This window comes from Lutjanus erythropterus, chromosome 22 (genome assembly GCF_056507025.1).
Source record: "Lutjanus erythropterus isolate fLutEry1 chromosome 22, fLutEry1.hap2, whole genome shotgun sequence".
Classification (NCBI taxonomy): domain Eukaryota; kingdom Metazoa; phylum Chordata; class Actinopteri; order Lutjaniformes; family Lutjanidae; genus Lutjanus; species Lutjanus erythropterus.
In genome coordinates this window covers 28,113,754-28,171,253 of record NC_139338.1, presented here as the reverse complement: position 1 = coordinate 28,171,253, position 57,500 = coordinate 28,113,754, and the positions used below count along the sequence as shown (strand labels likewise).

Genomic DNA, 57,500 nt, shown 5'->3' with positions numbered 1-57,500 from the left:
TTTCCTTCTTCTTCTTCACTTTTTCAGATGTATTCCTACAGAAATGCTTTAAATACCTTTTTTTTCTTAAAATTTGACAGTTCACCAATGAATCAGTGTTAAATAAAGAACTTAACCCCTAAAAATAACATTTCCAGAACAGAAATCTGAACTAAAATAAGCACCTAAATGTGGATTTGGGACATTTGCTTTTGACTAGAAGTTATGGAGGCAGAAGTTTTTGCCTTATAAGGTAAAATTTGTTTTTATTTATTTCTTTATTTTATGAATTATCCTGTCTGATCTGCAGGTTTTGTACCGACTGAAGGAGAAGGTTCAGGTTTCTGACAGACAGGTGAAAGCTCCGCCCCCTGACCTCCACCTGACCCCGACTGTCCCTCCAGACTCCGCCCAGAGGTCAAAGGGCACCAAGGTGAGCAGCAGCACTTTCTGAACTTGTGTGATGTAAAAAATTACTTAAATGAATCAGAGTAACGAGTCGTTTTCGTCGTCCAGGTTGTGACGTCAGGAAGCATGGTCCAAGCTGAGCTGCCTCCAACTGTAGCCACGCCCATTCCCCAGCAGCAGCCAATCGTAGCCTGCCGCCGCCTTGCTCCTCCTGTCGTCCCTCTGCCCAGGTGAGTCAGCTGACCGTGTGCCACCAAAATTTAAAATATATTGACATAAACCTGTTTGACGGAGCTTCTCCTCCTCCCAGCCCCGCCCCTGTCCACGTCCTCGGCAGCAGTGACCACGCCCTCCTGCACAGCGTTGTCCCGGTGACAGCCAGTAACGAGCTGAAGCCCTGCCCCTCCCCCTTCAGGATGAAACCTGCTGCAGGACTGCAAGAGAGGTAACTTTCTGTGGTTTAGCCCCGCCCCTCCGTAGTTTACACAGAACAAAGCAAGATGAAAACTGATGATACTAAAAATAAAACTAAAGAAGTTAAAAAGTAAAATAAAAAGTAAAATAACTAAATAAAGATTAATAAATAATAATTTTGAAAACTATCAAAATAAATGAAGTCAATAAATAGATAAACAAATAAATAAATAAATGGATGATTAATCAAAAAATTATTATTAGTAGTAACAGAAGTAATAACAATAAATGGGTTAAAAAGGATGTAATGGTGATACTAACAATAAAAGTAAGAACTAAATAGATAGAAAAATAATTAATGAAAGTTTGATAAATAATAATGATGAATGGTGATGATCATAATAAATAAATAGTAAATAATAAGAAGAATAAAGTATTTATGTGAACAAATTAACAACAAAGGTATAAATTAACAGCACTGTATTTCTTCTAGTAAAGATACCACAGACATAAAAGTTTATCAAACAAAACTTCACCTCAACAAAATGATTTATTTATTCAGACAAACTGAGTTCAACTAAAAGTCTTTGTTCATTTTCCTGATTACACCTGCAGACTTTACTTTAGTGACATTTTACTTGTAACAGAGTATTTTTACAGTGTGGTATCAGTACTTTTACTGGAGTAATGGACCTGAGGACATTTTCTCACGTCCACACAGTTTTAGTATCGATGGTGATGATGAAGTCTGATTGGTTGATCTGGTCTCAGTGGAGATACCTGCTGGTCAAAACAGCTGATAGCAGCTCAGCATTATTGATCCTTCTGGTCCTGATGGACGATGAGTCTCAGTGTCTTCGTCTGACTGTGTGTGTCTTTATGAATGTTTATGACTGCTCTCATTTAGTCCATTATTTAGTTTCAGATGTCTTTCTTATGACAACTTGACATTAATCAAGAAAACCTGTCGTAGACATGCTGAGGTGGGCCCAAATATCATAACTTAAAGGGATAATTCAACTAAAAATGAAAATACAGTCATTATCTACTTACCTTTATGTCTCCTTCCCACATTATTATTGATGCTAAAAATGGAACCCAGTTATAAGTTAACTTCTAAGTATAAGTTTGTTTTATTGGGTCTAATTTTGTCATCTCTGTTTGGACGAGGTCTGACTGTCCTCGTGTCCCGTTCAGGTTGATTTCTTTGAAAAGTAATTTATAGGCTTTTGGTTCAGGGTTCAGGTGAAGTTTTCCAGAAGGCTGTTTTGAATCCTGTGACCCACGACGACCTCCACCTCACAGTGTGCAGCGTTCCCAGCAAATACACAGAGCCGGGACGAGCTTTGTTTGTGTAGAAAGACAAAAATCTGAGCAGCCGAAGCCTGTAAACAACTGATGATGTCCTGCAGTGATTATATGCAAAGAGCCATTAAAATGTCACTAATTGAACCTTTAGAATTTGATATCGTTTGGACGGAAACTCACCTAATGAACGCTCAGATTGTCCTCCATGTTTAGGAACGGAAGTGTGTGAGTTTCTGTGTGTTTGTGTGTGTGTCTGTGTGTGTTTGGAATACGGTCACCTCTAACCTGTGATTGTTGGAGCGGTCAGGTGTTGAGCTGCGTACGTGACGAGGAGGAGGAGGCTTTGAACAGAGGTGTGTGTGTGTGTGTGTGTGTGTGTGTGTGTGTGTGTGTGTTTCAGTTGAGAATCTCTCAGGACTGGATCTCACTCAGATGATGTGAAGAATGTTTCCTTCATAAACAATCCATACAGCTCAGCGTGCTGTTTATGTGAAGGGAAGCGTCCCATTCAGTTTGATTTCCTCTGAAATGGTTCTCATCATGTCTGGAACATGAACGTTAGAACTCCTTCATGTGAACACATGAAACCTGATGTTCCTAATGACGGTTAAAGGGGCACTCCCATGTTTTTACATGTTCTGGCCGATAGACATCGGTAATTATTGATCACGTAGGACGTGAGTGATCAGCTCCTCATCAGCTGACGGTGGTCTGTCTTAAAAAAACAACAACAGAAGAAAGGCTGCAACTCATGAATATTTTCACCGGTCGATTATTTTCCTGATTAATCAATTAGTTGTTTGGTCGATAAAATGTGAAACATGGTCGGATGATATGAGACCAGATGTCAACACTAAAAATGGTTGAGAACCGAGATATCAACCACATTGGACCACATGTGGAACCCGATCTGTGGATTTGTGGATTTGTGCTGTTCACGCTGTCATGAAAAAATCAGATCTGAGTGAAAAGAAAAACAGATTCAAGCTGTGTGAACGGTGGTTCTTCACTGGGTTCTGCTGAACTGGCCCAGGTGTCTGAACTTTTACATGTGTGGGAAAACCAAGTTTGGGCGTGAGAACCCTGGATGTTGTTGGCCTCGTTTTTCATAATCTGACATGTTATGAGTCAAACGTTGGACCGAGAGTTTCTGTTGCTTTAAGAGCTCTTTAGAAATTTGGCCCCAAGTTCATTTCCCTCTTAAGTCGTTTCATAACCGTAAAGAAAACATCTTTATCTGCCGCTCAGCTCCGAGTCGAGCACTTCAAGCCTTTATCTGCTGCTCGGAACTCTTCCGCCGACTCAGAGCGCGTCCGCAGATTCAAAACCTCGGCAGCCATTTTGTTCTGTTACATCAGCGTGATCGGGGTGAGCGAGTGTGGAGAACATGCTGTGATCCTCAAGGTAAGAAAAGGGAAGGAAGATTTCAGCCTCAGAGTGAGAACAGGATGTTTTTCTTGGTGTCTGTGTCTCTTTGTGTGTGTGTGTGTGTGTGTGTGTGTGTGTGTGTGTGTGTGTGTGTGTGTGTGTGGTCCACTCTGGATGGCAGCCAATCAGCAATCAGACGAATAGGAAGTAACAGCATCCTGGAGAGGAAACCGGCCGACACGTAGCCAGACGTAGAGAGTCTGCACACACACACCCCATCAAAGCACACCTTGTCTTCTTCTCTTGTTCTGGTTCTTCTTCTTTTGTTCTGTTGCTGCTGCAGAACAGCTTCACTGTTTCTTCAGGGGTTTTCAACCTTTTGTAACTGAAGGTCGACTTCTGATGGTAAAACCTCCTTCCCAAATAAAAGAAGGGAAAAAACATTCTGTGCTGCGACGGGATTTCGCCACATTCAACACGCCGTGGTTCGACTCAGCATCGCCCTGCAGAGCCGGTCCTGACCTCCACGGGCCCCTCCTTACTGACGGGCGAGGGATGTAAACCATTTGGCACACGGTCACACCCCAGTGCTCCCAGTACAGTCCTCCTTACTTTAAGCCAGTTTGCTCCATCTACAGTCAAAAATAAGTAGATCTATACAGAACCACATCTTACTGGATATTTGAGGTGGTTGAGACAGGTAGAGTGACGGACAGGTATGGAGTGCAGGACATGTTTGTGTCCACACTGTTAGGAAATGTGTTACATCAAGAGAAAATCAGGTTCACTCTCTCTAACGCAGAGTGGAATTTGGCAACTTGCTGTTAGTCTGATTGAAAACCTTAAGTGAACGAACAGTGGTCCGACTGGTTCGCCGGGTCAGAAGGTCAATAACCTGCAACTTAAGACATAAATTGTGCGCAACTTCTTTTTTTATGTGGACAAAACAGTTTCACAGAATCAGTTTGACGTTTCGTCCTGATCTCTTGGTTTGGGAATCTGAAGTTAAGAGCTGCTGATGGGCTTCTGTAAACTTGATGAAGTGTCTTTGTTCTTGCTGTGTGCCTCTCCTTTGTTCTTTATGCTGCTCCAGAATTGCCCTCTGGGGACAAGAGAGATTTACTGAATTGCTGCGCGGAGGAGGATTTCCACTGATGAAGGTGGTGCCCTCAGGAAAATACTTCAGTATTCATTTTACCCATTGTTTGTTGTCGCCTACATGCAAACCCTGACAGAACATTTGAATGCAAGGAGAAAAAAAATGGCTGCAAAAAGAAAAGGCTCCTGCACGCCGTCTGACTTGCAATAAAAGATTTATTTATTTGCGAGGTTTCGGTACCAGACCTTCATCAGACGAAGAGTCCCCATGAGCAAAAAGAAAAGGGACAAAATCATCAACGGGTGAATGAAAAAGTTAAACTGTATTCTCAAAAAATACAAATTACAAAAAAGTTTAGAAGTATTACATTTGCAAATATTGCAGCATCATTGAATAAATAGAATCTCACATAACAGATACAACAAAGCAAATAATTCATCAATGTATCACTGTATTTATATGTTTAGAGCTGCAACAATTATTGATTAATTGATAATTATGTGATTATTAAATTAATCACCAACTATTTTGATAGTTGATTAATTGTTTTGAGTCTTTTTTTAATTAAAAGTGTCCAAATTCTCTGATTTCAGCTTCTTAAATGTGAATATTTTCTGGTTTCTTTACTCTGACAGTAAACTGAATATTTTTTGAGTTTTTGATCCATAAAATGTCAGAAAATGTTGATCAATTAGTGGAGTGAGTTTGGTAGAGATCTGGTTTTATTATTCCTGCAAAATTAAATTACATTTTCCTGAACTTCAGGAAAAGCCAGTAAATCACAGTAAAATGCAGTGAGAAACAAGAACTTTATGTTTCTTCTTCCTCCCATCTTTCCTTCCCTCCTCTTCCTCTCAGACGGGGCTCAAACGTCTCCCTGGTGTTGGACATGTCGGCCCTCGGCTCCGTGGAGCCCCTGAACGTTGCCGTGGTAACGCCCAGAGAGGCGGCGGCCAGGGAGTACCTGCTGTCGGCCGGCCGACCGCTGACACGACAGCAGCTCCGCGACATCGTCAACAACACGCACAAGCTGCACGCCGAGTTCGCCGTGAGTAACTAAAAGACAAAATCATCTCCCGTCCCTGTTTTTAATTTAACTGTTGAGGCGTGTAACCACAAGGTCACAGGTTCAAATCCCTCCCAACAACATGAGAACCAGTGACCTGATTTCCAAACAAGGGAAGTTCCTGCCAGAATCAACCTCGGTGTCCTGGGAGGAATACCCGTGGAAACGAAGGATTTTTGTGTTTTGAGTAGCGAAATAGTAAATTACGAGTTTGAAATGCCTTTATTATGACCTTTCCATCTCAGCTGGAGAGGTTTTGTGCTAAACATTTGAACAAATGCATGAATGTAGAGAGAATAACATGAAAAATGTGAATTGCCACAATTTTATTCATTTATTTTTATTTTAAGTTCTGTGTTTAAACTCGTCATGTTTGTCAAGAAGTCTTGAGTTTTTCCTGAGAAAATATATTTTCCCTGGAGGATTCATCTCAAAATCAAATGAAAACCATCAACGGTAAACTGAACTTCGCTGTGTGTCTCTACTGATCAGCAGGACTGGATATGCAAACTTTAATAGCATCACTTCTTTCTTCTCAGGAAATTCCGATGAATTTCATCGATCCCAAAGAGCTGGATATTCCAAACCACGGGACCAAGAACAGATACAAGACCATACTGCCCAGTGAGTAGTCAGTGTGTGTGTGTGTGTGTGTGTGTGTGTGTGTGTGTGTGTGTGTGTGTGTGTGTGTGTGTGTGTGTGTGTGTTGCTAAGAAACAGTAATAGTTCCAAAACCCCATCTCTCATTTCCTGTTGAACCAGGAAGTTGTTTTATTATGTGGGAGGGGCTTAAGGTCAAAGGCCAACAACCTCAAGGACAACTCATATCGCACCTCCCTCTTCCCTGAACGCGCGCACACACACACACACACACACACACACACACACACACTAGAACAATGCATTTTCTTCAGAGAACAGTTTGTTCTCACACAGCCAGGCGGCCTGATTAAGACATTATGTAACACACACACACACACACACACACACACACACACACACACACACACACACACACACACACACACAATGATAGTTTTTGGTGTGTATACTCATGTTTTGGAGAGGGGCGGGGTTATCAATACAACAGTGAGTGTAGGGGGGGTGTTCCTTCCTTCCTTCCGGCCAATCAAGGGTAAGGAATGCTCACCTATAGCTGCTGTCAATCAAACTCCTTCCTGTGTTCGAGTTTCTGTGTTGTCTTTTCTGAAGTGTTCACTGCTCTGCACAGGGCCGTGGTCACGTCGGACCCGGGTTTGAGCTGAAATTATAAGAGGAGTCTAAAAGAGGCTCAAAACCAGGTCAAGAAAGAGTCTAAAAGAAGGTCAGGATGAAGTCCAGAATTAATCTAAAATAGGCCTGAGACCATGTCAAGGCTATGTTTGACCCAAAGTCTAAGAGGGGGTCGATACAAAGTCAAGATCAAGTCTAGATTGAATCTAAAATAGACACAAGACAAACACATGACTAAGTTTGAGAAGAGCTGGAAAAATGAGAGGAAAATTGGTCTCAAAGTCTTAAAGCAGGTCAGTGTCAGATCATGACAGAGTTTGAAGGAGCTTGAGATTAAGTCATAAAGGGGCTAAAGACCATGAGTTTAGGACCAAGTCAAGACTGAGACTAATTCATTAAGATGAAGACTAACCTGGAGTCCAGAGAACAGAGAGACGTGTGTTTAAAAGTCCAAAATGGGGTCAAGACTGACCTCAGAAAATGAATCATCCATGACAGACATTTAGATTTGATCAAACTATCCAGTGAAATCATTGTTTCTGATTCATTTCCTCTGCCTCTGCCTTGTGTCCTCGCCTCCTCTCCTTGCCGTGTGTCCTAGACCCTCACTCCAGAGTGATCCTGAAGTCCAAGAGCTGCAACGACCTGCTGAGCTCCTACATCAATGCAAACTACATACGAGTGAGTCAGAGCAGAACTTTGTTCAGAGAGTTTGTACTTGATGTTCTCAGCTTCTCATTAATATGATAGATGTTAAAATTTCCATTCGCTGTTCTCTGAGTGTGAGGAACCTCTGAGGAACCATCTTCTCTAAACCTGGGAACGTACACTAACAGTTTTCATTGTTGGTTAACACAGTCAGTGAAACCCAACATTCATTCCATCTAAATCAGATAAAAACCTTCTGTACATTATTTCATCTTTTTATTTAATTTAATTATTTTTCTTTATTTAGAAAAATTAAAAGGCCTTTATGAGATGATCAAGCAAAATTAGCAAAGTTTCTCCAATAATTCATCCAAAATAAGGTTTTTATGGAGAAGAAATTAGACCTTCTCCTCGGAGTCATCATGCGAAGGCTAACTAAGTTCTAGCTCAAAAATAATACTTTCTTAACTTTTTAGCTAATATTAGATAGCAAATAATGTCACTTTTATTTAACTTTGTAGCTAATGTTAGCCAGCAACAAATGTAGCTTTTTGTTAACTTTAACTTTTTTTAGATAGCAAACAATATAATATTTTAACTTTTCAGCTTATGTTGGACTTTAGGAAACACTCAAGATTTTTTTTTTTTACCAGTTTAGTGACTAAATAGGAAAGACTTGAAAAATAACCAAGATGACGTCCTCAGAAAGCAGAAAATATTCACATTTAAGAAGCTAAACTCAAAATGATTAATCGGTTAACAAAATAGTTGCTGTTTAATAACCAATTATTCAATTAATCATTGCAGCCCTGACACCATCACATCTGGAATATCTGGAATGTCAACACACACACACACACACACACACACACACACACACACACACACACACACACACACACACACACACACACACACAGAGTGAAAGTATCGTCCTGTAGAAGTCTGTAATGTTGCTCTCAGACTCTGATACAATAGACTTTCTTCCTGACAGGAAGCTCCACAGAAACAGTTCAAACTGTCGGACCACACGAGAGAACAGAGACTGTTTTCACATTCTTCAGTCATCTGTACAGAATAACACTGCGCTAATTTTAGTGTTACTAAAGTATGTAAGAACATTTATCACACGAAAGGGATAAAAATGGAGCTGAGGTGAAATTGCCGATTACCACATTACAATAAGATAAGATGTTTTATAACTGTCTAAACCTTTTCTGTTCATGCAAACTATTGAGAAAATCTCCTCTTAAAACTCAATTTTCATATATATATGTAAGAAGTAACATAAAATAACGTAGGCGGGGAGAGGGAAGTCTGTTCAAGATTAAAGTCAGAAATTTATGAGCTGTGTTGATAAAAATTAAATGTAAATAAAATCCAAAACAAAAGTTAGAAACAAAAGAAGGAACAAAAGATGGTGTTATGAATGAAGCTCCGACCCCCCAGCGGGCCGCTCCTGACACTGCTGTGTGATTGGCTCCTGTCCCAGGGTTACCTAGGCGTCGAGAAGGCGTTCATCGCCACACAGGGTCCCATGGTTAACACGGTGAACGACTTCTGGCAGATGGCGTGGCAGGAGGAGTCGCCCGTCATCGTCATGATCACCAAACTGAAGGAGAAGAACGAGGTAATCTGAGGTGTTTAAAGAAAAATAACTTTGTACAGGTGGTGTGAAGTTAATGAGCAGGTACGATCCTTTACCTGTCCATCCTTTACCTGTCTGTAGAAGTGTGTCCTGTATTGGCCTGAGAAGAGGGGGATCTATGGGAAGGTGGAGGTGTTGGTGAACAGCATCAGAGAGTGTGAACACTACACCACCCGCAGCCTCACACTCAAGGTACACACACACTTTTTATTTCTGTTTTATCTCTGTTTGAGGTTTTTGCTTTGGATTCATTTTCTGTGTTTGTGTGTGTGCAGTGTGGGAATCAAACCCGCGTGCTGCAGCATTACTGGTACACATCGTGGCCCGACCACAAAACCCCCGACTCCACGATGCCGCTGCTGCAGCTGATGGCCGACGTGGAGTCGGACAGACGGACGGCGGCCGCCATCGGTCCGGTTATCGTCCACTGCAGGTACGGAGAGAGAAATGGGAAACTTTTCTCCTGCTTCTGAAAAACGTCTTGAAATGACTCCATTACCCATGCTCCTCTGCTTGCAGCGCTGGGATTGGCCGAACGGGCTGCTTCATTGCCACGACGATAGGCTGTCGACAGCTGCAGCTGGAGGGAGTGGTGGATGTCCTGAGCATCACCTGCCAGCTCCGAGCCGACAGGTAACAAATGATTATTGATTTACAATGACTTTCTGAAGGACTACAAAAACCCAACGATTACCTGAATGAAACTTTATTATAATAAAGATTATAATATATATAATAAAGTTGATATTTGTAATAAAATAGTGTATGGAGGCATTTGCTCAACACATTAAAATAAATTAGTATAAAAGAGGGAGGAAAACTGTGAACTAGTGGCTCTGTATTCTTAACAAAATGTTATGTTTGCTAACTAAAAACCAATTGAAAATGTAAACCCAACATTAGGATTTGCCAGCTAGCTAAAATGTTAACAAAACGCTAGATTGTTTTCTAGTTAGCTAAAAGGTAAACAAACTGTTAAACAGTTTGCTAGCTAGCTAAAATGTGGAAAAAAAAAATGTCAAATTGTTTTCTAGCGAGCTAAAATGTTAACAAAACGTCAGTGTATCTAAAAGTTAACAAAATGATACAGTGTTGGCTAGCTAAAAAGTTAGTTAGCCTAGTTAGCCTAGCTATTAATGATGGCTGGAGAGTAGAAACTAGACAGAGGTTTAAAGAGAGCTTTAAATTTAATCTTTTTGATTTTATTTTATTTTAAGCTAGTTTAAAAGTTTAAAGTTCAACCATGATTTAAATTTAACTTTGATTTAAAAGATTATTTTAACATTTTTTCCTACATGTCATTATCAAAATGGTCTAAAAAAGCATTTCAACTCTTTGCATTATTTAGATTTAAACAAAAACACATGGTTGTATTTTAGTGTCTTTAACATAATTCTGACAATAATTAACAATCTGTCTCTTTGTTTGTACAGAGGAGGTATGATCCAGACAGGTGAGCAGTACGAGTTTGTCCATCACGCCTTGAGCCTTTATGAGGCCCGCCTCTCTGCAGAAACTGGCCAATGAGTGTTTATGTACAGAGGAGGCGTCGACTTAAACCTGGGAGTGTTCTAAGATAACGAATCCTGAGCAGGTGTGATCTCTGAGATTTGGGAATTCTGGAGGAGGTCTTTCAAAGCTTGATGGACAACATGGACAACCAATGAGGACTGTTGTGGGCGGAGCCTGTTGAAGGAAAGAGGAAAGGTAAATTTCTGAAAATGGAATGTATCCGTTCTTCTTCTTCTTCTTCTTCTCCTCTGCTGTTTCTTCTTCATGTGTCGCTGGTGAGTGGTTCTTCAGAGGAACTTGAAAGATCCGCCCACTTCACTTCTCGTAACCACCTGACTGTTGGATCGTGTCGTTTTTAACTAACCAGACTCTCCTATTACCTCTTTTCTGTCATGGAAACGTAGAAATTGATGGTACATTGTTCAATAACACTGTTGTGTTTCTGTGTCTTATAGGATTTTAAAATTATTTTGTAACAAGGTGTTCTGATAGGAAAGACTATTGGAAAATGACTGTTAGCTCGTTGCACCTTTGGTTAAACTACTATACCACTGTTGACCCAACGCTTCCAGCCGAGCTCCTTTTGTGACATTCGCACTCCGTTATTCAGTCACATTAAATTCTTGACCAAAACCTTTTGGGAAAAGTCAAACCATTAATTTATTCATAACATCAAAGGTATTTCACTTAATATGTCAGTAAACTTTCGTGTCAGGTAGCCTGAAATGTTAGCTTGCTAACTAGCCAGCATAGTCATTTAGCAACAGGTACATTTTTAATGTTTTGTGCTAATGCTAATTTTGTAAGCTTGCAAGCGTGCTGTTCGGTGGTGAGGAGGTGAGCCAATGCTACGGTTAGCCAGATCGCCAGCTAACAATCTTGGCATTGTCATTGGTGCCACAGAAATAAATTTAATCTAGATTTAGGGTAAAAAACTAAACTGAGGTTTAAATTATTTTTTTCTTAATTTTAAGCTAGTTTTAAAGCCCAAATGCAGCCTAAAATGCTGGCTTGCTAACTATCAGATGAAAGGAGCCTCTGTTCACATTTTCCCAAACAAAAGCAAAAATAACAATCAGTATTTCCTAAAGATGACGTCCTCAAATGTCTCGTTTTGTCCACAACCCAAAGATGTTCAGTTTACTGTCAGAGAGGAGGAAAGAAACCAGAAAATATTCACATTTAGGAAGCTGAAATTTTCAGCTCTAATCAAGAGTAATCAGGTGTAAAACCATTTTTTTCTCCTTTATTTCCACAGACTGCTCTGCTCATTTTCACATACATTTTCCCGTGGCTCATTCAATTATGGAGTGCTAAAGTCACAAATGGAGCTGCCTCCAGCCATAGCTCACACGCTAAAAGCTAACAAACCAATGTGATGATGAATGAGCTCATGCTAAGCTAGCTCGTGTAGTTGAGCAATCTCATAGAGGCTAATTATAGCTTTAGCAGTTCAGTGTTAATTCAAATGCTATAACATAAATAAATGAATGCTAACCTGCTGTAGAAGCTCATGCTATTATTAGCACGCTATGCTAATGCAATATTTTGTTAAATTATTATTATTAAATTCAGTTTTCCACTGTTAAAACATGCTTTTAAAATAAATGATTTGTAGGTTATAGCAGTTTTTTTTATACAATTCAATAACTACAGCTTCCAAGAAGATTTGTAAGAATTATGGGAGCTGTAGTTTTTGAATGCTAACAAAGTAATTGTTGTTTTATCGTATATGGACACAACGCCCCACCATCATGTTAAAACTTTTAGAAAAACCATTGAATGAAATTTATAAAGTATAAATAAATTGAGACCAGCGGAACACAAGCTAGTTCAAAAGTGATGTAGCACTTTAGCCAGTCGCTTTCAGTCACAATTTATACATTTTGACCCAAATCAAAATTTGATATCGTTGAAAATTCTTGACATTTTAGTCAAAGTTTAGTTTTTCAGCACAGGGCCAAATTTCTATGAGTTATTCCTCTTAGGACAATTATTCCAGAACATTTTGTGCTGCTTGGTCTCAGAGTTTACACTCTGTATAGAAAATATAACCTTGTTCTTTGCGTTGACAATTCCCCTGTTGTATAACATGTTGCTTTATACCAAAAATGTGAAATAATTTTATGTCACAATGGTGCAGTCATCTCATTGATGTGCTGTTGTAAATTATGTTATCTAGTGAGTATGTTATTTTTGGTGTATCAAAGTAATAATAACTTTATTTTTATACTGTTTTTACATGTTTTTGATGTGTTTAGCCGCTATCAGCTATTTGTCGACTCGCATGAAAGCTCGCTATTTGGGATACAAACCTCATCTCTAAATCATCAATTTAACGGGAGCTGGATGAATTGAAATTTTACTTTTTGTTTTTATCAAAGCCAGAAATTCTGTGTTTGAGCAAGTGGACACTGTTCAAACCTAAAACACCGGTTCCTTAGCCTCCTGGTCAGTGTATCACCCACAGTAGATGATGGTCGACACGTCCAGGAAGCTAAGGAACTGCTGTTAAATAAGCCAAGTATCGCTCTCTCCACACCAACCAAACTCCAAAGGCAAAATGAGGAATTTTACCTTGCAGAACACAGGAGCAGCTGCCTTGATCTGTTAGTTTGTTTGTGTTATTTTGTGACCTCAGTGTTTTAAGATCACAGTTTGGATTCACCAATGTCACAAAATAATAAAAACTAACTAACAGATTTAGACAGCTGTAAACTGGCAACTCCAGTGTTCTGTGTGGTAAAATTAATGATTTCGCCAATGGAGTTTGGTTGATTTGGAAGGAGTGATATTTGGCTTATATAACAGCAGTTCAGAAAAGTCTATCTGACAGCAAAGTAAAGTGATGGAAATATTCTAAATATAGCATATGCTTAAACTGATATTAATTACTTTTAGGTGGACCTTTTTTTAAAGTGGTTAAAATATGTTTTCCTGTTACAGATAATCTGAAATATCCCTTCAATGGTGGGACAGTTATTATTTCTGATTACTTTCCATTTAATTATGTCCAATGTAACCCATTTAATCTAACATATTTTAGGATAAAATGCGAAACAAAAATGAAAATACTGAGCTGTTTTTGTCAGTTCCTGGGGTGTTTTAGAGATCTGAGGTTTCTGTAGTAATGCCAGTAATGAAGAACATTAACATATACATCCTAACCTGCTCTGTGTGAATGGGTAACAGTGTACAGTTCATGTTAAAGTGCTATTAAACCTAATGTGGGCAGTTACATTTCAGTCCATGGACCACAAACACGCAGATCTTGCTGCTAAAACTGGGGACGTCAGGATCGGACCGTTGATGGACAATAAACGAGAGAAAACTTTTGAAGACTCTTCTTTTTCTATGTACCAAATTATTTTCTATTTTATTCCTCCTCTTGTGATACAATCGAGGGACTTTTGGACCTGTGTCTCTTTGTCTACATGTCCCAACACGCCTCCTGGGACCATCGTCAGCCCGACGTTCACTTCAGTCAGTTCGGGGACTGGAACTCAAAATGGTTAAAGTTCAAAATAAAAAGTTAAATAAAAATCTGCCATATTACAGCGTGATCAGAGGAGCTGACTGAAGTGAAGGTGAGTTGAGCCTCCAGACCTGCTGCAGCAGCAGCGGGGACAACAACACACACTGCCTCTGACGTAGTATTGTGTCTGTACAGTAGGTGGTGGTTCATGTCCTGTACTTTACTGTTGTTGACTGTTAATGGAGTTTAAAGGGACGTTACACATTTTAAAATATTCTCTGTTCACTCTAAAGTCTTTCTTAATAGTCTGTTTTGCCTCATTATTTAGTTGTTGCTACCTGGAACGAAACTTTCTGTCACAGTTTAGGATGTTACTGCACTTTAGTCCATTTTAAAACTGAAGCTGCTTGAAAAGTAAATAATTAAGATGTCACATTTTGGCCCAGGGAACTAGAGAAAAAAAAAGATGGCATCAGTTGCAGCTAAAAGTTGTAGTACAGTTTTGAGGCCCAAAGCTATTTCAGATTAATGCTTAACACCACATCTTCTGTTGCTAATAAGCTAGCTACAAAGCTAATAAACCTGCTAGCTACTGAGATAGCCATATTTATTAAAAACATTTTTTTTGTAAATTTCTATTTTAATTATCTTGCACATAATGAGTTAGTTATTGTGATGCTCCACAGGTTAGTCTCAAACTTTATTTCCAAATATGCCAATAAACTTTTAACTCAATAAATGTAACGATTAGTTCGCTAACTAGCAAGGAGATTAATGTAGCATCGACATTTGTGTGAATGCTAACATGCTAACAGTACTGTCTGATACAATAGTGAGTGTGCTATTTAGTTAACAACCAGACAGTTGGTCAGAAAAAAAAATTAGGATATGAACAAGATCATTTAAAAAGTGATTAATTCTGTGTAGAAAACTAAAACTGCCACATTAAAAATAAAAAATGTTAGCATCCCTTTAACCTCCTGCTGTGTGGGCGTTCCAGCTCAGTCAGAGTACACCTGATGCTACTTCTTGTACGTTCGGTACGTGGTTTTTAACTGTATTACTAATCAACTTGAATGTTGTAATAGTCTGGAACATTAGCCACTGAGTAGTGCTGTAACCTCTTTATCTACTCTGTATACAGTATATTGTTACCTGTAATCTGTACATAAACACTGGACGTATAAAAACAACGGACGCACGTCGTCCTGGACTCTGACTGACGACACTGACCCGGAAACTCTTCAGAACTGTTTGAAAACCAAATAATTATACAGAGACATCAGATTTATTGTATTTCAGGGCTGTTGGGACGATTGTAAACTGAAATATTGATGAATTCAGAACTGAGTTTGCAGCGTATATTAATTTGTGCCATAGGTCTGTGCTGTGGTAAACTTTGTTGGATTTAATTTTTACTAATAAAGTTGTTCAAATCTCCTACTTGTTAAGACTGTGCGATATAAATGTTGTGACAAAAAGAAAGTAAGTGACTTCTGATCAGCACCTGTGGTCACAGGTATATTTTTACATTATCAGACTAAATCTTTTGACAGTTAAAGCAAATTAAAAGTGAACTACAGTCACAATGAGTTTATCAGACATGATAAAAACAGATAATCTTTATTAACACGGGGTAAATTGGCAGCATCACAGCAGAATAAGGAAGAACTTCTGCAGAGAACCTGAGAACCAAACTATTTCCTGTTGGTTAACTGGGTCAGAACAGATGATCTGACCTACATGTCGAGCTGCTCGTGTTGACTGTCGTGGATTTTAGGGATCAGTCTGAGGTTTCATGTAGAATAATTTTTGTAAAGTTATTCACGTTTGGAGCTTTAACTTTTGTTCCTAGAAACATAACGTCATATAAAAAGAGAGAGTGAGACAAAGAGAAAGAGGAGGGAGGCAGGAAGGAAGGAAAGAGGTGTGGATGACTAAAAGTAGCTGCAACCAACTCAAACAAAAGCAGCTTGACCTTTAACTTCTAATGAAAGTTTCTGTTTAAAATTAAATTATCCGAAGAACTGAAACCAAAATCAACTGAAAACGTGATTATTGAGCGATGATGAGTAGAAAAGTCTGTTAGATTAACTTTCCTAAAAGATGAACAAACACCATAAAGAACTTAATGGAAACACTTTTTGTTTAATGAGGCCACAATTTTAAAATAATTTCCCACGTGTCTCGGAGGGACAATAACGGGGAAAATAGTTTTCCATGTGGTGCACTTTTACTTTAGTCAGAACACAAGAGATCAACTGAACATGTAAAACAAAATCTGAAATTTAAAGAAAATAGAAATATGGAGAATACAGATAGTAAATGTAATAATAATTGAATGATTACACAGATTTAAGAGTAAAGAAATTCATATTTTTCCTACAGTTGTACCAAATCACATACTTCTTTGCAGGAAACATGCAGTAGTCCAGTGTCAGGAATTACTGACCTCGATAAAAGCATTTCTACAGATACTCAGTTGATTTTGTATTAATTAATGAGAAGTATACCAGTTGTGTACCTGTCTATTTTAAATACCAAATTCCACAGGAAACTTTTTGGAAATTATTATTTGGAAATTATTAAATTAGACATTTTCATTTATTTTTTATGACTGCTAATTCAGAATTAACAATTAATCTAATTGTACTGACATTTTAAATTAGTCTCCCGTGATAATCAGTTAATAATCTGATTAAATAATAATTTCATTACAATAAGACTTGTTTTGTCGGACATTACAGCTTATGAACTGAAAATTATTACCAACTATGCTGCTCTTGTTTTCTACTTGAAAACTTAATTTTTTTGTGTTGCAAGTATTGTACGGTTAGCTTGTTAGCGGTTAGCATATTATTAGCTCTTGATGGCTTCTGCCCCTGGAAAATAAGCCCTCGGTTTTATACAAAGTGGTATTGTTTGGGCTTAAAGGTCTGGAAACCAAAACTATGAGGTTAAAACAGCAAAAAGTTGGTTTGACCTGCAGTCTGGTGTTGATTCTCAGTTGGATTGGTGGCACCATCACCTCCAGTTCTTCAATAAAACAGTCATTCTGTTCAGCGTGCACTGCTAATTAACACAATCAATTAATTTTTAGCAGCACCAGAACCATAATTGCAAATCAGAAACCAAAGCAAACGAGGGATTTATCGTGGAGCCAAGACTAAATTTACACCCTCACTGATCATCAAACCCGACGCTGTCACCAAGAAAAACAGACGGAGATGCAAACTTTTAACTCCACTGCAGCGATCCCGTCTCAGAGGGAATTAATCAAACGCTCGTCTCTATTTATAACGTCTACCTCTGCTGTTAGTGCACCAAGGTGTGCTGCTATTGTAGTTCAGGGGCCTATTTATAGCCTCCATCCATCCAGGCAGAGTTTGTAGTCGTGCCTTTGCACTGACTCACAGAGCTGTTGGCTTGATTGAGGAAGTCCGTTAGTGACTCCCAGCCTCGACACTATAGAGTTCGACCAACAGACAGACAGGAAAAGAGAGACAGACAGCTGGTGAGACAGGCAGGGAGTCCAGAGAAAAGTGAGGAAGCACTGAGTTTGAAATCTGAGAGGGTTGAGCTGAGGAATGACATGAGACGGAGAAGAGACGACGGACAAACGAGATAAAAATTCTGCTTTTTAATCTAACCGAGGAACATTTAACCAGTTGTTTTATTTTCCAACTTTGATTTTGCAGAAGGACTTTTTTTTCTGTTCTCCGCTGAAGACCTAAAAAAGGGAAGGGATACTCTCTGAAATCTGCCGCACACGGTGACTCTGACCCCACATCTTCTACCTCAGCCCTCAGGAGTATGGTGGTGCGTGTTCGTCCTGAGGATCTGAAGGAGGATCAAAATGCTGAAATGTAAAGTTCAAAGTTATCTGTGCTGTCTGTGGGTCACCTCACTGCTGCTGCTGCGGGTGAGTCACAAATACTGAAGTTTCTCATTTAGCATTTTCTTTCAAATGTAATATCAAGTTTGTGATCTCTACTTAGTCTGTTTTTGATTTAAGAGGCTGTAAGTTTAAAAATGTCCAGAGAAATTTACTGTCTTTGTTCAAAAATAAATGCAGGTTTTTAATTTTGTTTTTGCAGTGAAGATCTGTCTTCAGTAAGTTTTTTTTTCTTGCAATTTTGTCATTATACCAAGAAAAGAATTAACCCATTAATAGATAATGACTAAATTTAGTATGTTAAGGAAAAAGCCTTTGGATTTATTTCTGTTAACGGTGGAAACACAAAATTTGCTGTGAATAGTTTTGAGAAAAATGTTGATTTTACATATTTGTCATTTTAATCGGTATACAAAATTTATTTTCTGCAAAAAAATCACACAGTAACATAAGTTAAAATGAATTCAATTATTATTTTGAGATTTTGTTTTTTTAAATGACTTATTTCAGATTCTTAAATGTGAATATTTTCTGATTTCTTCAGCCTTCTATGACAGTAAACTGAATATCTTTGGTTTGTTTGAGGACGTCATCCTGGGCTTCTCAAAACACTGATCAACATTTTCCACAAACAACTTATCGATTATTCAAGAAAAATAATCAACAGTGATAATACTTGTTAGTTGCAGCCCAAGTATCACCAATCAAACTTTGCAGCTTTGGGCAACTTTTCAGCACTTTAAGCTAGTAGTTATGGTTTCTGGAGGTGATTAAATGCTAACTTACAAGTACAAGAGTTAGCACACGCTAACTTGTGCTACTTGCCAACACAGAAGATACTAAAATCTAACTATATGCTACCTGCAACACAAAAGCTAACTGCACATTTCCTGCAATACAAAAGCTACCAAAAGCTAACTGTAAACTGACCTCTTGTTTCTTGCTAGCTCACACGCTAGTCACTAGTCCATCCTGTAATTAACTGGGTTTCCTTGACAGCAGAGTTAGGACACAGTTTAAGTAGTTGTTGGTTGGCAAGTAGGCTAGCTACAATGCTAAGAGCTGCTAAAACAACAAGTTACAATATGTAAATCAGACAGATTTGGAGTTGTTGAAAAGTGGATTTTTTAAAAAGTTTAACTGAGATAGCAGGAAGCTAACAGTTTCCGCCTTCTCCCAGTGTTTGTGCTAAGCTAGGCTAATAACAACAAAGATTTCCTACAAGGTTTGAATGTTGCTGTATGTTTCACTGATATTTCTGTAGTTTTATATCCCACAGTTGTCATTTCTGTCTCTTCCTGTCTTTCTCTGTCTGTCTGTCTGTCTTTCTCTCTGTCTGTCTCTCTGCCTGCCTGTCTGTCTGTCTCTCTGCCTGCCTGTCTGTCCTCCCTGTACTATTGTTTGTCTCTGAACTCCCTGAACCTCGTTATCAGTGACAAATTAATTCACCTCCTGTTCTGCGGTTATGGAATTCAGAATATACTTGATGTTGTACCAACAATATTATCACTCAGTGCACACATACATGCACAAGGTCAGAGTTCATTTGACCCCAAAATGTGATAAAAACACGTCCAGTTGTACGTCTTTAAATAGCTACAACTGATTAACTACCATCAGAGTCTATTTCATGCTTTCTTGGCAGCAGCAGCACAAAAGAGCCATTGTTTTCTTACGTTTTTTTAAATTAAAAGTTGGAGTGTTGGAGGAAATATTCAGATACTTTACTTAAATACTTGGTACAGGTAAAACATTTATTTATTTAATTAAGTAAAATTAAATAATGTGATTCCTGAATTTGCCGAAAAAAGATTTTAAAAAAAGCTGTAAAAAAGTAAATCTTTGAGTTGAATGAAAAGTTGTAGGTTGCCATATTTGGTTGATGAAAACAGTATTTGGTCTGCATTGGCACAATAGCACCAACCTGGCAACCTCCACCATATATTAACAGTTAATGAATTTTCCCTGTTTCTGAAGTTTGTCTTCCGCCTTCAGATCTGAGAACAATAGGATCAAAGTACGACTCCACCCGGAGTCGATCCTGAGGATGAAACACTCTCCTCCTGACAGCTGCCTCTTAAACTTTGTCGTTTCCTCCTTCATGCAGAGTCGAGGCTGCAGGCCGCTTCAGTTTATGATGGTTACTGTGGACGTTTGACGAAATCAAAATGTCTGTATGAACTAATCAAACCGCTCAGCATCTTCCAAACGCTCATATGTTCACCAGATCTGGCAACACGACACACAGAGTTTGTGCCTCATCTGTTTTTTTCTTTTTCTGAAACAGAAACGCTGCAAATTTTGAAAAACCCAGAAGGTCGTTCAACATTAACAGTTGGGTTATAGATGTTTCAAGGACGATTAAAGATAAAAATATTTCATCCACTGCGTCATAAACAAGATTTTAACACATTTTAATAGAAGTTGTGACAGTTTCCTGCCTGTCCCGTGAGGATTTGGTTTTACAGAGATACAAACTTTATAAATCTGTGGAAGGATCACAGATTTTTGGTGGTAAATCATCTTAATGGTCAAAACTATGAAAACAAGACAAAAGATGACAATAAATAAAGTTGTCTTCCAGTGCTTCATGTGACTGATGGTGGTGTTTTGTTTCCCTGTCAGGATGTGAGCCGAGCAGCTCCCACAGACGCTCAGTCCGCCTCATGTAGCATCTCAGTGTCTGAACCGGCGTCCAGCCTGGACTCAGTATCGCTGACGGTCACCACACCAGGACACGACTGCTCCTTCACCCTGACAGCCACAGACGCCGCAGGAGGAGACGGAGCCGAGTGCAGAAGAAGAAGAGGAAGAAGGAAAGGAGACGAGGAGATAGAGACGAATGAGATCGGAGGAAGGGAGCGAGGAGAGGAGGCGGAGGTGGAGGAGAGGGAAGGAGCTGATCTGGGAACCAACCAGCTGGGAGTCGAGGGCGGAGGGAAGAAGGAGGCGGGAGATGTTTTCACCTGTGTGCTGGATCACCTGGAGCCTGGAACCATGTACCAGCTGCAGGTTCAGTCCCAGAGAGACAACGAGACGGCCAACATCACCCTGCACACCAGTGAGTCCTCAGTCAGTCCAGAGCTGCAACGGATATTTTTTTGACTAATCGATTAATTATTTCTGTCAATCTTGTCACTTGAAAAATAGGTCCAAACATGTGGGGCTCCACAGTTCAAAGCTTCGGCACACTCACTCCTTCTCTCAGAGATGGAAGGCAAAGTTAAAAGAAAGTTCTCTAATGTCTCTTCATGTTGAGGTTGAGGCAGGGGGCACTGAGAAGAGAGATACTTGACGTTTCATGAGTCAGGACAGTGGCACGTGTGGAGAATGGATTAACTCTGTTAGCATGTCTGGCTAACTAATGCTAGCTTTAACTTTGCCTCCAGTCGAGCTTGTTAGATTCCACTGCATCTGCATTTGTTCTGTGGGGGTTTGAGGAGGAGGATGTGGGCTGATGAAGAATCAATCATGCATCTCTCTTTGGCTCTCTGTCTCAGGTCTGAGCATTAAAGTCAAGTTAGCATTAGCTTACAGCAGCTGACAAAATCCACCGTCGTCAGCTAGAAATGAGAAGCTGCTTTTGTTTACTCCTCTAAGGAATCAAAGACCTCATGTTTCAACAATAACTCCCAATTTTAATGTTAAATCTGCCACCGTTATCACCATAAACTGCATAAATACAGTGCGAGAATCGAAAGTTTGGCAGGCTTAGCAACAGTAACTAAGGAGGGCGGGGCTTAGCAAAGGGTTCTTGGCTGAGTAGCTTGACTTACTGTATTTTTTATGGTTGCAGACGTGAGCTCAGGCTGAAAATGGCTAACGTGGTTCCTCAGATTTGTTGTATTACTGCTACCAAAGTATTTAATTTTTGTTTGAGGCAGATTTTACACACAGCGTGCATAAGTATGAAAAATGTGCCCAGATGCCCTGTTCCCAAATACTGAGTGTGTTTTCTCATAACTCACTGTAGAACTCTGCTAGATATAAAGATATAAAAGTAACGTTAGCCAGAGCATTAGCCTAACATTTGCCCACAATTCAATGCAAGAGAGCGACGTTGCAACTTAACGATGTAACTTTACAACTTTGTTGCCCATCTGAGGCTGGAAAATCAGTTCGAAGGCTTCAATTTTGTGTAGGCTGCAAACTCCTGGTCAAAATATGCAGGACTGCTGGACTCACCTGTACCTGTTTGAAGTGAAACAATATTTAGTGAAATATTCTATTGTGTTCTGTTCTGTTCTATTGTTTCCATCTCCGCTGACCTCTCGTCTTTTGAAGTGAAACAACACGACACGACCTCCTTATTGTGTTGAGTCTGTGTGTGTGTGTGTGTGTGTGTGTGTGTGTGTGTGTGTGTCTCAGAGGTAATGTCATGGAGCTTCCCCTCTCTGTAGCTCTGTGATTAGCTACAGGAACCACAGCCCTGCTGAGAGAGAGTGATAGAGCAGTAAAAGTACATGTACCGTGTGTGTGTGTGTGTGTGTGTGTGTGTGTGCGAGCGTGTGTGTTGTGTCTCCACACTGGCGGGCCTCCAGAACAGAAGTTGGACCCTCAGTGTGTATTTCCATCGTGGGCAGAGCTCAGGGTTCAGCCATTTCCTGCCTCCATTGTTTCTTTGTTCTGTGGGAAGCACTGGGAAAGGGCGTGAGGGTGTGTGTTAGTGTGTGTGTGTATATGTGTGTGTTAGTGTGTGTACACTGGTAGGAAACAGGGTGTTACTGCACCAAGTCGAGTCCCGACAGTAACCTTCCCAGCAATGCAAAACACTTGTACTGTGCTGCTGTTTGTGGTTTCTTATCTTTTGAGGCGCTCTGACCTTTACTGGTCACATGACCTCCGCAGGTCTGTTTTTACCTGCATGAGATGTTCAAGGAGCCGTCACAAGTGTCAGAAGCTTCCTTAAATGGCCAGAACCAGTTGTTTGTGAATCAAAGCCCAACGCTCGCTCTCTTTTTGCTCCGTTTTTAGTCTCCGCCACCAAATATTTGCCTCCTTAGCAGCTAGATGCTCCTGGATGTCCACCAGCTCTCCTCTGACTGTTGCTGCTCCACAGGTAGTGTACTGTGAGTTTCATCAGAGCTGCCAGTAACACTTCACCTTAACCACACCCTGTTAAGTATTTCTAAGTATATAAATAGTGTTCCAGACAATTGGATCTTGGAAATTTCCCACTTTCTACTCAGAAAAGTACAATTGAAAGCCACTCAAAGTTTCTCCTTGTAAATTTGTGGCAGATTCAAATACCTCGACTTCATGGAAAAACACCCATGGAAGCACTCATCGTAAACTGTAAACAATGAACCGAAAGGCAACATAAAGTATATCTGCCGTAATTAATTTAAGTAATATATAATATCATATAGGGATGTAACAATATTTATCACAATATTAAAAAATAAATAAAAAAAGTATTTTGTTAAATAATGAATCACACGTGTACAGATAAATTGTGTTTTTCCTTTTAACTAAATAAAGTGCTCATGTTTTTGTTTGTTTTTGCACTTGTTAAAACTTGGCATTGTGTTTGCCAGTGAATGTTTGAATTTTGTACAACTGCAAAACAAAAGTAATGCAGCATATAACATAAATAATAAAACCATGTGACACAGTCTTGTACAGAATTCAAGTTTTTTTATGCGGTAATATTCAATACATTGTTAAAACCCTACTAGTCTCCTAGAGCATGTCTTTAAACCAATCACAAACGTCGTGGGCGGAGCTAAACCCAGGGCGCAGCCGCAGTGCTGCTGCGGATTAGTGTCGAGTGGAAACTTTTGTTTGTGGAACATTTACACGTCGGCAGGTGAGCTGCTATTAAAATAACTACAACAAAAGAGAAGCTAACTGCTGTTAGCTTGTTTATACCTGTATTATAAGCGACCTGGGCGCTAATTTGCCGTTTTCAGTGTGTAGGTTGCAGCTCAGAGGTTGTTCTCGTTTCCCGGGAAAACGGATAGCAGACGCCGTGGTGCTCACGGTCAGCCATGTTGTTTTGTTAACGTGTGGTGTTGCGCACGTGGAATGCCTCGAGGTTGGAAATTTCCGTGGGAAATTCCGACCTCCAACTTCGACTTGAGCGCAGTTTTGGTACTTTAGGATTTGTCGGTTGTGGTTTATAAACATTGAAAGTTTGCCCCTCCTCCCCCGCTCAACAACACCTGAAGCCAAGACATTAGCTAGCCATTAGCTAGCCATTAGCAAGCCAGCTAAGCTAACCGCTGGCACCCACCTGTCTAACAGAAAACAGGCTAACTCTCCGTGGCTCTTTATTTCCGTCCTCTCCCCAGATTCACTCTCAGTTTGACACGACCTCAGCGTTTCTCTAGCATTTGGTGGTGTCATTTAGATGTGTGTCCACGATTTGGCATGTTGTTACTGGAGCGAACAGACCCCTTTTCTGTTGGCAATAATTGAGACCATTTTTGTAGGCGGAGTTTAGGAGGAGGCAAAACGATTCCCGGAACACATTAGCTAACACCAGTTAGCTAGTTTTGTTGACTTCCTTGTCAACAGTGGCTGAATGACGTCCCTTTTTCTGTTTTGTTTTTTTTCAAATATGTACGGTCAGTCACTGTTCAGACTGGCAGCGTTACTGGAAAAAGTTTACATTAACCAGTGGAAGCAGATTGGATGGACGATCAGTTGGCAGGGGGTTTGATGACTGGGTGAATTTATCTAGTATTGGCTGTTATCTGATATCTGATATTGTTTATATATTTTTATACATGTTATCCTGTATATAGTTATATTTCCAAAGAAACATGTTTGTCACGGTCAGCCATATTTCTGTCTATATGTTTAGCATTGAGAATCTGGAACATTTGAAGAATCAATCAATAAAAAGAAAACATTTGATTTTGAAATGCAGTTGAATAAATTACTTATAACTCTGACTTGGACATTCTTGAAAATGTACAGTATAAAAGTACACAACTCAATAAAATATATAACACATGTCTGTTGTTTTAATATGGAAGTGTTAGATATTATAGCTTTAAGGAAAGACTCTGAATAGTTCTTTAACTGCTGGTCGTTTCCATTAAAGCTCAGTGAGTGATGATGGAGCAGAAATGTCAACAGAGGGACTGAAAGTGTCCGCAGACACTTCAGTGTTTGTTTGTCTCAGTGTGGACCTCTGGCCTGAGATGTCACAGTCTGATAATATTGTTCAGCCTCAGTCTGAAGCACCCGTGGCGACACGGCGGCACAAACACACACACACACACACACACACACACACACACACACACACACACACACTGAGGCATTGTGGGAAAACACAAACCAGGAAGAGGGTAGCTCTCAGACAGACGGACGACCTGAAGAGACTCAGGGGAGTGTGTGTGTGTGTGTGTGTGTGTGTGTGTGTGTGTGTGTGTCAACAGGCCTCCCACAGAGCTCCTCAGACTTTGATGATGAGGCCACAGATGGAGGCGATGGACCGTCTTCCTGCCGTCCCACTGAACCTCAAAACACATAAATCATTTTATAGGAACAGTCCCACTGTTTGGGGATACGGCGTGAACATTTTACAGTCTTTGTACTCAGCTAACCTACTGTCTCTTAACACTGGACACACTGAGATGAAACTGACATCCATCCTCTTGTCTGAGTCTCTGTGACGAGAGAATTTCCAGAAATATCCTCCTCCTTTAAAAACAAGCCAGCTGATTGACAGCTCTGCCCTTTAAGGAACAAAAGAAGAAGCAGGGAAAAGGTTGAGTTAAAATAAAGAGAAAAAAGTCAATATATGACATAAAAAATAATAAAAATGCAGATAAATTATACTTTTTAATGGTATATAAATATATATATAGAGAGATAAATGAAAATACTTATTATTCTCTTATATTTTATTTGTATTTATACATTTGATATTTATTTTATTTCTTATGTCTTTATATATTTATATTTCTGATATATAAATATATAAGATATTTTATTGACCGTTTGTGTCTGTGTGTGTTTTGTCATCAGGGCCGTCGGCGGTGAGCGGCCTGGTGGTCACCTCCAGGACCTCCAGCAGCCTGGGTCTTTCCTGGGAGGCCGGCCGGGGCAGGACGCAGCGCTTCAGGCTGCAGCTGAGCGATCAAACAGGTATGTCTGAGTCACGCTGGACTGACTGGACTGAACTCAGAGGACTGTTGTGATGTGAGATGTAAAGTAAAGTACAAAGTACAATATTTGAGTACAGTAAGTTGTGGCTCTCAGACTGGATTACATCAACAAGGATTCATTTTTAAGCCTCCTTAAATCAAGGTTTAATTTTAAATTATGTTGCACCAAACTTTTAAACTAGCTTAAAATTAAACTAGCTAAATTTAAATCTTTGACCCTCAGTTTGCTTTTTACTCTAAGCCGAGATCAAATTTAATTCTGTTACACCAAAACTTTAAACTTTTATCCAGTATTAACTTTAAACTTACATGGAGAGACTGAACTTTTAAAACTCTTTAGAGATGAGTCGAGCAAAATAATTCACTGCTGAGCCAACATGTGAAGGCTAACTGAGCTAACCAACTGTGTAGATCGCTAGCAAACAATGTTATCGCTTTAGTAAAACCTTTTAGCTAGCAAGCAAACAATGTAAGCTTTTAAAGCTACCCAGCAAACAATATAAAGTTGTTTTTCTTTTACTTCAAAGCTAGCTAACAAACAATGTAATGTTCTGTAAGGAATACATACAGAGCAGGGATCCTGACAGCTCTCAATTTATAATTTATTTATATATTTGGGTAAGAAAGCATCTCAATCTTGATTAAACTATTGAAGTTTGGTTTTCATTACTAAACTTGGATGAATGAAACTGAGAACTGAATGAGTTTTTAATTGTGCTGCAGAGCTCATGTATATTAAACCTATTTTGCTAAATCGATCTCAGATTAAATTGATATTTGTTGATGTACCTGAGTCTAAGAATAACTTAAAAATGCTCTGGATTATATGAATCGAGGTTCGTCTGTCCAGTGAAGACGCTGCTGGAGAGTCATGTGACCTTTTGTTCCTCCTCACTTCTTCTCCTCTGCAGGTCTGCTGAGGAATGACACGTTAGAGAGCACGGCAACGCAACATACACTTCTTGACCTGTCGCCAGGACGGCTGTACAACGTCACCATGGTGACGGAGGCTGGTGGGCTGCAGAACAGCGAGACGATGGAGGCTCAGACAGGTACAGAGAGAAGAAGAAGACAGGAAGGAAGAAAATGTGGAAATAAATCTTATATCTGAATCTCTCTCTAGTTCCAGCCGCTGTTTCCAACCTCACAACTGAGTACAGCAACAGCACAAGCTTGTTGTTGTCATGGCAACAGCCCACAGGTGACCTGGAAGCACTCGTCGTCACTCTCTCGGCCAATGGCACGAGTCACTGGGAGACGCTCCTTCCGGATGCCACAGAGGTCGTTGTTGATCAGCTGACTCCCGGCTCGGCCTATCAGCTCATAGTGACATCCAGGAGCGGGAAGCTGACGAACCAATCAGAAATCACCGTCAGGACAGGTGAGAGTTGTTCTCTTCTTTTACTTTCCTTTTGTTTTTGCTCTTTATTCTTCATCTTGTCTTCATCCCATCTCCAGCTCCGGCGGCAGTGTCCCTCCTCTCCCTGTCTCCCTCCTCCTCCTCCGGTGGCCTCCTCCTGTCTTGGACGCCCCCCGCTGGCCACTGGGAGAGCTACAAAGTGTTCCTGTTCGACGGCTCCCAGCAGTTAGTCAGCACCGCTGTGGACCGAGAAGCAGAGAACTTCAGCTTCCCTGGGACGAGACTAACGCCTGGGAGGCTGTACAGAGCCGTGCTGAGGGTGGAGAGTGGAGGACTGATGGCTGAGAGCAGCTGTGAAGGAGCAACAGGTCAGACTACTGCAGAAATATATGAAAATACACAGAATATTACTGTAGAAATATACAACAGAAAATATATTTGCTGAAATATATGACAGAAAATAAATTTAAGTCCCTCCTCGTCTGTCTTTCTGTCTCTGTAGTTCCGGCCCCGGTGTCAGACCTCCACATACGACACTCAGACGAAACCTCGCTCAGCGCCATGTGGAGCCACGCCCCCACTGGGTCACGTGACTGCTACTTCCTGACCCTTCGCCATGGTAACCATGAAGATGCTTCATCACAGATCAGCAGCCTGAATAATTTCTTTAGTAGAATCTTTTCTCTTGAAAAGCCGATCTTTAGATACAGATCATTTATCATCATATATTCTACTTATCACTTCCTGTATCTTGCAGGTAACGTCACCGTGGATACCAGGGAGGTGGAGCCAAACATGAGGGAGTGCACCTTCAACGTGCTCATGCCTGGGAGGCAGTACACCATCACCGTGACAACCAGGAGCAGGAGCCTGAACAGCTCTGTGTCGGTGGAGGGGAGGACAGGTGAGTTTATATATTTGTATCTGGATCTTAAAGGTATAAATACTGTTAGTGCAGCGACTTTTTAGACTTTTCTACGTTATGTACTTTAATTTAATGTAAATGGTCTAATCTGAATATAAGACGAGTTACATTAACCACAGTGTATTTCCATCTCTTTAAATAAACTCATATAAATGAACAGTAATGCACTTTTCAGTCATTTTTAATTTAGAATGAATGGAGTTTATATTATTAAGTGACACATTATGGAATTTTAATGGCAGGTACCTTGTTTTATTTTACCATTAAATGTGAAAATAGTTTATGGAGAATAAGAGAGTAAGCATGTTAATTTGATTTCACATTTATTTGTTCATTTATTTGTTTAATATGAGGTAATTTATTTAATTTTATCCATTTATTCTTCCTTATTCAGGCTGAGTGGTCAGTTCACTTTAAGCAAATGCAATACAGAAAAAATAAGGAAAAATAAATGACATTGTATGAATCAATCAATCAGTAAATGAATCTTTATACTTTATAGATTTAAATAAATAAATATTTTTTATGATATACAAAAAATACAGAACTGTAGATTAATTTATATGCAATAAATAAATTACACATTTTTTCTTTTCTTTATTTTTTCTTTTTTTAAAACTATCTTTCATTTTTTTTTGGCACTCCTCTGACTCCATAAAAGGTCTAGTTAAAGGAAAACAATGTTTTTCCCTTTTTAGTCTTTTTTAATTTAATACAGAAATCTGTAAGAAAACAGCATTTAGACAAACTGTTTTTAAATTCATCAGAAATTCTAATAGTTGAATTGAATTAATTAAAAATGTAGAAGTAAAGAAATGATTATGTTGTGCAGATCCTGTCGGAGGCTCCGGTCCTCACATGTGGACTGACTGCAGTGTGTTTGTGTTTCTGTGTGTTTCAGTTCCCATGAAGTTTCGTACCATCACTCTGACAAACTCTAGAGTCGACAGCCTCCAGGCATCATGGGAAAAACCTCCAGGAGACGTGGACTCGTACGCACTGACCCTGCTGCAGGACAGGTGAGTCTCAGTTAGTCCAGGACAGGTGAGACAGGTGAGACGTCCAGACAAACAGACAGACAGACAGACAGGCAGCTCGCTCGCTCACTGGGGCTTGACTGATGTCGTTTTATTTTACATTCAGAGGTTCTGCTCAGGTTTTTAACTGAAGTTTGAACGTCTGTCTTCATATTTTATGACATCATCACCTTAAAAAAACAAAACTAAATCATCAACTTGAATAACTTGAATAACTGACTTAATGTTAATAACTGTCTTTTGTCTTAATGATTGCCCTCAAATGTAAATAAAAAAAAATGTAATTAGAAAGCAGATATTTGTGTTTAAAAGGTAAAAGTAAAAAGAAAAATAAGTTCTCAAGTGAAGTACAGATACCTGGGAGTTCGGTTGGGTGATCATTCATAGGGCAGGAAAAACGTCCTCTTACATCGAACCACTACAGACTTTTATTTTGATAGGGTCAAATATTTTGATGGAGAGAGGGAAGTTCTGTTTAAATTTACTCACTCTGGACATTTGAGGTGGACATTTTGGAGACGCCGACACGGAGGGAAAAATAAATGTTTAAGATAAATTTATCCATATCAGCGTTAGACACTGAGCCGCTCTTCTTCTCCGCAGCGTCGTGGTTCAGAACCACACCGTTCCGGTCGGTTCCTCTTCTCTGCTGTTGTCCGGTTTGACTCCCGGCGCCCTCTACAGGCTGCAGGCCGCCACCGTCAGCGGGAGGCTGCAGTCTGAAACCATCCCTCTGGAGGGACAAACAGGTGAGACGCTCCAAACTAAACTCTGATGTTTAAACTACCGTCTCTCACGTGTTTTAAAACTGATTACAGTATTAGGATTTTTTTATTTTATGGGCCTGTAATTTAACAATAATTAAATTGCAAGTTCTAGTGAAAGAATGATGTGTTTTGACAGTAATTTTAAACCCAAGTAAAAGTTTATTTATTTTCCATGTATAATGAATTATACACTGCTTATTAGTATTTAATTAATTTGAGATTAATTTGGATTTACAGTGTAGTTTTAAGACACGTATTTCTAGAACATTTCTAAAAGAAAAGGGAAACTATAGTTTTTTGTGCAACATAAAGAAGTTGGATCTCTCTCTCTACGTAAATATATTTTGGTGTTAATGAAAAGATTTTAAGCAGCATCCCTCCGTTTGTTCGCAGCAGGACGACGTTGACTCTTGTTTTTGTTGAAGAGTCAGGACTCGTTTCTGTTGTTTCCCCTCGAACACTTCAGCTCTCAAACACAAACAACCAACAGTCCTCAAACACAACAAGAGCGTCAACAAAACAGTTTCTATCCTGATTCGACCCTGAAATCACAACTGTTTTTATTATGTATCTCAGCTTAAACCGTTTAAATTTAATGATTAAAGCATAAAAGTGTGTTTTTGTGTTATTTCACTTAAAGTAATCATAATTTAATTTACTCATATATAATTAGTATTTTTAACAGAAAATCACACTCGCATACAGTTTATTCACATAGATGAACCTGTATGACACTGAAAAGCTTTTCTTTTTTTCTAATCTATTCATAATTGAGAACAAAGACCTGTTTTCCTCTGTGCTGATGAACAATACTGAACTAATTACATATATAACATGAGAAAAAAACTTGGCGAGGAAAGTTTATTGTTTAGCAGCCTTTAACTATTCAGCAACTTAAAGAGTTTTACATGAGACATAAAACACATTAAAACAATATAAATAAGATTTATAGAATCAAAGACAGTGGAGGATAAAAAAATCCTGTAATTTATCATAACATGACCAGCCTCTCTTCAAATTTCTATTCCGGACAACAGTCTGTTTTTGTTCACCTGTTTCACGTTAATTGGAGTTTAAATAATGCTGAATATTCACAGAATGAGTAAGAGTCTGTTTATGAGTTGTAAGAAATCATAAATAATCTTTAAGAAGGATTAGATGTTTAAAACAAAACAAAATGTTAATGGAGTTTGGCAGCAGTGAGACGGACAGTCACTGAACTCCAACTCCAGAGTGGATGTCCCTCCTAACTGATCAGCTGATTTATGAGAAAACAAGAAGCATCAGGAAATTTTAATCTCTGCAGATGACATCATGTGAAACTGTCAGATTGTCCAGTTCTCATCATCATTATTATTCTTATAATCAAAAATCATCGTTTACAAAAGGACACAATGCTGTTTTCTGAACCTTTATGGATATATAGAAGAACATCGTCAGAGTTATAAACATTTAAAGGTCCAGAGGGTAATGTGTGTGTGTGTGTGTGTGTGTGTGTGTGTGTGTCCGTGTCCGTGTCCGTGTCCCAGTCGGAGTGTATTATGTGATAACATCAGAGAGTTTTTAGAACAATACCCGAAATGCCAAAAATGTGACACTCCCAACGCTCCGCTCAAAGGCTTCCTGCTGCGCACACACACACACACACACACACACACACACACACACACACACACACACACACACACACACTTCCTGCTCAGAGCATCTATTGTGTTCCCACATAATGTCCCTGTTATTTTCAGGACAGAGTGTGTGTGCGTGTCTGTGTGTGTGTGTGTGTGTGTGTGTGTGTACTCACCTGCCAACCAATCAGCACTCAGGTAAACAAAACCAAACCCCGCCCCCAGTTCCCTCAAATAACCTCCTATTGGTCGACAGACAGAAGTCAGACTGGTCAGATTGGCGCCGTCCAGCAGGAACATTTTGGGAAACTTTCCTACTTCTATTTTTTCTGTTCAGAATGGGATTGATCGATTGATTGATTAGTCTGATGTCTGCGTGTTGAGTCAGGATGTGTTTAGCCTAGCTTAGCATGAATTAAGCAGGGTCTCATCAAAATAAAACATTAAGAGTGGAATTTTATTTTGTATTTTTTGTTATTGTGTGTGTGTTATTGGTTTGCTCACTGCAAACCAACCAAAAATTCGAGCCTGGTTCTGCTCGAGGTTTCTGCATCTTCCAGTTAAAAACTTGTTTTATTTTGGTGAAAAACATACAACACAATCCTGTTAAAAGAAAGTTTTCCCTAGGCCCATCTTTCTATTTAAAAATGCATGTTTCAGTTTGGTGAAACTTACAAAACAGTTAAAAAAGTTAAAAAAAAAAAAAAAATTCTAGGCTCGCATTTCCCTAAAAAAAATTCAGGTTTCTGTTGAAAAAGTATGTTAAACTTTCTAAAGTGCATCTTTCGGTTTGGGGACACAAAAAACAAAACAATCCTGTTGGAGGTTTTTCCTCGGCTCTGTGGTAAAGTACTCGCTCATGGTGGAATCTTCAGTTAATAATTAATATTATAAAGAGTTCAGTCTCAACCTGCTCTGTATGAAAAGTGACCTTTGATAACTTTGTTAGGATTTGGCTCTACAAATAGACTTGACTTAAATAAAGTTATGTGGTTTTGAATATTTGGACAACATGAGTTTTTAAGATATTGTCACTCACAGCGCCCTCTGTTGGATTCAACTTTTTGGAAACACACGGGAAACTCCCTAGAATACTTCCTCTTTTGTAACCGCCATCATCTTTTTCTTTCAGCTCCGGCGTCGGCCACCGAGGTAACCGTTGCTAACGGCGGCAGGTCGGATGCTCTGCAGGTGTCGTGGCGCCCGGCAGTGGGCGTGGTGGACAGCTACCTGGTCCGCCTTCAGGATGGGAGTAGGACCGTCCACACGCTGGCCGTGTCTAGCTCTTCGCCACCCGAGTGCTCCTTCAGCTCGCTGGTCGCCGGACGACTGTACTCAGTCGTCATAGTGACGAGGAGCGGCAGACTGGAGAACGCCACCACGGTTCAAGCACGGACACGTGAGTTAAATTTAACTTGTTTACTGTAACTGTGATCCTAAAGTCACAGCTAATTAAAACACAAAGCGACAGAGTGTATTTTTTGAAACAAACTTATTTTATTTTGTTGTATGTTTTCTGTCTTGCAGAACCTGCGACTGTTCAAAACCCAACAGCTGTTCACTCTGCAAGAGACGACTTCCTCAAGGTGTGTTCGTCAGAAACGTAATAACTAAACTATTTAACATTTTTGATAATACTGGTAATATTAGACGGTGCTGTAAAGCACCCTTGGGTGGGTAAGTTTCTTATGTTTGTAATTTTATACACGTTATACAGAAAAGTGAGTGGAATTTACAGAGGAATTTTCCCAAAAAACCTGCTCCAATTAAATCCAAGTAAATGTTCATTACACCTTTTATTGTATTATAAGAAACTTTTTTTTTTGTACAGTAACATCAGTAGTTGTATTTTTCCTCCCGTGTTGCGTTCAGGTGTACTGGCGTCATGCAGCTGGAGATCTGGATCGTTACGTTGTTCTGATCCGTTACAACCACAGCGTGCTGCAGAACAAGAGCGTCTCCGCCGGACACAACGAGTGCGTCTTCTCATCTCTGACGCCGGGCAGACTCTACACTGTCACCGTGGAAACCCGGAGCGGAGACTACGTCAGCAGCGTCTCCACAGATGGACGCACCTGTGAGTCAGAAACCAGGTTAACAAACACAACCTGTCTTTAATGTGTTTACTGTCTGTATCGTTATTGACTATTTCCATGTCTTGATTTTACCTTCAGTCCCAGCAGCTGTTGGGAATCTGTTGCTAGGCAACGCAGGAACAGGTGATCTGACTGTCACCTGGAGCCCCGCCCCTGGAGATGTGGACCACTATGAGGTGTGTATTTGCATATACAAAAAAAAAAAACTCTGAAAAAATCCTAACTTAGTTTCATCGTACTCGTCTTAACTTAAGACTTAAGATAACATTTTTCTGTAATAAAGGTCTTGTTGTTTAATCTTCTCGCCGCTCGTCTCCAGGTCACTCTGCTCTTCAACGACACACGTGTTTTCCCTCCGGTCACGTTGGGCAGTGAGGTGCGACGTCACCAGCTGACCTCTCTGACCCCCGGGCGGCTTTATAAGATCGTGGTGTCGACGTTCAGCGGGCCGTACCAGAGACCGCAGTTCATCGAGGGACGCACAGGTGAGACCATCGAGCACCTTCAACAACTTTATTTGAAACATCTGGAGTCCAGCTGTGCTGATCACAGACTCTCCTCTCAGTTCCCAGTGCCGTGAGGAACCTCCACCTGTTCCCTCAGCCCGGCCTGACGGACTCTGTCAGTGGACTGATGGTCTCTTGGACACCTGGAGATGGAGACCTGGACATGTATATCGTGTCTCTGTCCACCACGGTGAGTCCAAGTGCAATAAAATGTGTAACTCGGTTCTTTTCATTTTGGTTCAGTGTTTTTTCACACCCAACAGCGTTTGACACCCTGAGAAAACATGAAAGAAACTGAAGATCGTGTTCTTTTTAGCATATCTGCAGAACTTGGATAAGAAATGTTTTGTTTTCTGAAAACTGATCTTTGTGGAAGGATTCTGGTAAAAATAAAAAATAAAATAAAACCAGGCCGAACACCGATCCCAAGAATAAAAGTAGCACAAAAAATGGTTAATTTCTGATCGATAAACAAAATATGGATGATTGACAACCAGACGATGAGTAACCTGAGAGATGATGACGTTCTGAATATTCTGTCGCCACTTCCTGTCTCCAGGAGGGCGCCGCCATCGAGACGCGTCCTGTCCCTAAACACGTCTCCTCTCTGGAGTTCCTGGATCTGATCCCAGGCAACGCCTATACCATGACTGTCCAATCACTGAGCGGGATGCTGACCAATCGCAACACAGCAACCGGCAGGACTGGTAGGACACAGGACAATTGATTTGGGCAGTGAAATGTAGTGATTCTGATTAATATATTGATCATCGATGATTGTGTTTCCCCTCTCACAGCTCCGGCTGCGGTCACGGCGCTGCAGGCGGATAACGACCACACCACCCACAGTTTGACCGTCAGCTGGGAACGGCCGGTGGGCGTGTACGACGGCTACAGCCTGCAGTTATTGGACGAGGCTGGCGGCATTCTGGCCAATCGGTCAGTTTCTGTGGAGAGTCGCAGCGAAAATCTAGAGGGTCTGACGTCAGGCAAGTGGTACCGTGTGCGGGTGGTGACACTCAGCGGCGGCGTCCCGTCACTGGAGGCCACAGCTGAGGGACAAACACGTGAGTCACTGCATGAAACCACAGTACGAACATTTAGCTTTTGTCTCAGGTGGCATTTTATAAACTTCAGTCACACCTGGGGACAATTTTACCCTTTTGGATTTTGGGTTAATTTTGTAATTTCAACCTCCACTTCTACAACAAGTCTATAAACTGTTTAGTCAAAGTCGTCCCCAGATTACACCAAGAGGACATCTGTCCTATTGACTACCAGCAAAACTGCAGTTTTTGATTCCGCTGATTATAAAGCATGAAACTCTATTAAAATAAGACATCAGAGGATAAAAACTTACAAAGGTAATAGGAGGATTTTAAAAAACAGTGTATGCTGTACACGGTGATATTCTGTACTTCAATGTAATGTAGCATGAAAAATAAAAAAGTATCAAAATCAATGTTGTTGCTAATCACTGACATCACAGACTGTTAACCCCTCCCCTTCCAAAGAAATCCATTTAGCATTTAATATATTGAAAATATTTCAATCTGTGTGTTTTATTTTATAAAAATGAGGGATAACATCTCAAAACTGGCATTTAAAGGGTTAAAAATCTGAAAAGGAATGATTTTGTAGATATGATCAGAACTGAAGTTGGTTAAAAGATTTTAAGAAAAAAAAATGGAAAATAATATTTTATCAAACCCTCAGTTGTTACCAGGGAAACAGTGTTATGGCTTTAGACTTTAGATTTAGATTATTAAACACATGAAAACACTCTCTGTCTGTCTGTCTGTCTGTCGTTCAGGTCCGGCTGCAGTCAGTAATCTGACTCTCACCTCGTCCAACACCTCCTCTCTCTCATTCTCCTGGCGTCCCTCGGACGGCCAAGTCGACATCTACAACCTGTCGCTCTACATTGTCGCCGAGGCAACAGCCAATCACAAGCAGGCTGCAGGGAGCAGGAAGGAGCATCATCAGGTGGGATTAAGATTAAAATTCAGTGTAAATACTTTATATTCCTACACTTTTATGTTTGTACATTGTTGTCTTTATTTTTCTCATGTTACACCAGTGTGTGCCGTCATAATTGTTTGTTTGTGTTCTCTGCAGCAGACACTCTTGAGTAATATATGAATGATAAATGGCGCCTCCTGTCACCATGTGTAACCCCTGCTGTCCTCTGTGCTGCAGACTGTTGGCAAGCTGGTGGACCTGCAGAACGTCAGTCCAGCTGCAGACAGCTGTGTGTTCTCCGGCCTGCAGGCAGGACGTCTGTACAGACTGCAGGTGGTGAGCTGGAGCCGAGGCATGAGCAGCGACTCGTCTGTACTCGCCAGAACCGGTCAGTCAGCATGTTGTCATTATTATTATTATTATTGTTGTGATATTAGCCCTTTATTTTTACTTTTACTTTTATCTTTTTCCATCACGCTTTTGTCTTTTTTCTTTAAATTTCTCCCCTTCTTTCTTCTCTCCTCTCTCGTTCCATGATAATTTTCCTTTCCTCTCCGATCTTCTTTCCTCACTTCGTTTGTGCTTCAATCCTCACCTCATTTTCTTCTTTGCCTTACTCCTTCTTCTTACTCTTCCTCCATATTCTTCCCCCTTGTTTTCCCTCCTTACCATCATTATCATCATCACTTTTTCTTTTCTCTGCAGTCCCGTCCTCAGTTTCGTCTCTTGAGGTTCAGAGTTCAGGACGGACGGACAGACTGACGGTCAGCTGGCTGCACGGAGAAGGAAGCTGGAGCAGCTATCAGGTAAACAGACACTTTATTAACCAGGTGAAAGTCTCTGGATTAAAAATTATTCAGATTTCCTTTTTATTTTTTTTCTAATGAATCTTGTCTAATATATTTTCATGTTGTATTTATTTGAAATCAAATCGCAGTGTATTAAAACTAGTTTGCAGACTTAAATTATATTTATTTATCCCATTTTTTGTTTTCTTTATAGCTGTTTTGTATCTTTCCCTTTTCTAACTTAATATAATAGTTAATATCCAGTTGCACAAAAATCCCTATGGAAAAAGAAATGTCAGTGAGGTTTTGAATGAGATTTTCTACCTCTGTATTAAATTCTGTTCTTGTGTTTTCAGGTGGTTTTGTACGACGTCTTTGGAGCCACTCTGGGAGCCCAGACGCTTGGGGCCGAGCACACGAGTCACATGTTCTCTGGGCTGATCCCTGGTAGGCTGTACCGTGCTGAGGTCATCACACACAGCGGAGAACTGACCAATGACGTCTCAGCACTGGGACGCACCTGTAAGTCAAGAATAAATACTCAAATACACACAAACACACACTTTCAAAGTATAAATACTGATAGTACTGTTTTTTCACTCCAGCTCCGGAGCCGCCCACCCACCTGTCCGTCAAACAAGGCCCGACCAATGACACGATAGAGCTATCGTGGTCCAGTCCCACCTCTGGAGACTACGACAGCTTCATGCTGCAGTGGACGCCTCTAGACCACCTGTCCATCACGCAGACGCAACGGACTGGCCGAGTGGTGGGTGGGATGTTTCCAGGGCGACAGTACAGCTTCACCGTGGTGACCATTAGTGGTGACGGAGCCAGGGACGGGCCCATGGTCCAGAGCCAGCCAATCCAGAGGAGCGTCAGGACAAGTAGGTGGAAAAAATCTTCAACTAAACTTTTACAACTTCAGTATTTCGAAGTTTTGTAAGGAGTATTTTTGAACTTTGGACAAAGAGCTAGCAGTTTCTCCCTGCTTCCAGTCTTTATGCTAAGCTAGGCTAACTGTGTCCTGACTCCATCTCTTTACAGACATTGATATCAACACTTTTACCACTTTACCTTGCTGTCAGACAGTCTTTTCTGACAGGAAACCGCTGTTATATAAGCTTAATGTTGCTCTCACCAAACCAACCAAACTCCATCGACAGTAATTTTAGTTCACAGGACACAGGAGTGTCTTGCCTACCAATGCCATGATTAGTTAGTTTATTTGTGTTATGTGTAACTTCAGTGAATCCAAACTAACCATTTAAAACACTGAAGTTGCACAATAACACGAATAAACTAACAGATCAAGGCAGCAGTGGACCAACAAGTCCTGTGTTCTGTGAGCTAAAATTACTGTTTTTGTCAATGGAGTTTGGTTCGTTTAAAGAGGTTAGATGGATATTCAGTTTCCTGTCAGAAAATTAATAAAAATAATAAAAATAGTATAAAATATTTTTGCATATGAAGTTACCTGCATAACCACTGTTATATAAGCCAAAGCCATTTATGCCAAATTTCACTCTCTCTGGTATTTTATGAGCCAAACAACTGATCAATTAAAAGAAAAACGCCATATATTGAAATACATATCTGTTTTAATGTGTGTATCCGCGTGCAGAATTTTGAAAACAAATGAACTTTTCAGGTTGTTTCTGGCTTTATGTTGTTTCAAATCAAGTAAATCTTTACATTTCAAAACATGTGACTTTATAAACAGCTGGTTGATAAAATAACGATAATTCAAACTGTCAGAAAAGCTACAACACTCTTAGCAGGTCAGACCAGTTCCTCCACACTGGGAAACAAACTGGGAAATCACGTCTCTGTGGAGCTGGTTTTTCCCACTTTTTGTTGTTTGAACAGGAAAGAAACAAACACAAACTGTTGACACAAAGTTGGAGGAACACTGAGGTCATTTTGAGCTGCAGCATTTTAACTTCCTGCAAAACAAAGACGCTTAAAATGTTTCCGAGCATTTAATTTACTTAAATGAGTTGATGCTGTTTCTCAAAGTGACCACTAGATGGAGACAAAAGAAAGGCTCTGAAAGTGAAACGAGAACAAACTGCTGTCTGTGTGTGAATTCATTTTTAATCACGGCCTGTTTGTGTGTGAGGACTCAGCCGCAGGGATCCAAACTGATCACCAGAAGCAATAAAAAAAAATAAACACACACTATAAATATGTATAAAGTGACCTAGTTTCTCATTTCTTTCAGTTGAGGTCGGCCTCCTGATGCAATATTTACCAGACACACCCAAAGGTTTCATTTTTGTGAACACGCACTGACCTGTTGTGTTGCTCCTGATCATACAGAGGATACAAAAAATAACCTTGTCACATATATGTACATTAAAAAACACATTGACACAGTAAATGTAAAAGTTAAAGTGTCGCTGATGAAATCATTGAGAACAGGAAGTGACGATGAGGTTCTTAAAATGTGTTAAATCTAACTTCAGGAAACTCAGGGACAGTTTTATCCTGACATCTGGTTCTGATCTGAGTAAGATGAATGTCTCTCCGTCCTCTCGTTCATCATCGCTTTAAGAGGCACTTTTATATTCGTCTCATCGGGACAAACAAACAGACTCATCAGTCAACAGACTGTGTGGTCTGTAGTTTGTATTAATACGACTGTCTGTGAAGACAAACAAAGAAAAACACAAACTGTGACTCAGCAAAAAAAAAAAAAAAAAGAACAAAAAATGAAACAAAAACGTGTTCTACGTCAGTGGACCAGAAAATAAAATACTACTGGACTAAATCTCCTCTTCTCTTCTTCCTTTATACCCACTTCCTTTCCTGCTCTTCTCCCTTTTTCTCCTCCTTTCCTCCTCTCAATTTGTCTTCTTTTTCATCTCCTTTTCTTCTCTCCTATCCTCTTCATTTCCTTCAAACTTCCTTTCATCCTCTCCTCTCCTTGTGCTTCCTTCTGTCCTCCATGTCCTCTTTCCATCTTCCTCCTCCTTTCTGTCTCCTTTCCTCTCCTTGTCTCCTCTCCTCATCTCCGCCTCCTCTCTCCATCATGTCTCCACTTACCTTGTCTCCTGTCCTCCCCATCATGTCTCCTCACCTCGTCTCCTCTCACCTTGTCCTCGTCTCGTTGTCTCCCATCAGGTCCATCTCCTCTGAAGTCCATCCACTGCTTCCCCCTCTCCTCATCCTCCCTCTCTTGCTCCTGGTCGCCTCCACTTGCTGACTTTGACTCCTATGAGGTTGAGTGTCGTCGCCATGACGATGGGGAGCTGACCTCTGCACTGAGACTGGCAGGTGGTGTCACCGCGGTAACACTGGACCACTTGGAGGCGTACAGGAAGTACTCTGTGACGGTCCGAGTGTCTTCGGCCGGACAGACAAGTCCACCAGCGACACACACAACTGTCACCATGATAGACCGTGAGTACACACACACACACACACACACACACACACACACACACACACACACACACACACACACACATCCTGAGGTTCTGTAGTTCAGTCTGGTGTTTAAATAAACTCTGTCTCCCAGGTGAGCAGTCCTATTTAAACAGAGACACACTGAGGGAGGGAGGGAGAACAGCAGACCATTTATTCATAAATTCATCATTAAAGGGACATTTCACACTTTTTCAAGTGTGGTTGTAAGAGGTATTTATCCTCAGTCAGTGTGTTACCTCGACACGCCCCCAGCTTGGAGAAGCAGCAGGAGCACCAGTGTGGGAAGCTAAACAATGTAATGCTGAATAATGAAATAAATATCAGTTTGAGTGTGCGTTATATTTAGAATATCATCACCACTTTACCTTGCTGTCAGACAGACTTTTCTGTGATGCTGCTGTGATAGAAGCTAAATATGGAACTATAACTAGTTTGTGTGTTTTAAATTTAGTAATACACCAGTCTCCATTAACATTACACACAGGCCTAGTTCGAAGGGAAAATCACCACTTTTCATGTGGATGTCCAGTCAGTGTTGATGGTAAATGTCCTGCTGCAAAATCTGTTCTTCCGGCATCCAGTGATGTCACAGTGATGTCACAGATGTTAAGAAAGAACTACAGGCTGTTTCAACTTGGATTTCTCTGACTTTTCTTGGTAGCCAGGTGTCGTGTTAGCTGAGAATTTCTGTCACCTAATTCTACATTTTGTCCAACAAAGTAATGGCTTTAGTCCAGGGTGGTGATACACAGCAAACTGGATGTCTGAATGCTGCCTGCAATGCATCCTGGTACATGTAGGAGGTGCTGCATGGCTCTGTGAGCAGGAGAACTCTTAGACATCCACATGAAAAGTGGTGAATTTTCCCTTTAAGAACAGCTGTTGCAGGACAGAACAAATGACAAAGGAGAACTTTATTTAGTGTTAATGTGAAATACGACGCGCACACACACTTTATTTATCTTTTAATCTTGATGTGTCACTTCCTTTGTTTTTTTTTCTCTCTGCTCTTTATATTAAAAAGTCACTGTGACCCAAAAACACACAGAAAACTTTTCTCCTTCTTCTCTTTACAACCTTTTCTTTCTTTGTTCCCCTCAGTTCTCGTCCGTCTGTCCTCCCCTCTCTGACTTCTCTCTGCCTGTGTTACATTATAAATCATCCTGACACAACTGGACTGCGAGACAGAAACAGAAAACAGAGAACAAAAATAAAAAGGCGACGACGACGACTCTGGAAAATCCCAGAGAAAGTTTTTTATTAGTGACAGTAGAGAGAGAAGGAAGAATAAACCCAGAGAGTTTCTCTGTTTGGAGGTCGTTCCTTTCTGAAGAGAGAAAATTAGAAAACTGTATTTAAATTCATTTATTTTGTCATATTTATGATGTACTATCTGATAATTTTATAACAGGTTATAATAAAATATTTTACTATGTCAGAATTATACTTTCTCACTGTGAGCTCTCATCATTTTAAAATAGAATTTTAAAACAGTAGTAAGCAAAACAAAATTACTAAATCATAAGTCAAAATATGAGTTAACTGTCATAGTTAGACATCAAGTCAAAAATTTGCTTTCTCATAATTTAAAATAACTCATCATAATTCCAAGAGTTTGCTTATTTATTTATACTTTATACTTACTTATTAAAAATTACCGTGTAGTGAGTCACGTACAATCTCTTAATTTTTAAATAATAAATCATAATTACAGAACTAGAAATTCACTAATCTGTCAAAATTATGGGAACATAAATCATAATTCAGTAAAAAATTATGCAATAGTAATCCAAATTTTTGTCCCAGTATATTTTTTAATTTTCATCCTGTGTAACTTTTCATATATTTTTTGATTTTCTTGGCAAAATTAGGCTTCCATACTTTCCTACTTTTACAAAATATCAAATACAGAGATCTGCATGTTACAACTAAACAGACAGAAAATAAAATATAAAAGACACAAAAAGATAAAAAACAACAAATGAAATAAACTTCATGCTGTTTATTTTATTTGATTGACAGTTTGTTTAATAAATCCGTTTCCTTTCAGGTCCTCCGGTCCCGCCCCCCAGCGTTCGTGTCAGCGAGAAATCGTCTAAGGTCACGTCGTCCTCCATCTTGTTCCGCTTCAACTGCTCCTGGTTCAGCGACGCCAACGGAGCCGTCAGATATTTCACCGTCATCGTGGCCGAATCTGATGGTACAAACACGTTTAAAAGCTTTTACATCACACATACAGAGATTATTTATATTGATATTTATGGGCAGAGAAAACCTCATGTATTCATTTATTTATTTATTTGAACACAACAACTATCATAAAAGTTGCCTCATGTTTTTTGGACCTCACTCTTATTAGTATCAGCTCCTCCACTGACTTTTCTATCACTTCTAACAGCCAATGAGATGCTGCAGCCGGAGCAGCGCCACCCTCTGCCCTCCTACCGCGACTACATCAACAACTCGTCCGTCAGAGCGTATCAGACCGCCTACTTCGCCAGCCGCTGTCCACAGGACGCCGACACGTCCGCTGGACAGGTAACAACAACAGTTAGTGTTTTTGTTATAATGGTAACAGTATTAAAGGTTTGGTGGAAACAGTGAGGTACGCAAGAGTTTATCTAAGAAAACAAACATTATTTTATTTCTGTTTAAATTAAAAATAATTCACAGGCATTAACAGAAAAACACAATTGTGCTTATTGAGTGGATCCAATCAATCAATAATCAATCAGGTGGTGGAGGTGAATCTGGGAGCAGGAGGGGATCGGCTGGGCGGGACCTGTGATCATTACCATGACGACGACCTGTACCTGAGCGACAGCTACGGGGGCTTCTGTGACGGGCCGCTTAAAGCCAAAACCTCCTACAGGTACCACACACACACACACACACACACAGGCTTCAAGTGCAGAGTCAAAATATGATTAACTGATTGATTGATTGATTGATTGATTGATTGATTGATGGATGTGTGTGTGTGTGTTTTCAGGCTGAGTGTGCGAGCGTTCACCAGACTGTTTGATGAAAACCACAGGGAGTTTAGTCAGCCGCTCTTCAGCGACACGTTCCTGTCCTCGCCGCTCAGGACGCACGCAGGTGAGACACACGATTATTATCGCAATTATTTCAGTAATCCAGTATTCTGCCAATTATTCCATTGATTAATCAAGTAATCGAATAAGAAATACTTTTACTTTATTAAAGAGAGAAAAATGAAACTGAAAAACTAACTGGTTTCCTTTGTAGAAACATATTTATACAACATACTACATTATAGTGTAGACCTACTGTAATACATAAAATAATTAATTAAACAGTGTGATACTATATCACTATCTGGTTATTAATCTTTTAATTGATCACTGAGGCTCATAGTGTGAACGCAGCCTAACGGTTCTCACTCTGTGTGTGTTGTTGTGTGTGTCAGAACCTCTAGGGGGCGTTGTGGAGGGTCTGAGTGCCGGGATGTTCCTGATCGGGATGATGGTGGCTGTGGTTTCTCTGCTGGTCTACAGACAGAGGCTACGCAAAGTGTGAGTGCACAAACACACACACACACCAAACACCAACATGTTCCACGTTCTCTGACAGTGTTGCATAGACCCTTACACATAAAGGTTCTAACTAGAACAATATAGGGTTTTTGAGCTTATTCCCATAGGGGAACCATTTACAGTTCCTCTCAGAACTTTTTTTTTTTTTTTTTATAAAAGTTCACTTACAACCCTTTCAAAGAGTTCTACCTAGAACAAAACATAAAGGGTTATACCTAGAACCATCTGTGAAAGGTTTCATTTACAACCCCCTGTTAGAAGTTCTGCAGAAGTTCTATGGTGCAGTGGTTCCACCTAGAACCCTCTATGGAGGTTCCATTCATAACCTTTCTAAGGGTGCTAACAAAAATCTAACCAGGGTTTCTATTGAGAACCGTTTTATATTCCAAGAGTTTTATCTAGAACACATCCAGGAGGTTCTAATGAGAACCTTACATTACGGTACAAAGAACCCTTCACAACCCCTTGATGAACAGGGTTTCATCAGAAGCAAATTGTTCTGGGTAGAACCACAGCCCTTTGGGAAGAACCCTTTTGGAACCCTTATTTCTAGGAGTGTAGCATCTAAAGAGCTGCATGTTTCAGATGTTTGATCGTAGATCGATTAAATTTTACATGATCTATCAAATTCCTAACAGCCAATTAATTGACCATTGATTAATGATATCCATAATTCTCATTCTTGACTGATCTTTTGATTTATATATTTATATTTAAATATGTATTAATCATTTGATCTTAAAAATTTAAGTAAATATTTAAAAATTCAGATCCCAGGTTGATGTCTTGTTTGTTTTGTCCAACTTAAAGTCCAGAAGCTAAAAATAATCAATATAAAGTTAAAGCAGAAGTAGATGAAGAAATCAGGCGAACATTTAAAAGCGACAGACTGAAGTCAGAGGAGTTTTGTTGTTATTACTAAATCGATTAGAGCCTTGCACGCAGTGAAACTAATTGTTTCAGCTCAAGAGGAGAAGATCAATATCACTCTCATGTCTGTGTGTTAAGAAGCAGGAGGAAACAGTTAAGACTCGATCTGTCTGAAGTTAAAAAATAAAGCTAAAAAACACCTCTAAATCTCAGCGATCAGCATGTAGTAAACATCAATCTGTGGTTTTACAGAGCCAGACAACCAGTGGAGACGCTGCACAGAAGTACTGGGTTGGAGGATAAACTGTTGTTTGTCAATAAGTATTTGCACCACATAACTCTCTAAAACCACAAACTGACACTTTTATATTTATGTTTTCTGTGCTGATTAAACAAAAGAGATACAACATGTTGCATTAGTGAGGTTTAGAGGTGTTGGGGTGTTTCTCTTTGTGCTTTTCTGATTCCAGTCTTCATGCTAAACTAAAGGCTAATGACGTCCTGACTGGAATCAATCTGAACATCTCACTGAGTATGTTTAGGTGCACACAATTTTTCAAATATTCTGAATTTGATACAGGTCCCATAAACCAGCCTCAGTTTTGTTAACTAATAATTTTCATCACGGTTTTCGTCAACAACATTTTCTCACCAACAACAACAAAACAATGATGTCAAAAACTATGATGCTATCTATTAGGAGTGTCGTGATTCTCCAAATTCACTTTGATTTAAACGTTTATATTCAGTACTGACTGCCAAATAAGTTCTTCTTTAAAAAGATCATCTCTGGTAATCAAATATGATATAACACAATAAAGCTAGCCTTTGCAGAAGTTGAGGCAGCAGTAACCAAAGTTACAATACACATGACAACTTCATCATCTGTTTCTATGGCAACAGCCTGACCAGTTTCTCAGTTACACCAGGAGTCTTTTATTCTGAGGAAATCTGGGGAGAACTACTTTGGAAAATGTCATTCATACATTTACGTTTAAATTATTTACATTTAAATGTTCTGTAGATAATATTAAATAAGTCACAGGTTAAATGCGATATAAACTAAAGATACAAAATAAAGAAATATCATTAAAAATCTACTGAAACTGTCAGCAACAACAGCTCTGATGTCTGTTTATTGCAGTAGGTTCTGTGCAGATGTTTTCTCATGTATGTTCTGTGTGTGTGTTCAGGGCTGTGCAGGAGAACCCGGTGGTGAGGATGAGTATGTGGAAAGACGTTCCAACTTCAGGACTATATATGGGCGTCAGGAGGTAAGAGTGTGTGTGTGTGTTTAATTATTATTCTTCAGAGTGTGTGTGAGTGAGATCCAATACCTCCTACATCCAATATGTGAGTGTTTGAAGTATTAGTTTTCCAATAAAGTGCTTCATCTCTCTCTCTCCAACATTACCTCATCACTCACCCTCCACAGTCCACAGCATCTGTTAATTACTCTCTCTCTCTCTGTGTGTGTGTGTGCGCGTACGCGTGCGTGCAGGTAGTTATTTATTTACAGCAGACACTGACACAAAGCTTCACAAATAGCTGTAAAAGCTCATAGATATTGTTTTTACATGATCTTTTTTTGTTTCACCTGCTCGGTTGACTTAAGTTAATTTTCGTGTTTAATCTAGGGCTGCAAAGTCTAAAAAAAAGGTCAGAAAATAGTTAAACATCTAAGGTGATGTCTTTAAATGTTAAAAGCACAAAGATGTTCAGTTTTATGTGATAATAAATGAAGAAATCTCCATATCTGATGGGCTGAAAGGAGCATTTTATGTCGTTTTGCATGATAAATTACTTAAAGAATGAATCAGTTTAATTATTTTTTTGCTAGATTTACCTGCCCAACATGGCTGTTACCTTCCCTGGACAAAGCTGACAATCCTTATTGTTGAGCTCTGATGCATATTAACAAAATCTGCTGCTCAATATTTTATTTCTGAAATCAAAAATCACTAAAAACAGACATTTAACAGACAAACTGCACAAATAAAACATGTTTTTTAAATGTTGGCAAAGCAGTTAAAACATTAGCTTTAGCATAGCTAGCTCCAGTGCGCTAACAGGAGCATGTTGCTTCATGTCTCACACCGTCGCTGTGGAGTTCGGTGGTTTCTGGTCATAGAGAGTTAAAAGGCTACTGAAATCACACATCCAGAGGTTCACGTCACTGCCAACAAATAATGTCCTCTTCCTTTTTAGACAAATTCATTCAATCATATTTCTATCTGATGTGTCTCAAACATCACATGTCGACTCTGTAGTCCATCAAAGCTAAGTAAAAATTATGGTTTAAAAATGTGTATTTTGATTAACATTAAGAGACTCTGAGACACTTTGAAAAATAAAATGGCTGCTCACTACAATGATGATTTGACCTGGACAGACACGATCACTCTAACCTGTACTTTGATAATAACACCTACTAATCACCTACTAATTATTCCCAAATAATTATAAATATTAACTATTAGAGCTGCAACAATTAAATAATCACCAACTATTTTGATATTTAATTAATCAGTTTGAGTAAAACTTGATTAATAAGCTGCCTGTATGATAACAACTTAAATATCAACTAAATTGTCTTTTCTTCTTGTTGCAGCAATCGTCGGGTCACCAGGTGAGAATCTCTTGTTGATATTTCAGTCAGAGTCAGACACGTCTGTCAGGTTGAAGTGGTTGTTTTCATGACTAAAGTCTGTCTGTGTGTCTCCACGTCCAGTCCGATCAAAGCCTGCCACTTTGAGTCCCATCTGTCCAAACTGCAGGCCGACTCCAACTACCTGCTGTCTGAGGAGTTTGAGGTAAAACAGTCGAATATCATTTCACTGCAACATCAAGATATAAGTTAGTTTACATCAAACTGTTTAAAAAAAGGTTTTGAAAGGATGAAACACTGATGGATTTGTTTTACGTGAGAGTGAATCATGTTCTGTTTGTTCAGGATCTGAAAGACGTCGGCCGCAACCAGACGATGGACGTCGCTCGACTGCCAGAGAACCGAGGAAAGAACCGCTATAACAACATCCTGCCATGTGAGTACTGCTGCAAGAGTGTGTGTGTGTGTGTGTGTTAAATTAAAAGTGCTTTAATTGTCTCCACTGCAGCAACGAATTAAAATAAGACATTAAAGTAAATTATATTAATATAGAACTTGATACAAATGGATCCTAGAAATAAATTAATAAAGTCCCTCGGTGTGAAAAAATAAACCGATCAATGTGAAAATCATTACAATGATAATGACACTGTTAAGAGCTTTAATTAACGAGACAGGACCTGTTCCCATGGCGACAGGCTGAGGCTTGAGGTAATAAAAATATTAATATCTGCACAACTGCACTGAGCTGCAGCACAAACTGTCGTGAGAAAAAAAAAAATCTAATTTACTGTAGATTCAGATCTTTATCCTCGTCTTTTCCCCGACAACTGTGATAATTTTCCTGACATTTTCACATTTTTCTAAGATAATTTGGGTTGGATTTTAATAGAGCTGCGACTAATTTTCATTATCGTTTAATCTGCCAATTACTTTCTTGATTAATCAATTAATCATGGTTATTTTAGGATTTATAACAATAAATAAATTACAGATTTCTCCTTTAAAAAGGTAATTATACCCAGTCTAATTCTGTATGGTTGGTTACTATAACATAATAGCAAAAAATGACACTGACTAATAAAAAAAAATAAAATAAACAGCATTAATATCACTCCGTTTAGTCAACAGAGTCCAGGTCATGCACACTTTCTGCTAATGCAACGTGCAAGAGAGAGAAAACAAAAACAAGATGGTTGTTCTTCTCTACAGGCCGTCAGCGATGACGCTAAATCCTTCCCTCATTCACATCGTCCCTATACAGTAAAGTGGTCCAGAGCAGTAAATTGAGATTTCAGAAATGTTTGAGTCACTGTCCGTCTGCGTCATCGCTGACAGATGAAGAGTCGCTCAACTGTAATTTTCTCATGTATAAAATGCAGCACGTGGCTTCGTGGACGTATTTACACGCTCTGACTTCACTCATTCAAATAAAAAGGTGGATAGTAAATATCTTGTGTAGTGAAGAGTAGGGCTGCAACTAACAATTAGGTTATTTTCCCTTAAAAAAAAAAAAAAAAAAAAAAGACTCAAACCAATTAATCAATATCAAAACAGTTGGCAATTCATTTTAATTCATAACAGATAAATCAATTAATCATTCACTTTTTCCTGCTCTCTACTTAAATAATTCTCAAAATTAATTTCATGTCAACTTAATAACATGAATCCATTGTTTTCTCTCCATTTCCTTCATTAGTTTGAAATATCGGTTTAATAATATTTTCATTAAATGTTACAGAAAGATATTTACATAAAACTAATAGCGCGTTTTAAATCAAATTAAGGAGCTGATATCTGCGTGTGTGTTATATTTAGAGTTGTGTATTTATCAGCATCACTGTTTAGAATAAAGTAATTAACTGTCAGTCATGTGTAACTGCAATTTTCTATACGAAGAGAAAAAATATCATCTGTGACTCGAGGTGATGAATTTAACAACAGCAGCTCTATAATTACACACACACACACTCATAGTAAAATGAATCATGGTCGTTTCTCTTTCTTCTGTTTGGTGTGTGTGAGTCATAGCTGAACCTCTTCACATTTAAAGACATTTAACATTTTAACAAATATTCTCACATACAATAATAAAAGCAGCTGTGAAGCTGGTAAACGTGATGAAAGTTGGTGTCATTTAGAAAAAAAAACTGCAGTTTCAGTCACTTTGAGTTATTATATAGAACAGTAACTGAAGGGTTTTCTGCTTTTCTCCATTTCATGTCGTCATAAACTGAACATGTTCAAGGTTTAGACTGTTGGTTCAACAAAAAATGTGATTTTAAAGATGTAAAATTGAGTGTTGGGACACTGTGATGTGCTATTTTTCCAGAATATTTTCCTTTTTTCTGTTAGTTTCAACACAGTTCACCCGAAAATGAAAATTCAGTCATTATCTACTCACCCTCATGCTGACAGAAGATCAAGTTTAGTTTTTCAGTCCACAGAAGCTACAAGATCTACAGTGAAAATTCAGGATAAATATGTGGTGGAACACGGTGGCACTTCATGTTTTTATTCTGTTCTTTTTTGAAAACTAAAAAACTAAACCTGACCTTCAATCAGCGTGAGGGTGAGGAGATAATGACTGAGTTCTCATTTTCGGGTGAAATGTCCCTTTAATTGCAATTAGTTTGACTGAAATGACAGTTGCCATATGCAATACGATTCGTAGAAATGATCAGGTTTGCGATTGTGATTTTATTGCAGTAGCGATTACTTGTGCAGCCGTAATAGTGGCGGAACAGAAAAAGACAAAATTGTTTGTATGACAGTGAACTGTCAACTAAAACAGAATGATTGTGACGGCTCTTGTTGTTCTGTGTTTGCTGGATGTGGAAGTTGAAAAAGGACTTTGTGCGGTTCTTCTGTGCCAAAGTCGCCTCCCAAAAAATAAAATAAATCTCACGTCATGTGAATAATAATTTTCTTTTTTGTAGATGACTCCACCAGAGTGAAGCTGTCGTACCTGGAGGACGACCCCTGCTCTGACTACATCAATGCCAGCTACATACCTGTGCGTACACACACATTCAGACATATTAAACACACACTGACACACAGATACACATACTAACAACGCCCTCCTCTGCGTGTGTGTGTGTAGGGTAATAACTACCGCAGGGAGTACATCGCCACCCAGGGCCCGCTGCCCGGGACTAAGGACGATTTCTGGAGGATGGTGTGGGAGCACGGCGTCTACAACGTCGTCATGGTGACGCAGTGTGTGGAGAAGGGACGGGTGAGTCACTGACAGTTTAATTTTGGGTCGTCTTATTTTGGTCCATCGAACATTTTAGCCAAAAGTAAAATATCTCAACATCCACACGCCAGATTTATTTTATATTCCCAAAGAAGAATCCTGTTAATTATGGAAACCTGTTTGTTTAGGGGACAATATTATATTATTTTTAAAATGTAATGGACAGATTGATATGTTTTGAATGAAGGAATAAAAAACATTAGATGATATCTGCAATTGTAAAAAGTTTATTTAAACAAGCATTTTACACTTGAGTTAAAGATGTCAGATTTCTTACAGGTTAATAATAGACCAACCTGAGAACGGAGTGAATATCAACAGAACATATGAAATAAGATAATCAGACTGCTACTATGCCAACTGTAAAAATATGTCAGATCAAACAAAAAGAATTTAACAGTTGCAGCTGCAGACCCCTGAACTATAAGAAGGTTGTGTTTGTGTGTTTCAGGTGAAGTGTGATCAGTACTGGCCTGCAGACAGAGAGCCGCTGTACTACGGTGACCTGGTGATTCAGATGCTGTCAGAGTCCGTCCTGCCTGAGTGGACCATCAGAGAGTTCAAGATCACCTCGGTACCTGATCTTTACCTCCTGCTCTTCCCTTCGGCCGGACAATCTGTAATCAAAGGTTTTATTAATAATATACAATCAATAAATCCCAACAGGAGAGCGGCTGCAGTTACCCTCGTGTGCTGCGTCACTTCCACTACACTGTTTGGCCCGATCACGGCGTCCCAGAGAGCACTCAGTCCCTGATCCAGTTTGTCAGGACGGTCCGGGACTACGTGGACCGATCACCCAGCACCGGAGCCACCATCGTACACTGCAGGTGTGTGAGAGACAGCTACCTGATTGGCTGGGAGTTGCCAAAGCTCTCTGTAAAAGATAACATGCAGATTAATTGACTTTTTAAATAATTCTGTCAGTTGTTTTTTGAAGCAAAAATGTTGTAGCATCTCCAGTGTGAGGACCTGCTGTTTCACAGTTGACTCTGTGTGTGTGTGTGTTTGTTAGTGCTGGTGTTGGGCGTACAGGGACATTCATGGCCTTGGATCGGGTTCTGCAGCAGTTGGACTCCAAAGGAACCATCGACCTGTACGGATGTGTGTTCGACCTCCGCCTGCACCGCCAACACATGGTCCAGACTGAGGTAAGACCTGTCACGCTGACCTCAGATCTAAATGTGAGGAAATAACACTTCAGGTATAATAAGTGGCTTTTGAGTACTTATTTGGCAGAAAGACAAAGTCACAACAGAATCATACAATAGGATTAAACAGCTGTGTATTTTAACATTCATCAGACACAGAGCAACACAGGCATACTGCAACAGTCATGTTTTCTGTCCGCTTATCAAGGTGTTCATTACACATTTCAGCTAATTTCCTTCCGTGTGTGTGTGTTGCAGTGCCAGTATGCCTTCCTGCACCAGTGTGTACGGGACGTCCTGAGAGCCAGGAAACACCGCAGTGAACAGGAGAACCCTCTCTACCCCATCTACGAAAACTTCAACCCTGAGTACTGCCGCGGTGAGTCAACATGAAAGCTTTCACTGTCAGAATGATCACGTCCAAAACCCAACCAGTCTGAAAAATGGTCGGACAGTCCGTTCAACCGAAAACTCTCTCTACAAGCAGTTGTTAGTCCAGTGGCTGCTGGTTCTGAATCTGAGATTAACCTTTCACTAGTTTATCTTTCTGGCTTTACACCAAATGACATTTCACTGTTGTAGAGAAATTTCAACTGTAAGAATAAAATCATGAGTTTGACTGATGAACTTTACAGGAAATAAAAATCAAGGAGTTAGACTGCAAATGTGTAATTATAATTATTTATAACACTACAAAAAAATACACAATAAGTGGTGACTAATTTTTTTTTGTCTCCACAGATTTTATCTACACTGGACGCTAAACAGACGACGGTTTCCATGTCATCGAGAGAGAAGAAACTCTGCTACGTTAGCTCATCCTGACTTAATTAAAACTGTGAGTTGACAGAAAATGTTTGCTGCACATTAGAAGAAAAGTAAAACTCAATGTATAAAAGCAGGCAAGAAAACAAACGATTTGAAACAAATTCACTGCTTTTACATCAAGATCTTCTTGACTTATATCTATATCTGAGATGGAAGTTCATGGAAGTTTAACGCCGACAAAACTACAGAAAATAAATTAAAGCTTTAACTGTTTCAATTCATCAAAACTTTGGCATTACAAGTAAACTTTTTTAATTGGATACAGTCTTAGTAGATTACTAATGTCTTCTGTTGACTTGTTCTAAATCAAACGTCAATTTAACTGAAAACATATTACTTAACGTGGTTAATGATTTTCTGAAGCGTTGAAGAGAAACGCGTGTTGATCTCAGGTCGCTGGTGGTTATTAAAGACTGACGTTTGCTTGCAGGGAAGGAAAGAGCCATCTATTTTTTCTATTATAACTATGTTCTCACTCACTGCTCCATATAAGCTGTTTATTTAAAAAGTTACACATATTGCTGTATGTAAATATTGATGTAATACTCTTTTTTTATACAACAAGGAATATATACTGTATGCCAACTCTTTTTTATCCTGTGTAATGATGAGATTTCAAGTTTCTCATCAAGTAGCTGCAAGCAATTATAACGTGCTGGATTCAGAATTTAATTCACTGTAACTTCTGCTTTTAATTTGTTTATTTCTAATAAAAGAAACACAATAAAAACATTTGCATTTTATCAAAAAAAATTGGCGACAGACCATCTATTTTTAAGTTTAGTTGTCAACTGTTTCTGGGATTAAAATATTATTACAATGTCATTTTAAACAAGTTTAAAAAGTCTGACATTATTAAATATTATGAATATTATTGTTATTATTTGGAAAATATATTATTATATCACCCAGCCCTCAGACAATGTAAAGCACTTTTTATAACATGCTGTCAGATCACTGTAAAACTGGATTATTAAGTGCCAATTAAAAAATAGCTGCCAAACTATGTTTATGTGTTTGTCTTTTTTTTCTGACTGGACCATTAATAAACATTTATCATTGGCTGTGCAGTGAACATTTTAAAATCATTATTACACCTATTTTATAATGTACAGGCCTGGAATTAAGTAATTTTTTTGGACATAAATACAGATTTATTGGGGCACCAAGAGCAAAACCAAAGGTGCAATTAGGTGATAATTACATTGTATGAAGACAAAACAGTATTAGCTGATAATTAGTCTGAGCAGCCACAGTCAGTAATCAATAGAAATACACATTACACTGTAAAACTATTGGCAACGAAATGTTAAGAAATGTACATATTTAGTGGGAATGCTTATGAGCAAAGAATATCTACTACTACTTCTACTATTTCTACTTTTACAACTACAACTACTACCATTTGCAACACTACTAATACTACTACTAGTACTACTACTTCTACTACTACTACTAAAAAACTACTACTTAAACTGAAATACTTGATGCTACAGATACTGCTCAGCCGTTTTAGGTCATTGCTGCTATTACTTTTTAGCTTTTTCACTTTTATAGTTTTTGCACTGTTAAACTTTTTTAACAATATTTTACTATGTAAGTCTATGGGAGAAATCTTCAAACCTACTTCTACTACTACTTCTACTTCCACTTCTGCTACTACCTCTACTACCATTTGCAACACTACTAATACTACTACTTATCCTAACTTCTACTGCTACTAAAAAAACTACTACTGAAATACTTGGTGGTACAGATACTGCTCAGCTGTTTTAGGACATTGCTGCTATTACTTTTTAGCTTTTTCACTTTTATAGTTTTTGCACTGTAAAACTTTTTAAACAATATTTTACTATGTAAGTCTATGGGAGAAATCTTCAAACCTACTTCTACTACTGCTTCTTCTACTACTACCACTACTACTACTTCTACTTCCACTTCTGCTACTACCTCTACTACCATTTGCAACACTACTAATACTACTACTACTACTTATCCTAACTTCTACTGCTACTAAAAAAACTACTACTGAAATACTTGGTGGTACAGATACTGCTCAGCTGTTTTAGGACATTGCTGCTATTACTTTTTAGCTTTTTCACTTTTATAGTTTTTGCACTGTAAAACTTTTTTTAACAATATTTTACTATGTAAGTCTATAGGAGAAATCTTCAAACCTACTTCTACTACTACTGCTGCTTCTTCTACTACTGCTACTACCTCTACTACCATTTGCAACACTACTAATAGTACTACTACTACTTATCCTACTTTCTACTACTACTACTAAAAAACTACTACTGAAATATTTGATGCTACAGATACTGCTCAGCTGTTTTAGGACATTGCTGCTATTACTTTTTAGCTTTTTCACTTTTATAGTTTTTGCACTGTAAAACTTTTTTTTAACAATATTTTACTATGTAAATCTATGGGAGAAATATTCACAGGTACTCAACTTTGAACTTGTACTGCTTCTGCATACTTTGTGCTACAGTAATAGCATTTTCAGCAGCTTTTTTCAAATTCTTTTCAGCATTAAGCATTCCCACTGCTACACCAAACTCCATTTAAAAAATATGATATATTAATTTCTTATGAGTCATAAATACATAACTAATAAAATGCCACATGTTTTCACATGTCAACAGATTTTTGTCAATTTGGCATCAATATAACGGTGTGTATATCAAATATTCCTGCCCTGAAATTACTTTTTCAATTATTTGTATTAGATTTTATTTTGGCCCAGAGGATGTCCACATCATGGATCCTCCAGTCCAGGCGTGTTTCCCGGTCAAGTTATGTTTTAAAAATATGTGACCTACAATGAACACATTAGTGTGTTTTTCAGGAGAGCCTACATCCACCTTTACTACACTCAACAAGGAGTCTGTTCAGGAGTACAAATACAAGCCTTTGAAGAGGACAGAAGAGAGAAAATAGTTTTAAACTTACCTCTCGAAGGAATCTGGCCCACTGCTCCTCCCACGGCACTTCTTGGACATCTCGCCCTCTCCTCCTCATGAAGGGTCCTAAGTCCAGGAGGATCATCGAGGTCCTGAGGGAGACGAGACAGGAAGTATTCAGAGTTCAATAAAAAGACCCAGGATTTATTGGATTCAACAAAATAAATGTGGCCACACTGCACATGCAAAGCAAGCTGCCTGGACATGTACACATATGTGCTCTCACTTATTTCACTCTCATCGAATGAAATAAGGTTTTTACCCATTTTAAATAGAAAACTAGAATTATCATCCCGCAGTCGTACACATGACACGTACGACAGGTCGGGACCTCGGAAATTGTGTTTGTATGTGGAAGAAAACTCAAAATATGTGAAAACTGGTGAATGCACCACCATGTCAGAACACATCTGTTCCTACAAGTGGTTCTTGCATGAGGCCTTGTAGCACCCAATAATGTAATAATGCCTGAAAATGTAATAAAATTTGCACTTAACTCAATCAAAAATGTAATAAAACTCAATAATGCAAAAACTTGACTAATAATGTAATTAAATATTCTGACTGATATTGTAATAACATTTTTACCGATAATGTAATACCTTATTACATTATTGGACATTTATTACATTTTCAGGTGGCTCATTTTTAAGAAAAAAAAAAATGTAAAACTTGACAGATAATGTAATATACAGTTCTACATTTTGTGTTTTGAGAATCCAAGACTGTTATATAGCCTACACTGGATTTGAAACAACAGAATGACTGTACATAGGTATGATTTCAGACTTGACTGTATGTATGTATGTATGATTTCAGGCTTAACTGTATGTATGTATGTATGTCTGATTTCAGGCTTGACTGTATGTATGTATGTCTGATTTCAGGCTTGACTGTATGTATGTATGTATGATTTCAGGCTTGACTGTATGTATGATTTTAGGCTTGACTGTATGCATGTATGTATGTATGTATGATTTCAGACTTGACTGTATGTATGTATGATTTCAGGCTTGACTGTATGTATATATGTATGATTGATTTCAGGCTTGACTGTATGTATGTATGTATGTATGTATGTATGATTTCAGGCTTGACTGTATGTATGTATGTATGTATGTATGATTTCAGGCTTGACTGTATGTATTATGTATGTATGATTTCAGGCTTGACTGTATGTATGTATGATTTCAGGCTTGACTGTATGTATGTATGTCTGATTTCAGACTTGACTGTATGTATGTATGTATGTATGTATGTATGTATGTATGTATGATTTCAGGCTTGACTGTATGTATGTATGTATGTATGTATGTATGATTTTCAGGCTTGACTATATGTATGTATGTATGTATGTATGTATGTATGTATGTATGTATGTATGATTTCAGGCTTGACTATATGTATGTATGTATGATTTCAGGCTTGACTATATGTATGTATGTATGTATGTATGTATGATTTCAGGCGTGACTATATGTATGTATGTATGATTTCAGGTTTGACTGTATGTATGTATGTATGTATGATTTCAGGCTTGACTATATGTATATATGTATGTATGTATGTATGTATGATTTC

General features: G+C 39.1%; 2 protein-coding genes across 2 annotated transcripts in view; both read left to right on the top strand.

Moving 5' to 3' along the window:
* ptprr (protein tyrosine phosphatase receptor type R) overlaps positions 1–10,698 on the top strand; it is a 33,062-nt gene extending 22,364 nt beyond the window's left edge. The window contains exons 6-16 of the mRNA XM_084711100.1: positions 290–412; positions 496–617; positions 698–832; positions 5,435–5,624; positions 6,182–6,266; positions 7,477–7,556; positions 9,016–9,153; positions 9,253–9,363; positions 9,447–9,604; positions 9,691–9,804; positions 10,605–10,698. Coding sequence (XP_084567226.1) covers positions 290–412; positions 496–617; positions 698–832; positions 5,435–5,624; positions 6,182–6,266; positions 7,477–7,556; positions 9,016–9,153; positions 9,253–9,363; positions 9,447–9,604; positions 9,691–9,804; positions 10,605–10,698 — 1,350 coding nt within the window. The remainder of the gene's footprint in view (positions 1–289; positions 413–495; positions 618–697; positions 833–5,434; positions 5,625–6,181; positions 6,267–7,476; positions 7,557–9,015; positions 9,154–9,252; positions 9,364–9,446; positions 9,605–9,690; positions 9,805–10,604) is intronic.
* Positions 10,699–17,659: 6,961 nt separating this feature from the next.
* On the top strand, positions 17,660–53,049 carry ptprb (protein tyrosine phosphatase receptor type b). Its single transcript, XM_084710537.1, has 40 exons — positions 17,660–18,080; positions 20,679–21,114; positions 26,037–26,156; positions 27,088–27,228; positions 27,300–27,557; positions 27,635–27,904; positions 28,039–28,155; positions 28,294–28,440; positions 29,363–29,480; positions 30,102–30,247; positions 33,023–33,289; positions 33,418–33,476; positions 33,763–33,967; positions 34,065–34,162; positions 34,306–34,471; positions 34,552–34,682; positions 35,052–35,199; positions 35,290–35,559; positions 36,306–36,478; positions 36,692–36,842; positions 37,160–37,260; positions 37,599–37,764; positions 37,848–38,129; positions 40,369–40,647; positions 42,725–42,874; positions 43,073–43,212; positions 43,410–43,546; positions 43,667–43,773; positions 44,105–44,210; positions 46,295–46,375; positions 47,713–47,730; positions 47,833–47,914; positions 48,055–48,145; positions 50,649–50,725; positions 50,816–50,950; positions 51,423–51,545; positions 51,638–51,801; positions 51,987–52,122; positions 52,381–52,501; positions 52,864–53,049. Exons 1-40 carry the CDS (start codon positions 18,015–18,017, stop codon positions 52,884–52,886), a joined length of 6,006 nt encoding a protein of 2,001 aa, XP_084566663.1. The 5' UTR covers positions 17,660–18,014; the 3' UTR covers positions 52,887–53,049.
* Positions 53,050–57,500: the final 4,451 nt, after the last annotated feature.

What these genes read in the sequence shown, in the direction of transcription:
- ptprb (XM_084710537.1), top strand. Translation starts at nt 18,015, where the DNA reads ATGCTGAAATGTAAAGTTCAAAGTTATCTGTGCTGTCTGTGGGTCACC. An exon ending in TCGTGTCTCTGTCCACCACG is followed by an intron (nt 34,683 to 35,051) that starts GTGAGTCCAAGT and finishes TCCTGTCTCCAG; the next exon opens with GAGGGCGCCGCCATCGAGAC. An exon ending in CACAGCAACCGGCAGGACTG is followed by an intron (nt 35,200 to 35,289) that starts GTAGGACACAGG and finishes CCCCTCTCACAG; the next exon opens with CTCCGGCTGCGGTCACGGCG.